The sequence below is a fragment of the Hyperolius riggenbachi genome, chromosome 6 (assembly GCF_040937935.1).
Source record: "Hyperolius riggenbachi isolate aHypRig1 chromosome 6, aHypRig1.pri, whole genome shotgun sequence".
NCBI classification, from domain to species: domain Eukaryota; kingdom Metazoa; phylum Chordata; class Amphibia; order Anura; family Hyperoliidae; genus Hyperolius; species Hyperolius riggenbachi.
The window spans coordinates 343496430-343568518 of NC_090651.1; the positions used below are offsets into that span (position 1 = coordinate 343496430).

At 43.9% G+C, this 72089-nt stretch overlaps 1 protein-coding gene across 1 annotated transcript; it reads left to right on the plus strand.

The window, feature by feature from the left end:
- Positions 1–4121: 4121 nt before the first annotated feature.
- On the plus strand, positions 4122–53083 carry LOC137522237 (free fatty acid receptor 2-like). Its single transcript, XM_068242269.1, has 2 exons — positions 4122–4151; positions 52108–53083. Exons 1-2 carry the CDS (start codon positions 4123–4125, stop codon positions 53081–53083), a joined length of 1005 nt encoding a protein of 334 aa, XP_068098370.1. The 5' UTR covers position 4122.
- The last annotated feature ends 19006 nt before the right edge of the window (positions 53084–72089 follow it).

Below are 72089 nucleotides of genomic sequence, written 5' to 3' on the forward strand. Positions count from 1 at the left end.
TGCCATCTCTGCCCCCTGTACCTCCTCTGTGCCCCCCCCCCCCCCCCCCCCGTGCCTCCAGTGTCCCCCTCTGTGTCTTTTCTGCCCTCTGTACCAGCTTATTCCAGTTTAAAAGCCATTTTTTTCTTTGATTTTTTTAAAATCAATTTTCTCAAAAACTACAAGTCCCATTTGAATTTATTTTTTTTACTTGTTCCCATGGCAACACAGAATCCATGCCGTTCGTATCGGCGGGTCGTTTGTAAGTCGGATGTTCATAAGTCAGGGACGACGTGTACACTGAAGATGAAAAAGTGGCAAATAGAAGCCCCATTGGCTTTCACTGAAGCGACCAAAAAGTGAATGAAGATCAATTTCAAATGTGGCAAGTAGCGAAAAAGATGTATCTTTCTTTTTAACAATGTGTCCACACTTTTATGAATATGGAAGTGATCACACAAACAACTTTGCATAAACTCAAAATCCCAACACACTAACCCTAACCCTCTACACCCTAACCCTCTGTCTGCATAGACCCTACACCCCAACACTCTGCAAAGCCCCTACACCCCAACACTCGGGTACATCAAAAAAGGGCGTCGGGAAAAAAGGGCACGTGGTGTAAACGATAAACAGTATTATCGTTTATTGAAATATTGTGTAGAATTTCGTTTAGAAATAGTGTTTTAAGAATTTATAAATCACTAAATAATGTGTATGAGATCGGCAATTCTTAAACCGTTAATCTTCCCTATTTGTAAACTGAAACTTATTTTAACGTTTGTTAAAAACCCTCCCTGTACCTCTCCCTAACCCCTAGACCCCCTGTTGGTGCCTAAACCTAAGACCCCCCTGTTGGTGCCTAAACCTAAGACCCCCCTGTTGGTGCCTAAACCTAAGACCCCCTGTTGGTGCCTAAACCTAAGACCCCCCAGTTGGTGCCTAAACCTAAGACCCCCCAGTTGGTGCCTAAACCTAAGACCCCCCTGTTGGTGCCTAAACCTAAGACCCCCCAGTTGGTGCCTAAACCTAAGACCCCCCTGTTGGTGCCTAAACCTAAGACCCCCCAGTTGGTGCCTAAACCTAAGACCCCCCTGTTGGTGCCTAAACCTAAGACCCCCCTGTTGGTGCCTAAACCTAAGACCCCCTATGGATAATAATGTTTTACAGACATTAATAAATAAAAAATGTAAAACAAAAAAATGTAATTAATTTTTTTGGGTATATAATAATGTTTTAGAAATGTTTTATAAATAGTGATTTAGTATCTTTATAAACGTTATTCGTCACGGGCTCATTTTGTAAAGTTAAATCATCACAAACATAGTTATAAATCCTTAAAATTCTCCGGGCGCCGTTTGTTAAAACGTTAATAATCTCGGGCGCCTTTTTCTCCCTGTTCGGCGCCCGATAAACGATATTTATAATGGGAGTGAATGGGGCGCCCTTTTTGTCCACTTGTCTCATGCGCCCAAATCTACTGCTTCCCCAACACTCTGCATAGACCCTAAACCCCAGCACTCTGCATAGACTCTACACCCCAACACTCCGCAAAGCCCCTAGACCCCAACACTTTGCATACACACCGACACTCTGAATAGACTCTACATCCTAGCACTCTGCATAGACCCTACACCCCAACACTCTGCATAGACTCTGCATAGACTCTACATCCCAACACTCTGCATAGACTCTGCATAGACTCTACACCCCAACACTCTGCATAGACTCTACACCCCGACACTCTGCATATACTCTGCATAGACTCTACACCCCAACCCTCTGCATAGACTCTACACCCCGACACTCTGAATAGCCTCTACAACCCAACACACTGAATAGACTCTACACCCCAACACTCTGCATAGACTCTACATTCCAACACTCTGCATAGACTCTACACCCCAACACTCTGCATAGACTCTGCATAGACTCTACACCCCAACACTCTGAATAGCCTCTACAACCCAACACACTGAATAGACTCTACACCCCAACACTCTGCATAGACTCTACACCCCAACCCTCTGCATAGACCCTACACTCCAACACTCTGCAAAGCCTCTAGACCCCAAAACTTTGCATACACACCGACACTCTGAATAGACTCTACATCCTAACACTCTGCATAGACCCTAAACCCCAACACTCTGCATAGACTCTGCATAGACTCTACACCCCAACACTCTGCATAGACTCTGCATAGACTCTACACCCCAACACTCTGAATAGCCTCTAGACCCCAACACTCTGCATAGACTCTACACTCCAACACTCTGCATAGACTCTACACTCCAACACTCTGCATAGACCCTACACTCCAACACTCTGCATAGACTCTACACCCCGACACTCTGAATAGCCTCTACACCCCAACAATCTGAATAGCCTCTACAATCCTACACTCTGCATAGACTCTACACCCCAACACTCTGCATAGACCCTTCACCCCAACACTCTGCATAGACGCTACACCCCAACACTCTGCATAGACTCTGCATAGACGCTACACCCCAACACTCTGAATAGCCTCTACAACCCAAAACTCTGCATAGACTCTACACCCCAACACTCTGCATAGACCCTACATTCTAACACTCTGAATAGCCTCTACAATCCTACACTCTGCATAGACCCTTCACCCCAACACTCTGCATAGCCTCTACAATCCTACACTCTGCATAGACCCTTCACCCCAACACTCTGCATAGACCCTACATTCCAACACTCTGCATAGCCTATACAATCCTACACTCTGCATAGACCCTTCACCCCAACACTCTGCATAGACCCTACACCCCAACACTCTGCATAGACTTTGCATAGACTCTACACCGCAACACTCTGCATAGACCCTACACCCCCCAACACTCTACATAGACCCTACACTCCAACACTTTGCATAGACTCTACACCTCAACACTCTGCAAAGCCTCTAGACCCCAGCACTTTGCATACACACCGACACTCTGAATAGACTCTACATCCTAACACTCTGCATAGACCCTAAACCCCAACACTCTGCATAGACTCTGCATAGACTCTACACCCCAACACTCTGCATAGACTCTGCATAGACTCTACACCCCAACACTCTGCATAGACTCTGCATAGACTCTACACCACAACACTCTGCATGGACACTACACCCCGACACTCTGTATAGACTCACAACTATCTGTAGCTAGTTTTCTTGGATGCATTCGAAACCTAAGTTCATTCTTCAGGCATGATAAATAACTGGATCAGAAGTCCACAGAACTGGATGTTACATGCACAGACCTATGTATGGAGTACTAAAGGGAGTGTAAATTATTTTGTAGGTGCATACATTCAAGACAGATTGTATTCCCTCCTTCTCTTTTATTACCATCTCTCTACCCCTCTCTGTTATGTTTCTCTATCTCTCTTTCCTCTGATTCTTTCTCATTCCCTCCCTCTCTCCCTCCTTGTATCAAATCTCTCCTTCCCTCTTCTCACCTTCCCCTTTTCTACCTCCCCTTTTCTCTCCTCTCTGAATATTGCCCCAACGCCCTTCTCACACTTCCCAATCATCAGTTTGTCACCCCATCTGTCTCCCTGCCCCTGACTCCCCCATCCCTCCCTTGCCCTGACCTCTGTCTCCCCACTCACCACCTCCTCTGCCTCCCTACTCTTGTCACTTTACTCTTCCTACTCTGTCATGCCATGAGATGCTTTCAGCTCATCTATTCTATTTTGTGGAAATCTGACGTCACTCGATCTGCAAGTTTACTTAAGTCACCACAAGCAGTCAGCAGCGCAGCAGATTAAACACAGTTGCCAGCTTGCTCTGCTGACAGACTCGCCAGTAAACTTGCTCTCTTTCAACACACAACATTCAGGTATCCATATCTTACAAGTCCTGAAGGCAGACATTGCAGCAGCTATAGGATTTCCAGCAGAAGCTGCAGAGAAACTGGCATCTCATGTGTGAAGTTTCAGACTGTACTGGTGACACACTGGAATAGCTGAGTTATCCCAGAGCTGGATTGTCTCACATCTGGGCTGCCGCACAGCTGGACTGTCACAAGACTGGACTACCTTCCAACTACTGGAGGAGATATCAGTGCGCTACAAGTAGAAACTATGAATCTGACTGCTGAGAGCTACAAGGACACATTGATGAACTCTACTGCTAATAAACAGCCTGGGTAAGTATGTGGCTGATGCTGCTTCATATATGCTGAGTCCAAGATTGTAACCTGATGCAAAAACTGTTCTATGAGCCTATCGAAGAGACGTCATTATTTATTATCATTAACAGAAACTACTGACTAGTACATGCAAATGGAGCCAGTGATGGTATTGTGAGTTGAGCATAGCCAATAGCCCAGCTAGGCATATGCCTTGGACAACATTATTTATTATGTATTTATGTATCACTAAGCTCCTCTGAAAACAGTAATGACTATGTACTCTGTAAAGAGCTGCAGAAGATGTGTCACTGACATCTTCTGCAACGCTTTACAGAGTACATAGTCATGTCACAGACTGTCTTCAGAGAAGCTCTCAATCTATTCCTACTATAGTCATAGTCTCATGTCCTATAATAATATTATTTTTATTATTATTATTATTATTATTAATTTATTTATTTATATAGCACTGGCATCTTCTGCAGCACTTTACAGAGTACATAATCATGTCACTGACAGTCCTCAGAGGAACTCACAATCTAATCCCTGCCATAGTCATAGCCTAATGTCCTACCATGTTATTATTATGTATTTATATAGCACTGACATCTTCTGCAGCACTTTACAGAGTACATAGTCATGTCACTGACTGTCCTCAGAGGAGCTCACAATCTAATCCTACTATAGTCATAGTCTCATGTCCTATAATATTATTATTATTATTATTATTATTATTATTATTATTATTAATGTATTTATTTATATAGCACTGGCATCTTCTGCAGCACTTTACAGAGTACATAATCATGTCACTGACAGTCCTCAGAGGAACTCACAATCTAATCCCTGCCATAGTCATAGCCTAATGTCCTACCATGTTATTATTATGTATTTATATAGCACTGGCATCTTCTGCAGAACTTTACAGAGTACATAATCATGTCACTGACTGTCGTCATGGGAGCTCACAATCTAATCCCTGCCATAGTTATAGTCTGGTGTCGTTGTCATAATTTAGGATTAATTTTGAGGGAAGCTGATTAACGTACCCGTGTGTTTTTTTGTTGGGATATGTGAGGAAACCAGAATGCCCAGAGGAAACCCATGCAGATAGTTTCTTGGCTCAATTTTGAAGCAGGAATCCTACGAGAGCTGCAAGGCAAGAGTGCTATATCCACTATGCCACCAAGCCAGTGCCACCAATAAACAAAACACGGCGCTGAGAAATGAAGGGTGTCCTTTCTTAGAAAAGTGAATTAGGTTAGTTATCTTATTCCATGTTTTCAGAGTTTAGCGTTTCTTAGCGATTCACTAACCCAGAACAAGCGTGCCAATAATAATGTGAGAAGTCTGCAATCCAATTCTGGGTCACTAATCCCTGAAAAAGTAATGCTGCGGGCTGGCCAGTGGCGTAGAAATAGGGGGTACATAGGGTGTGACCACACAGGGGGCCCCTGGACCCGAGGGACCCAACTAGGGGCCTCTCTTCATCCATCTTATTAGCTTTTCATTGCTGCTATGCTGGTAATGAACACCTTTATATGTGCATTGCATAGTGGTAATCCTTAAAGTGGATCCGAGATAAACTTTTACTCATTGCATAATTGTGTTCCTTACATATAGTTTATAGGGCATTCCTCAAGCCAAATACTTTTTTTGTTTTGTTTTAATACTCGAATTCCCTATAAACGAAACAAGCCTCGCAGCTTCTCCAGAGTGCTTTGGCACTGTAGCAAGGGCTTATGGGAGCTCAGTCTGGGCAGGAGGAGGTTACTAGCCTGAGATTTCAGAGGCAGAGGGGAGGAGGGAGGAGGAGAGGGGACTGAATTTACACACAGGCAAGCTGATAGTATCTCCAGCCCTCAGCCTGTGACAATGTGACAAACAGAACATGGCTGCCCTCATTGTATCACAGGAATAAATAATCATAAACTGTTGAAGCCGTTTGCAGCTAGATATGCTGTGTAAACTATCTAAACTTTAGATAAGATATATAGACAAGTTACCGCACTTGCTATAGTTAGTTTTTCATCTCGGATCCACTTTAACTAACATTTTCCTTACTCTAATTAACCCACTCTGACTCTGCAGCTGTCCTTGGTTGGTTTCGGGGATCCATATAATGAGAGTACTTGGGGCCCCATTTAAAACTATTACTGGGCCCCCAAGCTCCTTAGTTACGCCACTACTACTGGCATAATTACACTGCTGGATCCTGAGCACGAACGCCAAAAAGTTGGCAACTTCGCAAATGAAAACGAAAATACGTGAAACTTGGCAATAATTGTTGCCACATGCTTCTTTACATATTTAATGCATGCTCTGTTTACAGGAATGAGCTCTGCTTATAAACTCTTTTTGATTATGTCAGTATTTTATGATGCTACCTCTACTGTCTCTGGCCCTAGGCAGGGGTCCTTGTTTACTATAAACTCTATTTGAGTCTTTGAGTATTTTATGATGTTACCCAAAGTGTGTGTGGCCCGAGGCCCTAGGTGGGTGTCTACTTTACTAAAATACTAGCAACTCCACCAGTAGATTGAATCTGTTGTATAAAGTTTAAAGTGGAACTGTACATGACATGATGAGATAAACATGGGAACATATAGTACCAAGCCTGTTTAGAACTTGCCTGTGTTCACTATTTTTCCATAGCATGCACCAACAAAAACAATTCATTGCCACTTTCTGATAAGGCAGTCGGAATGTAGACAAATACAGGGGAAGCTCTTCTAAAAATTAATAGAAACAAATACTTTTATCTGCCTGTGCAAACAATCCTTACAGCAAGAGTGTACCCGAGGCGACATGTGACATGATGCAATAAACGTGTATGTACAGTGAGAATCAAAAAAACATATTAATAGCCAGTCTGTTTATCTTTTTTTATTTAGCTGCCTGAAAGAGTTAATTTTCAGGCATGCAAGTGACTGCTTCTGTCTTGTCAGGAATATAGATTATATAGCTGCCTGAAAGAGTTAATTTTCAGGCATGCAAGTGATTGTTTCTCGTCTTGTCGGGAATATAGAAACCTCACTGATAAACAAATTACAACCATAAAAGTGTTCCTGGCAGAATACAACTGCCTAGGGCAGGGGAGATATAGAGAAAGGTCAATATTTCGCTTATTTTAACCTTGGGACACTGAAGTGAGGGGGCTATAAAGGCTGCCATATTTATTTCCTTTTAAATAATACCAGTTGCCTGGTTGTCCTGCTGACCCTCTGCCTCTAATACTTTTAGCTATAGACCCTGAACAAGCACTGCCGTAACAATAGGGGAAGCAGCCCCTGCCCCCGCGGGGGGGGGGGGCCCGGGGCCCCCCTGGGGCCTGCTCATGGTCGTTTTGGGGGGGGCTGGAGGGGTCGCAGCATAAGGGGAGAGCTTAGTAGCACGTCGGTGGGGAGAGGGGACGGTCCCCCCCTCCCTCACCTCGGGCTCTCCCCTCTGCGCTCCCCTCCTGCATCTATGTAAGTGGTAGCAGCAACGGCGGTAGCTATAATTACCTCCATTCACCACGGAGGTTGCCGATCTGCAAGGGCTTCACATTACTTCCTGTTAAAACAGGAAGTAATGTGAAAGTAATGTGAAGCCCTTGCAGATCGGCGACCTCCGGTGGTGAATGGAGGTAATTATAGCTGCTGCTGCCGCTGCTAACCATTACATAGATGCAGGAGGGGAGCGCAGAGGGGAGAGCCCGAGGTGAGGGAGGGGGGGACCGTCCCCCCTCCCCAACGACGTGCTACAAAGAAAAAAAAATATGGCAGCCTCCATATCCATCTCACTACAGTTCTCCTTTAATAGGCTGCCATTGAGCAGGGACAATAAAACATTCAATCTACTTTGTAAATGATTAAATGGAAAATAAAACCATGGGCTTGATTCACAAAAGAGTGCTAACTGGTAGCACGGGCGTTTTCACGCGAATTTTCACATTGCGCACAAAACGATAACGATTTAGCCCGCAAACGCGAATTTTCACACGTAAATGATATCGATTTCGTGCAAAAAATCACGTTTGCGCACAAAACCGTTATCGTTTTGCGTGAAAATTCGCGATCGCGCACAATGCGAAAATTCACGCGAAAACGGCCGTGCTAATAGTTAGCACTCTTTTGTGAATCAAGCCCCATGAGGTATCTAACAAAAGAAAAAACATTTTCAGGAGTAGGAGGATAAATACAATTATTTATCTTATCAGTTTATGTTCACCTCAGATTTATTTTAAACTTCTGAACTAATTATTTATCATTATTTTTTGGAGAGCTGAATGAACCCGATTTTACATGTCACTGATATGGCTGCACAATTCACGGTTCAAATTTCAATTAAAATTATAATTTGAGACACCTGGAAAGTTCTATAAACTATTGCTTCTACACGTATTATCTATAATTGTTTATTTTCAGTAAAAAATTTGCTTTAAACTGTGGCTGAAATCAGAAACTCCTTTGCTAATAAAAGCCATAGCTGATTCCACATCACAAAGATAACTGTAAAAATATCTTTATTTTCCTTTCCAGAAAATACTTTTCTTTTACGGTCAAGTCAATACATGACAGCACTTTCTGACTGTTTGACCCTGCTATGTCATCTAGCAGAAACAAGCTTCTGTCCAGCAATCGGCAGAGTTAGAGATAACCCTTTAGTGCTTGTAGCAGTTCGAATCTCTCCCTTAGTGATCATGATTGAGAGCTCATTGAAATCAATAGGCTGCTTCCTATTCATATTTATTAGATACAAGTGGGATGCGAAAGTTTGGGCAACCTTGTTAATTGTCATGATTTTCCTGTATAAATCGTTGGTGGTTGTTACGATAAAAAATGTGAGTTAAATATATCCTATAGGAGACACACACAGTGATATTAGAGAAGTGAAATGAAGTTTATTCGATTTACAGAAAGTGTGCAATAATTGTTTAAACAAAATTAGGCAGGTGCATAAATTTGGGCACCACAAAAAAGAAATGAAATCAATATTTAGTAGATTCTCCTTTTGTAGAAATTACAGCCTCTAAACGCTTCTTGTGGGTTCCAATGAGAGTCTGGATTCTGGTTGAAGGTATTTTTGACCATTCCTCTTTACAAAACATCTCCATTTCATTCAGGTTTGATGGCTACCTTTAACTCACTCCACAGATTTTCAATTATACTCAGGTCTGGGGACTGAGATGGCTATTCCAGAATGTTGTACTTGTTCCTCTGCATGAATGCATTAGTGGATTTTGAGCAGTGTTTAGGGTTGTTGTCTTGTCGAAAGATCCAGCCCTGGTGCAGCTTCCGCTATGTCACTGATTCCTGGACATTGGTCTCCAGAATCTGCTGATACTGGGTGGAATCCATGCGTCCCTCAACTTTGACAAGATTCCCAGTCCCTGCACTGGACACAATACCCCACAGCATGATGGAACCACCACTATATTTTACTGTAGGTAGCAGGTGTTTTTCTTGGAATGCTGTGTTCTTTTTTTCCTCCATGCATAATGCTCCTAGTTATGCCCAAATAACTAAATTTTAGTTTCATCAGTCCACAGCACCTTATTCCAAAATGAAGCTGACTTGTCCAAATGTGTTTTAGCATACCTCAAGCGGCTCTGTTTGTGCTGTGGGTAAAGAAAAGGCTTCCTCTGCATCGCTTTCGCATGCAGCATCTCCTTGTGTAAAGTACACCGTATGGTTGAACAATGCACAGTGACTCCATCTGCAGCAAGATGATGTTGTAGGTCTTTGGTGCTGGTCTGTGGATTGACTCTGACTGTTCTCACCATTCGTCGCTTCTGTTTATCTGAGATTTTCCTTGGTCTGCCACTTCGAGCCTTAACTGGAACTGAGCCTGTGGTCTTCCATTACCTCAATATGTTCCTAACCGTGGAAACAGACAGCTGAAATCTCTGAGACAGCTTTCTGAATCCTTCCCCTAAACCATGATGGTAAACAATATTTGTCTTCAGGTCATTTGAGAGTTGTTTTGAGACCCCCATGTTGCTACACTTCAGAGAATATTAAAAGAGGAGGGAAACTTACAATTGTCCCTTTAAATACTCTTTCTCATAATTGGATTCACCTGTGTATGTAGGTCAGGGGTCACTGAGCTTACCAAGCCTATTTGAGTTCCAATAATTAGTTCTAAAGGTTTTGGAATCAATAAAATGACAACAGTGCCCAAATTTATGCACCTGCCTAATTTTATTTAAACAATTATTGCGCACTTTCTGTAAATCCAATAAACTTCATTTAACTTCTCAAATATCACTGTGTGTCTCTTATATGATATATTTAACTGACATTTTTTATTTTAACAACAGATTATTTATACAGGAAAATCACGACGATTAACAAGGTTGCCCAAACTTTCGCACCCCATTGTAAAAACGGAGGCCTCTGCAATGCCAGATTCTGCTGCCTGCCATCATGCAATCTTCCCAATCTTTTTTCCCTGTTTTATTGCCTGTTATTCTCTGATGGCTAATTTGATTATAACTTGTGTGTGTATACCTGTAGGTAGTTGCTGGCGAGTAGCTTATTTGTTAGTGTGTGTCTCTCTCTCTATCCATTGTCAAATGCTCTCAGGGTGAATAGATCTAAGCTTTGATGATATCCTTTACATTTCAAACAGAGGAAGGCTGTAACATGGTGTCAGATTGCTGTATACCCTAGAAAATGATATATAAGCTTCTGTATGTGACATTACTTGTGTACGGCTCTGATCCACTTCTGTATCATGCCTGAAGAAGAAACTTAAAGTTTCGAAAGCTTCCAAAGAAATCTTGTACAGTTAGTCATAAAAGCTATTACCTAATACAAACATCTGTTGTTATGTCCTCAGATTTTCTCTGTAGAAAAATAGATATACCACAGAGAGGGGTTTTCCAAGAAGTTAGTGAATTATGAATGACAATAAATTCTTGAAGAGATTGGAAAAAGCTTACACATACCCCAATACCTACAACTTGACACTTTTAAGACGCTCCTGACCATAAGACGCACATAGGTTTAGATGGTAAAAACCAGGGGAAAAAAATATATACTAGACCTGGTGCATCCATGATAAAGTGGCATCTTATAGATTATTCCCCCTTTGTACCTCATGCCCCCTTGTACCTCTTGTGTCTCCCTGTGTCCTCCTCTGTCCCCCTTGTGTCCTCCTCTATGCAGGGCCGGATTTATACTTTTTACCGCCCAAGGCCACTATCACCAGCCGCCCCCTGTCAAACAGCTAGCGCCCTACCACATACACACTGTTATTGGCCCCAGTAATCAATGTTTTTAAAGATGCCTATTAACTATGCCATTTTACTGAACAATCAACCTTCCGATTGATTGGATTGAACAGTGTTGATGGTGCCAATCGACTACAAATGACCAATTGTCAATTGTTTTATCAATCTGTTTTGTGGACCGGAATGGTCTGAAATGATTGGAATGGTGAATAATTTTGATTCCATTTACGGGCCAAATTGATACTTTCCGCTCTGATAGGTTGGAGCTGGTGGAGGGCGGAGTTGGAATCGAAAAGCGATGAGTGACAGTTCAGGTCACAAACAATAGGCTGCCCATGTTTGCTGCTCCTTCACTCCCTGAGTTCCAGACACTTGCCCAACTGCTGCAGTTCACATGTTGGCAGGTTGACTGTGTGAGTGTGCCAGCCTGCAGTCCGCCCCTTGCTTCCTGGTGCCCTAGGCCATGGCCTATGTGGCCTTGCCTGAAATCTGGCCATGCCTCTATGCCCCTTTGTGTCCCTGTGTCCTCCGTTTGTCCCCTGGTGTCCTCCTCTGCTTGGGCACAGTACTGGGAATCCCTGACATTGCGGCGGGTTGGAGGTTCGTATTGGCAGGCGTTCACAAGTCAGGAACTCCCTACATTTGAACTATAAGACGCAGTGACTTTTCCCCCCACTTTTTGGGGAGAAAAAGTGATTCTTATAGTCCAAAAAATACAGTAATTGCATTTCAGCGTGGCCAGTCTGAAGTCATAGGGGGAGAGCGCCCACTAAAGGTAAAACAATTAAAATTCTCTAATCCAGTTATTTATGTGTAATAAACTTTTCAGTCAAAAATATGGCCGATTCTGCAGAAGAGCAAGAAGTTTTGAATCAGCATGATATAATTTATCGGCTAACCTACAGGAAAACAAAAAGCGAGCTTGCGGCTAATAAGCCTTACAGGTACAAAGTCTGAAGAAGGCGTATTAGCCGAAAGCTTACTTTTTGTTTTCCTCTAAGTTAGCCAATAAATGGTATCATCCTGAATGAAAACCTCTTGCTTTTACTGAGGGCTAACACGGAACAACACTTTACTGCTTCTTCAGAAGTGGCCTTCTGTTACCCTTTCTTTCTACAATCTATATAGTAGTTGGGGGATTTTTTTGGTGGGGGGGAGGGGTTGGTCACCTCCCCCTTCCCCTCCCCTTCCCCCCTGTTTACATATTTATATCTCTGAAAGGAGATTGTAATGTCTGTTTAGTACCCATCTGTTGACTGTTCTATCAGAAAAGGAGAGTGATTCCAGTTTCATTTACCCCATCGCTTCACCTTCCTAACATCTGGGCCCATACACAACTCACTTTTTCACCTAGGAGATCATTTTTATCTTCTCTTTAAACTAACTTTTAAGCATTTTACAATTGTAAAAGTACCCAAAAGTTAGTGAAAAAGTACTATCAAAATTATTTTGAGTATTTTCTTGCTTGTCGGTGGATTGAAAAGCATTATGACAAGGTATGAAAATATCACCTAGTAGAAAACTCAGGAGAAAAAGTGCCCCATATGCAATTAGATTTTCTCCTGAGTTTTCTCCTAGGAGATAATTTTTCATGTTCGATTTAAAATGACTTTTTAGTACTTTGCAATGAAAAGTACTGTCAAAATAAGTTTGAGTATTTGTTTGCTTGCTGGTGGTTTAAAAGGCATTTCATTTATAGGTTGTGAAGATATCACCTAGGAGAAAGCTTAGATGAAAAAGTGAAATGCATATGGCCCCTGATGGCTCTACATGCCACACTATTGGCTACCAGTGATGAGCGAAAAAGCCAATATTCTTTTTGCATTAATTTTTGAGAAAGTAATGTTGCATTTGATTTGTTGATTACATTCAATGAATATGCCATAGAAAACAAGTTTTAGTACCGGTATTTTTTCTGAGGCAAAAGTATAGATATATTGCAGTAAAAATGTTAGCGGTAAAAATATAGTTTTACGCATTTTCATGCATTTCGCAGTAAAATAATGCTTTTTTGCGAAAATGCAATTTTCAAAGTCGAAAATAGAATTTTTGATGCGGAAATGACTTTGGCGAAAAATTTGCAAACAATACTGTTGGCTACTGGTTGTTTTCTTTGTTTTTCTGTTATTTTTCAGTCTCTGGAGAACCTGGTACCTGTTCTCTCAAGACTGAAATCAAATAGCCTTTTGTGACGTGCAATTATTCTCTGAAAAACCCTGTGCATGAGTTCTGTGTTAGGGTATCTGACCCTAACCACTCCATTCCTACTTTCTAAATGAGCAGGTCAGCAGAATCCACTACTATTACCCTGCCTTACATGCCTACATTTAGTTGTGTGTACGTATTCCCCCTGGAAAGAGCAGAGCATTTATGCAGCTGGGGGAGGAAACTGTACCACACAACACAATTGTGGAGGAAAGGAGTGGTATACTACAATGGTATACAAAAAATATGTCCACTGTATTTTTTTGTAATTACAGTTTGTAGATATACTATACTTAGCATGTGCAGGAGACAGTGGAGACAGGGAGTAGATGTGTTAGTTTTCTGATGAAGTTTATGAACCCTCTTGCGGCATTCCCTAACTGGATTGTTTTTCCATTTGCAGATTAATTCTATTATCATTTACAGTGAAAAATGTTGGTGCTGTTAGCATACAGGCCAGCATACTTAGCAAGGCAGTCAGATCCTGCGGGAGGTGTATTGATTGAGCTAACAATAATGGATAGCCACTGAATCTCTCATTAGCGATCACAGAACGCTTCCGTTATGTAAAAACTGTATGAGTGACGGCATGACAATCGAGAAGAACTGTCATCTGTCACATGTGGACACCACAGCCTGCTGCGAGCTCAATGATGAAGAACTACAATTGCAAATTTAAAGGACACCTGAGGCGAAAAATAAACAAATGAAATAAACGATTGTATCTATCTTCCTTCTCCTAAAAATGACTTTTTAAGATATACCATGGTTTTATTTTATGTTTAAATCTACTTTTTAAGTTTTAACTGTTTTATTGTTTTTGCTCAATGACACATTCATTGAAGTATGCAAGTGCTACAATCTACAAACTATTGATCCTTTTTATCTCTTCCCTGCTCTCAGAAGCCATTTTCTGCTAGGAAAATGGTTTATAGTTGTAATTTCTTATCAGTTAGGGTCACACTGTAGTCGCTTCCTGTCTGAGTCAGGGCTGAGTCAGCCACTTACATACCTGATATTTAACTCTTTCAGGCAGAGAAAGAAAAAAAGGAACACAGCCTAGTTATTTGTGTGCTAGGCACTGTACATACCCATGTCTATCTCATCATGTCACACGTCACTTCGGGTATCCTTTAATAGTAAAGACAATTTGAAAATCGTGGTAGCCATAACAGATAGATGCTAATGCAATACAGCATGTGCTGCATGGTTTATGGGTCGTTCCAATTCCATAGTGCTGCTTCAGGGGCGTGGCTACAAATCATGGGGCCTCCCAGCAAAATATTTATGATCCCGCCCCCCTCCAGTGTTCAACACTCTCCCTTGCCTACCCCTGGTGACCCTCACAGCCTGGAGGCCCATCTCACAAGGGTCATACAATAAATGTGAACATCGTAATCATCACACCCATAACAAGTGTGGCCACAAACACACCTTTATCAGAGGGAGTGAAGTAGAATTTTCCCCCCCCCCTCCCCCTTACAGCTCTGGGCCCCCTTGTAGTCGCAGGAGCTGCCAACCTGTAGTTACACCCCTGACGCCATTGCAGAGGCATCCTGGTAACTACAGTTGAGTAGTGCCTGCAACCACAGGGAGGGTCCCAAAGCCTTATTCAACTAGTTGGTTGAATATGTGTAATGGGGTGACAGCGCTGGAACGAGGAGATCGAGAGGGGACAGGGAAGCGTCAGTAGGATCCAGAGCCTTCCCTCTCCATAGGTAAGTATTATTTCTTTTTGCTTTGGATTTACTTTAACCAGCGGTCTCTGGCCACTTAAAGAGACACTGTAACATCAAAAAGATCCCCTGGGGGGGTACTCACCTCAGGAGGGGGAAGCCTCAGGGTCCCAATGAGACTTCCCACGCCGCCCTCTGTCCCACGGGGGTCTCACTGCAGCCCTCCGAACAGCGGCCCGACAAATCCGTCAGTTTGTTCAATATTTACCTTTCCAGGCTCCAGCGGGGGCGCTGTTGTGGCTTTCGACTCTGAAGTAGACGGAAATACCTGATCTCAGTCGGGTCCGCTCTACTGCGCACCCCTGAGGGACGGAGGATGGCGTGGGAAGCCTCATTGGGACCCTGAGGCTTCCCCCTCCCGAGGTGAGTACCTCCCAGGGGAACTTTTTGATGTTACAGGTTTTCTTTAAGGACCAGAGACTGCTGGTACAGAAACGGCAGAATCCTGACAATCGTCGCACATATCTGCCGTACTTTGGGAACCTGGGCCACCCACTCTACCGTCTCTATGACGGCAGTGTTCCTGTGAGCCGGTCAGGAGCCGCTTTCATTTCCTCCTGACCCTGTCTTTCAATGTAAGCCAATGGGTGTTGCTTACATTGAAAGACAGGGCCAGGAGCCAATAAAATTAGCTCCTGATCAGCTCACAGGGCTTTGCCATCATAGAGACAGGCAGTGCGAGTAAACTGCAATGGGAGACGGTGGGGCTTCAAGGGCGAAATCTACGCCCTGGCAGCCAGAGAGCCATCAAAACGGAGTAGAGTTCAACTACTGAGTTCCTTAAGTAGTTAAATGGTTAAAAGAATATGTTTGGTTGACTTTGTGTTTGATCTAGCTTCCTTAGCACCTGCCTTGAGAAATTAGCCCATGGTTGACTTATAATGGTTCTTCTAAGCTGGGAAACATAAGTGATCCAGCAAATCTAGAATGGACTTTTTTTGGGGGGAAAAAATGAAATGGCAAGTTTGCAACTCGCAGCTGGGTTAGCAGCAAACCACAATGAAGAACCCTGAAAGTTTACTGACATGGCGACAGTGTAATTGTAGCTACATACTCATACCTGCAGGGGAAAGGTAATATGTTTAGGAGACCTGGCCTTATGACAGATACCAAGGCATATGTATGGCCAGGAGTAATGGCCAGCGGTTCCTGCAAACAACAGCCACTCTGGTGGAGGCATCAAGTATGTAGTGGCAGTGGGTTAAAGGGCAACTGAAGTAAGAAGACTATGGAGGCTGCAATGTTTATTTCCTTTTAAACAATACCAGTTGCCTGGCAACCCTGCTGGTCTGTTTGGCTGCAGAAGTGTCTAAATAACACCAGAAACAAGCATGCAGCTCATCTGTCAGATCTGACAATAATGTCTGAAACACCTGATCTGCAGATGCTGGTTCGGGGTCTATGGCTAAATGTATTAGAGGCGGAGGGTCAGCAGGGCAGCCAGGCAACTGGTATTGCTTAAAAGGAAATAAACATGGCAGCCTCCATATACAGTACCTCTCTTTTCAGTTGTCCTTTAACAGCAATTCCAGGCAGGGTCCAACCAGCAAAATTTTGATGGGGCCTCCAATGGTCACGCCCCTTCCCTTGGTGCCCTTCATGGCCTTGGGGCCCATCTCACAGGAGTTATAAGTGTGGCCATCATTATCTTCACACCCATAACAAGCGTAGCCACAAAACACCTGATCTGCAGTATAGTCCCCTGTGTCGTAGGAAAGGAAGGTTAGTAGTCTGGGCCCCCAGCAGCTCTGGGCCCCTCTGTGATCGCAGGTGTTGCTCCTCTCTAGTTACCCCCCTGTGTAGTGGTCCAAATCCAAATCCAAAAAAGCTTTATTGGCAGGACCAAATACATTTAGCATTGACAAAGCAAAACAAAACATTAACATGGGGGTGGGGGGGGGGGGGGATTGTGGGAATAAGGGAAGGATATAGGTATACAGTCCATAGGAGTGTGGAGGATGTAATGGATGGTATGGGGGATGAGATATATAGTCCATAGGGGGGCGGGGGGTATAGTATACAGTCCATAGGGGAGGGGAGTATGGGGTTATACAGTACATGTGGTATCATGTTCCTCTCAGTTGGTGGTAGGCAGTAATATATCGGGCTGCTATTTGCACAGTTTTTTCCTCTTCCCCCAGTAGGATATAGAGTCTCCTCTCCTCATCTGTGGAGGTGAAATCTGGGATGTGGGCGGAGAGTCTCTGGAAGTGGGTGGTCCTCAGCGGTGTATATTTGCTGCAGTGTAGCAGGAAGTGGGCCTCATCCTCCAGGACCCCCTGGTCACATTGCCTGCACAGTCTCTCCTCCCGGGGCTTCCATGTCTGTCTGTCTTGTCCTGTCTCTCTCTCAATGGGATCAATAAGTTGGGTGATAGGTTACTATAAAGCGGTTTGCGCTGTCAATTAGTAAAGGGAAGGAAAAAAAAGCCTGTTACACACATGCTTATTTTGAAAAGTAAAGAGATTAACTAATCTAATGTAATTAATAAAGAAGCAGAAGATAATGATCTTGTTCCTGCATTGGCAGATAATTGCGGTGGATAATTATTTCACCAGCACAGGAAGCCAAAATGAGCTAAAGTAGAAAGACCAAACTCTCTTCTTAGGAACTCAGAGAATTGCCAAAACACAAAGCGGTACATTCACAGTGTCTGCCGGGTGAACGAGCTGCTATTGCCAGTCTGGTGCTAGTCCAGGAAGTGACATTGAATACGTTTGTGTGAACAAATTTTTTTCCATGTAAAAGAAACTCTCTTACTTATAAAACCTAGAATTTTTTTTGAAAGTGAACCTCAAAAGAAGGGAGTTTCTAGGGATAAAAATAGGACCGGAGAAGGTTGCCCTGTATTCCAAATTAGGGCTTTTTCACACCAAGTCAGCTGCGTTGTGTCACAACATACATCATCATCGCATTGCGACGCATTGCAATGATAATTCTATAGTGCTATAGGGCCCATTTACACTGGGGATCACAAAACGCTAGCAAAATCCCTAGTGTTTTGCGCCAGGGATATTTTCCCGTTGTTTCTGTATTTTTGACTGTACAATTTCACAATTTGTGAGCGATCGTGATTTGTGGGTTTTTAACAATGCAATTGCGGTCACTCTAAAATCACGAAAAGGTGCTACATGCACCGCATTTTTGTTTACCATGAATCGCAAATCGCGGGCGATCGCTGCAATTAGATCATATACGCCATATACTTCATCCTCTCTTGGCTCCAGTGTCAAATGTCCTCCTCTTTTTCTGCCACCTGAAACATCGAATGAAGAGGAATGATTTGACTCCACCCACTTGTAAGAGTGTCAGGAGTAAGTCTCCAAATGTCAGGAGGTTATCCCTCCCCTTTGATCTTTCAAGCCTTCTTATTTGTCTTTTAATATAACGAATGAATAATGAATGAATTTATGGACAAATAGAGGAACTCAGCTCACTTCATTATGACGTCTACTTTGCCTTTTTACATCTACACCAATTTTCTGTACCTGCTGAAATTGTACATACTGTATGTAGCTTTCAATGAAAGTGACCTCTAAATGTGTACGTGCATTTTCATAGCATTTGTACTGTTAGGGCTCATTCACACTACAAGAGCTTTTCTAAGCGCTTTGTGATTTTAAAAGCTCCTGCTAATGTTATCCTATGTGTGTTTTCTCAGTGGAGTGATGTGATTTTATAAAAATCCCCCATAGCATTTCATTAGCAAGAACTTTTCAAACCACTAGTGCTTACTAGTGCAGTTTGAACCAGCCCTTATAGCGGTTTTATTAAAATTTGCCTTAACCAGGTATGCCTCCCAGTACAGTATATCTACACCCCAGCAGACTTCATCTCAGCGCCTGGGGTGTAGATATACGTATCTCCGCTGGGACCGCCGCTGTGTGTGCTCCCGCTTGCTTGTGCGCTTGTTCACATTGCCGCCTGTTAGTGGGGAGATCAGTGAATGGGAACACAGTTCTCATTCATTGATTTAAGTACCCGTTGCAATGATCGCCAGCCTCAATGCGGTCACTGTAAAATAAACAAAGTAATACATACTCGCATTACTTCCTGTTAGCGTACTAGTAGTATGCTCAAGGAAATGAGTGAGGACATCTTGTGGTTAAATAATAAAATTACACCTACATATATTTATTTTAATAAAAAGAAATACACATATATTTAAAATTAACCCCTTAGCACCCACACTCTCCCATAGTTACCCAAATAAAACGTTTGCATTAAAAAAATGAAAAAAATAAATCCTTAGTGATGGAACTTTTTAAATATGTATGTAATGAGGGTATATTACTATTATTTTTAAAAATATGGGCTTTTAATTAGTGATGGATGCAAAACTCAAAAAATTAAAAAATTGCACCTTTATTTCCAATTAAAATATTGGCACCATACATTGTACTAGGGAAATATTTTAAACATTGCAATAATCGGGACAAATGGGCAAATAAAATGTGTGAGTTTAATCCACAGTAGAATGTTTTATTTTAAAACTATAAAGGCTGAAATCTGATAAATAATGAATTTTTAAAAAAATTTTCTCATTATTTCTGTTAAAATGCATTTAGTATAAAATAATTCTTAGCATAATGTACCTCTCAAAGAAAGCCTAATTGGTGGTGAAAAAAAACCCAAGTTATAGATCATTTTGTTGTGGTGAGTAATGAGTAGTGAAGTTATTGGTGAATGAATAGAAGAAGTGCTGAAAGGTGAATATTACTCTGCTGCTCAAGGGGAAAAATCCTTAAGGTATGCAGTGGTTAGAGAGGAACTGTAGTGAAAATAACAATTAATAAAATTGCTTATTTATGTATAAATTATTTAGTCAGTGTTTGCCCATTGTAAAATCTTTTCTCTGGTGGTAACATTTTTAGTACTGCTAGGTGATCTGTAGGGAATGTTCGTTACTGGGGGAGATAATGCTTGCTTGGCAGTTGGAAAAAGCCGTTATTTCCCACAATGCAACAAGGTTCACAGACAGGAAATGGTCAGGGCCATGGTCCTGACATCACACTGTGGGAGGAGTTTCGCCACAATATCAGCCATACAGACATCCCTGATGATTTATTTGAGAAAAGGTAAAGACTTATTGTGGGAAAGGGGGTATCAGCTACTGATTGGGATGAACTTCAAACCTCCTGGGTTAAAGAGACTCACAGATGAGTCTTACTGCAGTTTTTTACTTACCCGGGGCTTCTTCCAGCCCCATAAGCATTGATGTGTCCCTCGCTGACCTCCTCAGCACTGCCGTTCTCCTGCAGTCAAGTAAGCGGCTCATTCAAACTCAGTCTGATAGAGTGACGTCTGCCGGGGCTTCTGCGCTTGCACAGAAGGTCTGCGCTTGTGCAGAAGGTCTGCCGCTGACGTCACTGAGCCCCTTACTGCGGCTGAAAGGGACATCGTAGGAGGACGGCGAGGGACACAGCCATGCTTATGGGGCTGGAAGAAGCCCCGGTTTATTAAAAAAAAAACTGTAGTGAGACTCATCTCTGATGGCACAGTTGGAACTGTGTCTCATGCTCCCTGTCACCTCCTTTCAACCAAAAAGATCGCTGCCCCCATGAAATCACAAACATTTGCCTGTTCTTTTAAAACAGGGGGGGTAAGAGATTATATTACCCATCTATTTTAATTAACATAACTAATGTAACTTAATGACAGTTTGTTTGTTTAGGCTGAAGTTCCTCTTTAAGTATTTCAAATTAAATCTTTACTATTATTGGAGAACTTTACGGTATGTGTGACTAGGGATGTCAGGAGCATTATTAGAGGTGTAGCTGGGGTATGATTAGGGGGTGTGGCGGGGGGGCTTAAGTATCCCTCTTTTTTATCACAAGAAATTGAGAGGTATGCAGAAGTCCCAGCACGATGTCACTGCTGGAACGCCATGTCACTCATGAGTATAAAGGGGTACCACTCTACTGGTTATGGAGGGAGAAAATGGAGAAGAAAATTTCAAAAGTGTGGATAGGCTTTCATTTATTTGTTTAAAAAAAAAACCCTTTTTTTTTTTTTAAATAGAGATGGATTTTAGTGGCAATAAAGTTAGAAAGCTTAGCTGTGATTGGTCCATGCAGCGAAAAGTAGGGCAGAAGGAGGGTGCTGAAAACGCTAACATCTAGTTTCAAAACTTTCAAAAGTTTATTCCTAACTTTAGCAACATCTTACAGTAGTATAAACACGTGCCTGGAGAGGCTTATCCTCTGATCCAAACAAGACCCAGATGACATCTCTGAGTACAGTCATAAAATACACGAAGGTCATTCTGTAAAGAGCACAGGCCTCTCAGCACTCGGCCCTCTCATTGTAAAACCCTCATCTTGGCAGAACATGGGAAAATGTTTAGATTGAGGCATTGAAGGGCTTTCTGTGTATTCATTTATTGTGGAGCCGGAATTAGAGAGGAGGATAGTTATAAACAGCCTCTCCTCTGACCCTTTAGATGTGTCACTGTACTATAAACAAAGGCTTTCCTTCAGTTTACACTTTTTATTTTTTTAAATAAATTTTAGTTGTGAAAAGGAAGTAAATGTATATGCTCATTATGTTGTCACCATTTAGTTTAAAGAGAGTCTGTAAGGGGGAAAAAAAACAGCCCCTATGGGGTACTTACCTCAGGAGCAGTGGCGTAGCAATAGGGGTTGCAGACGTAGCAACCGTATCGCGGCCCTCGGGTCATAGGGGCCCCAAGGGGCCCTCCCTCAAGCACAATATTAGCTCTTTATTGGTCCTGCGCTGGTAATAATCACTTCTATAGATGCTTAAAGGGAAGGTCCAAGCAAAATAAAAAAATGAGTTTCACTTACCTGGGGCTTCTACCAGCCCCATGCAGCCATCCTGTGCCCTCCTAGTCACTCACTGCTGCTCCAGTCCCCCGCTGGCAGCTTGCCGACCTCGGAGGTCGGCGGGCCGCATTGCGTACATTTTTACGCATTCCCGCTAGTGCAGGTACATCAACACATACATTTTTACGCATTACTGGTTCAATGCGTAAAAATCTACACATTGAACCAGTAATGCGTAAAAAAGTATGTGTTGATGTTCCTGCACTAGCGGGAATGCATAAAAATGTACGCAATGCAGCCCGCCGACCTCCAAGGTCGGCAAGCTGCCAGTGGGGGAATGGAGCAGCATTGAGTGACTACGAGGGCACAGGATGGCTGCATGGGGCTGGTAGAAGCCCCAGGTAAGTGAAACTCATTTTTTTATTTTGCCTGGACCTTCTCTTTAAAATAGTAGTAATCATTAACAAACTGTTCCCCATCCCCTTCTTGCACCTCTGACACTGTGGAAATTCCTGGCAGGTTTTGTTGCGCCGTATCAATTGTTATGTATGGAGTGCTTGGGGGGCCCCATGTAAAACTTACACCGGGGCCCATAGCTCCTTAGCTACGCCACTGCTCAGGAGGGAGGTGCCTCTGGATCCTAATGAGGCTTCCCCCATCCTTCTGTGCAGTGGTGTCTCCAGCTTCAAAATTTTGGGGGGCAATAAGGGGGCATGATGGCTGGCTGGTGGGCCTATTTGGGTGATTAAAATTGATGTTTATATGGCAAGCTTTAGATATTTTTTGCCTAACTCACGTGATAATATTAAGGCTAAATAGTTCAACAATGATAGGAACCAAATGTGAATGCCTTAAACAGAACTCAGAGGATGTTAAGCAGAGCAGATTGTCCAAATAATGGTGCTATTGTGGAAGAAAAGTTATCTGGAAACAATTAACTGTATGTTACTGAGTGGCACTCTGGAGGGGAAGGGGGCACAGTGATTCTGAAGGGGTGCCAGCATGATCCAGTGTATTGCCATCTATGTTCCTGTGTAGCCCCAATCCAGCACTGGCTCCCCCTGAAAATGCGTGCAGGTGCAGTATCTGCGATATCTACCTTTGGGATCCAGTGCAGCCGCAGTACCATCTTCCCCCTCTGGCTCCGGCCGAAATAGCCGAGCTCGATTGGGTCCACTGTACTGCACAGGCGCAAAACGCCTACGCCTGGCAAGTAGAGCGGACCCTAGTTAGATTTGGCAGCTGAGTGTTCGTGAATGACTGAAAGCAATCTGTCGAGGAGTCACCTGCCTCAATCAGTGAATGACTCAGGAAAGTCCATGCAAACAAAAACTTCCAGACTAACATGTTTTCCAGAAATGTATGCCTGGCCTAGCAGGAATTACGAGCATGCTCAAAATGTACAGTAAGAGGAAAATGTATGGCAAATTGTGGTATTACTGGAGCCGATGGTCTTGCAGGTGGGACCATGCCTCCATCACTGCATTCGCTGCTACTCAGCAAGTGCAGTGATTGGCCCAATTACAAAGAGACAAACTTCTGGCGTACTTCTTCCCTAGGCTGAAGCTAAGGGACACAGCAGCACGGAGCTGGGGGAAAGAAGAGGATGCAAGGGGACATTGGAGGATACGGGGGACAGCGCAGCGTGGAGCTGGGGGTAAAAGGAGGATGCAGGGGGACATCCAAGGACACAGGGGACACCAGGAGGACATGGGATAGAGGAGGATGCGAGGACAGAAGGGGACACCAGGAGGACACTAAAGGTACAAAGGGGATCCGTTGAAAAGGGCACCTGAGCTGCCTGTATGAAAATGGTGCCTCCATAGACATCAATGTTATTTCTGCAAATATGGGCTACAAGGTGGTGAAAAAGGGCGCCCGAGTTTTGATATAGGCTACAAGCGGGCGCCCCCTTGGTAGCCCATATTCTTTTGGCTACAAGGTTTTCGGCTACAGTAGAACGCCCATTTGTAGCCGGGGGGGGGGGGGGTAGGGTTAGGGGAGGGTTCTGTGTGAGAGTGGGGAGAAGTTAGGTCATAGTAATCACCAGGGGCTGCCTTAGGGTTAGGCACCACCAGGGAGGGGATAGGCGCCACCAGGGAGGGGTTAGAGATAGGCACCACCAGGGGGGTTATGCACCATCAGGGGAGGGTTCTGTGTGAGAGTAGGGATAAGTTAGGTCATAGTAATCACTTTTTTCAGCTATATCTAGAGCCCTTTTATAGCCCAACAAATTTTGCCTATAACAGCATCCTTTTTATAAACTAAATCTAGCTTTTTCGGCTACACCAGGCGCCCTTTGTAGCCGAATTTGACATATACAGTATGGGCTACACCAGGCGCCCTTTGTAGGCGATTTTGGAATATATGGGCTACACCAGGCGCCCTTTGTAGCCGAAGTTGGTATATGGGCTACACCAGGCGCCATTTTTGTAGCCGATTTTGGCAAATATGGGCTACACCAGGCGCCCTTTGTAGCCGAAGTTGGTATATGGGCTACACCAGGCGCCCTTTTTGTAGCCAAATTTGGCATTTATGGGCTACACCAGGCACCCTTTTTTCCAGGCGCCCTTTTCAAATAGACGCGTACAAGGGGGACACAGGAACTTGTGTGTTCATAGCCATTCCCTGAAAATAAGCCCTAGCAGATTTTTTAAAGCAAAAATGAATATGAGACACTGTCTAATTGTTGGGGAAACACGATAGATTGGCATAAGCTTCAATCATCCTCAGCATTGCTGTAAGGCTACAGTGGTAGCACCGGTAGCCTGGGAGTAATGTCATAGATCGAGCAGCTGTGTCAATAATGTGCCGTGTGTAAGGAGCAGAGTCTCACAGATTGGGTCCGATAATCAGTAAATAGACCGCAGGAGCTTCTAATACATGACAGGCGGCCTTATCACAGGTGCTGTTGACTTTCTATCAGCACGCATCATATAATCTGTGCTGCCGAAAGAATCATGGAAGAAAAAATCCCAGCAGATTGGGACGCCCATAATGCTCTAATGAATGACTGCTTAGCAGTATGGAAGCCGGCTAGAGGACTAAAGACCAACATTGTGTCACCTTCTTCATTCAGACATGTGAGCAGCTGAATGGAAATGCTTCTATATGTTTATTTATTTGCATTTATACAGCACTGACACTTTCTGCAGCACTTTACAGAGTACATAGTCATGTCACTATTCACTAACTGTCCACAGCGGAGCTCACAATCTAATCCTATAATAGGCATAATAATGTCCTACCATATTATTATTATGGATTTATACAGCATTGACATCTTCTTCAGCACTTTACAGATCACATAGTCAGGTCACTGATTGTCCTCTACTGTCCTTCTATATTATTATTATGATTTATTAATAAAGCACTGTCATCTTCTGCAGCACTTTACAGAATACATAGTCATGTCACTGACTGTCCACAGAGGAGCTCACAATCTAATCCTACCGTAGTCATAGTCTAATGTCCTAACCATTGGCGTCCGCAGAAAATTTTCCGGGGGGGGGGGGGGGGAGGAAGGAATACCGCGGCGCGCGTAGCAAAATTGCGGGTAGGTTGTGTGGCGCCAAAAAATGGGGCTAAGTCATACGAGCGCCGCACCGAAAAATGGGTGTGGTCATGGACGGGCGGGCGGCCGGGGGGGGGGGGCACCCGCCCGCCCTAATTTGCCATACGTGCGGACGCCCATGGTCCTAACATATTATTATTATGTATTAATAAAGCACTGACATCTCCTGCAGCACTTTACAGAGTACATAGTCATGTCAATGACTGTCCTCAGAGGAGCTCACAATCTAATCCTACCATAGTCATAGTCGATACTACTTAAACTATAGTTTAAGGTAACTTTTGGGGTGAACCAATTAAATTATCAGTATGTCTCTGGGATGTGGGAGGAAACCAGATTGCACAGGGAAACGCAAACAAACACAGGGAGAAAATGTTAAACATTTCTAAAAAAATTAAGGCAGGTAATGTTCTGGCAGGTTTATACCCAGCACTGCAAGACAATAGTGTACGCCTACTATGCCCCCATGCCACCAAAGGTGGCCACACACAGATACTGAAAAAAGTTTTATTGAATTTACTTTTTTTTTGTTCAATATTTGTGATTGGAACATTTTGAATGATTTTTTAAAGAAAATTGAATGGTGTAGGATAGATTTTTTTTTTATTATTTAGTTTTATAGACCCAAGCAATTTTTCAGTGTTCAATCATTTTCTTTTCATAACTGGGTAAAAACTGAACACCTGTGTATTATACATTGGTCAGATTTTACAAAACTTACAGTCAGTCAGTCAATAAGAAAAATTGATTTTAATTCTTCAATTTGTCTAATCATTATTTAAAGAAAACCTGTATTGCGAAAAACCTCCCCTGGGAGGTACTCACCTCGGGTGGGGGAAGCTTCAGGATCCTATTGAGGCTTCCCCCGTCCTCCTCGGTCCCACGGCAGCGGTGATAAAGCTCCCCGAACAGCGGGGATGTAAATATTTACCTTCCCGGCTCCAACGCAGGCGCAGTATCGGCTCTCCGCCTCGGAGATAGGCGGAAATAGCCCATCGCTGTCGGGCTGCTCTACTGTCTCCTGCACCTGCGCAGCAGAGAGGACCCGACGGAGATCAGCTATTTTCGCCTATCTCCGTGCTGAGAGCCGCAACAGCGCCCCTGCTGGAGCCAGGGAAGGCAAATAAATCAGCGCTTATCAGCTCTTGTCAGGCTTGTCGAGGGAGGATTCCGGGACACTCCGGGGGAGCCAGCGCTGGACTGCCTGCAGCTACAGGGGAGGGGGAAGCCGCATTGGGACCCTGAGGCTTCCCCTACCGAGGTGATTACCCCCCAGGGGAACTTTTTTTTGATACAGGTTCTCTTTAAAGAGACACTGAAGCAAAAAAAAAAAAATTAGGATATAAGGAATTGGGTGTGTAGTAGGATAATTACTAGAACATTAGTAGCAAAGAAAATATTCTCATATTTTTATTTTCAGTTATATAGTGTTTTTTTTATAACATTGCATCATTCTCTAATATTTGCAGTTTACACACTACTCAGCATTCTAAATGATTTTACAGAGCAGGCTAATGAACTTTTGAACTGTCCTCTGTATATAAAAAGAAAATACAGTGACAGACACTTGAGATAATAAGCTTCAGAAGACAGAGCTCTCTGCAACTTTGAAAGTCGTGGAGCTCAGTGGCTCTTTTGCATAGATAACAAATGGAGTTTCTTAACTCTTCCTGTACTGGAAACAATATTAGACTTGTGTCTCTGCTCCTAATGATTTATTTCTTAGCAGTACTACACATACAAATCATTATATCATAAGTTTATTTTCACTTCAGATTCCCATTAAAGAAGAACCATAACCAAAATAACATAACTAATAAAAATTGTTGTTGTTGTTTTTTTACAACATTATGTTTTATATTATATAGTCAGTATTTGCCCAATCTTTCCTCTCCCTTATTTACTTTCTGAAATGTAACAGTGGCAACAGCTTTAGTACCGGTTAGTGATCACTGTGGAATGTTAATTTACTAAGAGTTCTAAAGCCAGTACACGTAGCTGGTCTCCCAGCATGCTCTTGGGGGAGTGAATACAGCATAATAAACAGCCAAAGCTAAGTTTTGGTGAGAAGGCGGGGCTACATACCAATATACATAAATATATAGATACAGGAAGTGTTTTTGATGCTGAAACCAGGATATGTAACATAAAAGTGGGTAACCTGAATAATTTACTGCACTCTACTATATGTCATTACAGTTTTTCTAGAAATGAATGGCTGAACAGAAATGTCATGAACATAGAATTTTCTGTTCGCGAACGGCAAACGCAAACTTCCGCAAAGTGTTCACGAACAGTCAAATCTGGTGAACCGCCATAGACTTCAATGGGAAGGCGCATTTTAAAACTTACAAAGGCTGTTTCTGGCCACAAAAGTGATGAACAAGTTGTTTCAAAGGTGTCTAACACCTGGACAGGGGCATGCCGGAGGGGGATCCATACCAAAAGTCCCACCAAAAATTACAGAGTTGACGCAAAGTCGGGTTTTAATCCCTAAAGGCCAGGAATCACATTATGCACAGCTCTGGGTGTCAGTGGGCTGTGGAGTATAACAAACAGAGAAATGCAATAGTACTACCAGAATACAGTGAAATAATAATGCACTGGAGTGGTTCTGTGCCTGTAACTTAATGAGGCAACAGCAGTAGTGTGCACACAGCTCTGGGTGTCAGTGGGCTGTGGAGTGTCACACACACAAAAAAACCACAGGAGACCGATGTGCTAGCCCTCAAAAGGGCTGTTTGGGATTCTTTCACAGCAAGTGAGGAACAAGAACACAGGCCTAGCTAATGCTTTCCCTACCTATCTGCAGCAAGTCTGACCCTGCACTCACTAACAGTCAGCAGCCAGCAGAGAAGTAATCTAATATGGCCACAGCTTTTCGAAGGGTTGCTAGCTGATTGGCTGCCATGTGTCTGCTGACTGTGAGGTAAGGGGTCAAAGTTTAGCTCAATGATGATGTATAGGGAGCGAATCGAACACGCCAAATGTTCGCTGTTCGCCGCGAATGCGAACAGCCGATGTTCGCAGAATACTGCTCGCCAGCGAACTGTTCAGGCCATCTCAATGAATAGGAAAAATAAAATTATTGAAACAAGCCCAAGCTATTTCTCTCTTCTCTGATTATTTTACAATGCAGCGCATTTTATGTTGTCATTTGGATGATGGTGACCTTTATCAGGTCACAGAAAATTTACTTTTTGTTTTTCTGATTCTAATCAGTCTGCATGATAGGAGGCGTGGCAGGGTTGTGACCTTACCTAAATATTACCTAAATATTTTTGTGTTACATCGTATCCTTCTTTCCCAGCTCACCACAGGTATGTAAATGAGTTGGATTTTTTCCAACCATGACAGAGATAACAATAATAAACATGTTGGCAGGCATTCCAGTTTCATTGGGTGCCACTGTAGGTTCAGGAAAGTCCGGGGACAGCTGCAGCACCTGAAGGAAGTGGGAATGCTGGGAAATATCTCATCACACAACCTTTGCTAAGATGACTGTATCGGCAGAACTGTTTACTCGAGATGTCTTATCCACACAATCGCAAATGCCTGGACTGTTTGTTTAAAACATACACCTTGTTTTAGTAAGAAGTCGTGTTTGCCTAGGCAAGGCTAGAAATCAGGTCTGGGGAATTTAATCAGAAATTGAGGACAAGATCTGAAAAGCTACAGCCATACTGCAACACAGCCAGGAAAATGCCATGGAGGTGCTTTAAAGAGAACCCGAGGTGGGGATCGTACAAAGAAATCTAAACACAGAGGCTGGGTCTGGCTATAGTGCCTAGCCTCTGTTGCTAGTTAAATCCCCGCTAAGTCCCCCCTGCGCTCCGCTCTCCCCCATAAATTACAGCCGCGCTGGCGACACGCAGCATGTCGCAGCGAGCTGTATTTACCTCACTAGTGTCACTCACGGCGCTCCCACGCCTCCTGCGGAGCGCCGGTCCCCGCCCATATCCCTTCCCTCGCCGCTGATTGGAGGGAAGGGACGTGGGCGGGGACCGGCGCTCTGCAGAAGGCGGGAGGAGCGGCGTGAGTGACATTAGTAAGGTAAACAATGCCCGAGAGCACGGCCGTGATTTATGGGGGAGAGCAGAGCGCAGGGGGCACTTAGAGGGGATTCAACTAACAACAGAGGCTGGGCACTATAGCCAGACCCAGCCTCTGTGTATAGATTTCTTTGTACGATCCCCACCTTGGGTTCTCTTTAAAGCAAACCAGGAGCAAAAATAAACTCATAAGATAATGAATTATATGTTTAGTTCAGCTAAGAAAAAGATCATAAGTAGCAAAGAAAGGAGTCTCATATTTTTGTTCCATTACAGGAACTGTTAAAAAAAAACTTCAGTTGTTATCTATTCGAAATCGCTTCTCTGAGCTGTTCGACCTACTGGGTGGAATACAGTCCTGTTTTCTAAAGCATGACCAAGAAACAGTAAAGGCAATTTTTGGAGTTTTTAAGCAAAGGCGATTTGTACAAATCGCCCTAAAAGCGCTTTCCAATGAGATAGTTCTAATTGGGGTGTTCCGTTTGCTTGCCGGCCGCTGACAAAAGCGCTGCATGTACCATTTTCAGGGCGATTTGCCCTGAATGGAAGGTATATGAGAAATGCAAAACGCTCACAAAATCTCTTTGTTCAGCGGTTGCGTTCCCATTTTTAAGAATAAATACATTGTATTAATTTTTTCTGAGTCAAAGAGTTCCCTTCCTGACTTGCGTCAGGGAGTGAATAAAAAAAAACGCCGGGAAAAGTGCTTAGAAAAGCGCTTTTAACAAAAATGCACCGCCCACTCAAGTGCCAGGAATCGCAAAAAAAAAACTCATCAAAAAACGCCCAACGCGAACACTAACGTCATCGGAACGCAATGTGAACAAGGCCTAAAAGAAAGCTTGAAATAAGGTTTTACTGCAGGAACGTTCAAAGAGTCATTATTTCTGCTTTGTTTTATATCTTAAAAGACAGAGGCCCGTATGCAAAGTGCAACTTTTTCTCCTGCGTTTTCTCCTGGGTGACATTTTTAAACTTGTCAATAAAATGCCTTTTAACCTCTTTAAGACCGCGTCACGCCGATGGGCGTGAACCAGGACCGCCTAACGCCGCCTAAGGCGTAAAGTCCTGGGGGCGTGTTTTGCAGGGCATCACACGCGCTGGTGTGCGCACATCCCCGCTTCAATGATGGAGCTCCGCTCCGTCATCATTCTCCCAGCGCAGCAGCAATATCCACTAGAGGCTGTTAGAAGGCGCAACCGCCGTCTAATTACATAGTACAGCGCTGCGATCTAAGGCAGCGCTGTACTGGGGACAGCCATGTGACACGACTCTCCACCTGAGTGGCAAGGCAGCGATCCGCTGTCATAGGCTGAAGCCTATGGCAGCCAACCGCTCTGATTGGCTGGCGAGGGGAGGGAGGGTAAAAATAAATAAATAAAAAATAGGGACATTTATTCATAAAATAAACACTAAAATATTTGCAAAAAACAAACAAACACGCCAGGAGCAATCAAATCCCACCAACAGAGAGCTCTGTTGGTGGGCAGAAAAGGGGGGTTGGGGGTGGAATCGCTTGTGTGCTGAGTTGTGCGGCCCTGCAGCGAGGCCTTAAAGCTGCAGTGGCCTATTTTGTAAAAATGGCCTGGTCTTTGGGAGGGGGGGGGGGGGGGGGGTTAAGCCTGTGGTCCTTAAAGGACAACGGAAGGAAGAAATATATGGAGGCGGTCTTTTATACAATACTAGTTGCCTGGCAGTGATGCTGGTCTATTAGGATGCATTAGTGTCTGAAAAATGCCAGAAACAAGCCTGCAGCTAATCTTGTCAGATCTGACAATAATGTCAGAAACACCTGATCTGCTGCATGCTTGTTTAGGGGCTATGGCTGAAAGTATTATAGGTAGAGGATTAGCAGGATAGCCAGGCAAATTGTATTGTTTAAAAGGGAATAAATATGGCAGCCTCCATATCCCTCTTGCTTCAGTTGCACTTTAAGCCACCAGAAAGCAAGAAAATGCTCAAAATAATTTTGATTGTACTTATTCATTTAGTTTTTGGTACTTTCTTAGTTGAAAAGTGCTGGAACGTTATTTTAAATAGATGATAAAAAATAAGTTCAGTAAGAAAGTGAATTGCATATGGCCCAGAGTGTGGTTTCTAAACCGCAAATATGACAGAATGATGCAATGTTATAAAAAAGCTATATAACTGAAAATAAAAATACAAGATTGTTTTATTTGCTACTAATATTCTATACATTATCTGTACTACACATACAATTCGTTATATCATTCTTTTTTCCGCTTCAGCTTTCCTTTAATAAATAATGAGTAAACAGAGGAGTAAGGCACGGTGAAAAAAAAATATATTAGACTCATTAAACCCCAAACCCTGAAAAAAATCAGTTTTGGCTGGATAGTGTAATGGTTAAAGAGAACCTGTACTGAGTTAAAATATTTAAAATAAACACACAAGGTTACTTCAAATGAACATTACATAGTTACCCTGCCCTCAGTTCCTCTCAGAAGCTCACCATTTTCTTCTGACAATAATCCCTTCCAGTTCTGACAATATTTTGTCAGAACTGAAATATATCAGTTGCTGTCAGTTATAGCTGAGAGGAGAACTGATGTGTCCACGTTTCCCTATGGCTCAAGTGGGCGATGTTACAGTTTAACTGTGTGCTGACCAGAAAGCTGTTATGGGTAATGGCTATTTTCAAAATGGAGGACGGAAAATTCCCTTGATCACAGTGGACAAATAGGACGCGGGAGAGGAGAAAGACACTGAGGAGTAGACTACATGGAAGGTAAGTATGACTTGTGTATGCTTATTTTGACTTTTATTTTCAGTACAGGTTTTCTTTAAGGGCTCTGCCTCTGACACAGGAGACCAGGGTTCAACTCTCGGCTCTGCCTGTTCAGTAAGCCTGCACCTATTCAGTAGGAGATCTTGGGCAAGTCTCCCTAACACTGCTACTGCCTATAGAGCGCGTCCTAGTGGCTGCAGCTCTGGTGCTTTGAGTCCGCCAGGAGAAAAGCACGATATAAATGTTATTTGTCTTGTCTTTTGGCTACCAGAGAAGGGAGTGTGACAATCCAGCTCCGCGATCCCGTCGAGATCTGCTCCCGTTAGCGTACGCAGGAAGTACGGGCGCAGACGGACAACGAGACCGGTTGCTGGATCGTCAGAGGGAAGAAAGTAAAGGGCGACAGAGCGTGCCAATCCCATCTAATCTGCTCCCGTTAGCATACGCAGGAAGTACGGTGAACAGACTGACAATAAAGATTGGTCGCGCAGCTGCCGACAATATGTAATGGGACAAACATCCACTAATCCCGTATTACTAGGCCACTGTTGCCATGCAGGTCTCATGCACTAGAGACTGCTGGAGGCAAATTCACTGTGTGCGTAGTAAACGGTTAAGATTGGTTGGAGGTGCCCATACATGTACAATTCTGATTGTATATACAATCGGTAAACTAAAAATATCGATTTCGTGCTGGAAATCAGGTAAACTGCCACCACTGTCTGATTGGATGAATGGAGCAGACAGTCTCCAACTGGGGCGAAGAGACCCCAACGCTATCATAATAAGGTAGCCAGCCCAATCACGTTCAACACGCTCCAGTCACCGTTTGGGGAATAGTCACTTCCGACGGCTTAAAGACTGTGAGCAATGTGACGTTAAAGAAAGGTTACTGGGTCCCTATATGATGCAATCTCGAATTGTGTTTACAATCGAGAAACGAAAGTTATCGATTTCGCACAGGAAATCTGGTACTAGCTAATCCTAGAAGGAAGAAACGGGTATTTACAACCAAGCTAGCAAATCAACAATTTATAAGCAAACCATAAAACAATGCGGTAGTATGACTGACTCTTCAGAGGGCAGATTCGTTATAGCAGCAATCAGATGACCAGAACAGGCACAAGACTGAACGATAAAAATCGTTAGTTTATTTCTAAACTACATACACACAGCTTATTTTAGAACAGATTGATTGACAGAGAGAAAAGAGGAAAAGGAACAGAATGTCTGAATATACACAGTTCAAATACCGTTATTGGTAGTCCATGCGGCAATCGCAAGTCTTTGGCGTAATGTCCAAAATAGCGGTTGCCATGCGGCCAACAGGCCTTTGTTAGAAAGTTCCAAGATGGAGGTTTTGGCCCGTGTCCTTGCGGGCTGCCAGGATGTTACTAGGCATCAGATTGAAAGTAAAGGACCCAGAGCTTTCTGGGCTCTGTCTGGTTATAGCCCCCACTCCAGCAAGGAGGGGTTAGGGGGCGTGGATCACACACCTCTTTGGAATAGGAGATCTCTGCCCCTCTCATAGAGACACAAATTTACCTGAATCATGATAAGTGTGTTCATCTGCAAACCGTACAAGTTAGGTTAAATCTAATAACATTTTTAGGTTTGTCAGAATTTATCAAGAACGTTGATACCAAACTTGGGGGATCAGACCCCTGGGGTATTAGAGGGTTATTTTAAAACAATCTTACGCTAGATCTGGCAGTCCGATTGGTCCGTAAACCTGTCAGAACCAGCGCCCTGTGGAATCCCATAACCTGTGCAGATTTCATGGCCAGGGAGATCTGCTATGTCAGGAATTATGAAGGAAATATGGAGAACACATGAATATTGGGATTCCTGCGGTCACAGCAGGTTTTCCTAAGGTCAGAAGTGTAATGATCGCTGCTGCAGCAGGCATTGCTGGAAGTAGTAGTGCTGCAGCTCAGGTAGTTCTGATCTCTTTTCATGCAAGTTGCATAGCTTTGTCTGCCTTTCCCTGCTGTCAGCTTGTGACTGATTATCATTCACCTGTGTGGGAATCTGCATGTCTGCTCCCATTGGATGACCTCAGTATAAAGATCTGCTTCCTGCAGGGTTTCCTTGGGTTTTCATAGTTTCAGTTTAAGCCCGTCTTGCTGTCGCTTCAGCCCCCGATCGTGTTTCTTGTTCTAAAGATACTTTGCTGGTTTTGCATCATATATTGGTTCATTGCCAATATATATGCATACCAGCACGTTTATTATTTTCCTTGTATTCGTGTTACGTTGATACATCAGTGTCACTGATATATACGTACACGAACTGTTTATTTCCTGTGTTCAGTTAGTCAGTTTTCCAGCACGTTTTGGTAGTTTGCGCGTACCGTGAGCACCCGTGCTGAGCTAGTTATCCTGTTCCTGGTCCTGTTTGTGGATTGCGTTCATCTCTGCGAAGAGATAGCGAATCCTTCTGAGTCCTGTTCCCTGTATTACTCCAGTCCTAGTCAGCGTTCCTGCTTATGTCATATATCGGTTCATTGCCGAAATATACATATGTTAGTCAGACGTTACAAATAGTTTCATTGATAGCTGTAATTGTAATACGCTAGGAAAACATACTTATTGTATATTTATCTGTGTTACGTTCATCTATCTTGATCCTGCTGTTTCCTGACTGTCCTGTCCTGTCTTTGTGAGGCACGCCATCGCCGCAGCGCATTGGCTGCCTCATTCCAGTCTGTCTGGTTTTGGACGCTTGCTGTCGCTAAGTAGCCGCTAGTTAGCAAGCGTTCATTCTGTCTACCTGTCCTGATCTCCTCAGTTCTGGTTTGTGCGCTCAGCGCTACTTTGCGCTGAGACGTTATAACGATAGCATTGTTTGTGGCTGTCAGATCTGCACCGGCTCTGTGCGCCACAATCTCCTATTGGAGTCAGTCCTCCCCTCCACTATACTAGGGATAGCCTGTTTCCTGGTGCTAGTGTGTGTACCTCCTCCACGCCAGCTCATGCGTTGCATGCTGACTGTGGAGAATACACCACCAAGCCTTACATTATGAAAACCCCATTACCAATCCCCATTGTGGGGGGGATTCCCAGAAAGTATGACACAGTTAATTATGGTTCCTGTTCCTTTAAGAAATTTGAAGAACTTAACCCTGAAACAGAAAATGAGTTTTTCTCTGAATGTGCCAGGTTCCTGGCCAATCCCGATCTCCAAGCGACTCCTGTTTCAACCTGGGCACTCCAGCTAGTTTATATTTTGTTTAAAGGGCAATTGCTTCAGTGGGCATGTGATGTTCTCAATCATTCCGATTTGAATGAGAGACCGCTGGAATTTCTAGCGTTTGTGATCCATAACTGGTTGCGCATAGATCCATTGCCTTTTCCTCTAAATGAACTCCTAGCAGCAGGCCAATCAGCTGCTCCTTCAATTGTTTGCAAAAATGATCAGCAAGCAGAGAGTGTTCCTGATAATTTTCCTGCAGCCTTGAATAAATCACCAAAAACAGCAGGGAAAACAGCAGGGTCTAAGGCAAAACGCAAACGTTCTAAGAAACGTGTCCGATCTGCAGAGTCGTTATCCTTAGCGACTGAGACCTATAATGAGATTCTGCCATTAACAGATAATGAAATGCAATTGTCTTTCAGGGGAGTTAAATGGACTTATGAAACTATTAATGAACTTTCATCACTGGCTAGGGAAAATAAAGATTTTTGTTTAAAAGAATTATCTGAGTATGATTATGAGGAGATATTACAGAGTATTGAACAAATCAACTTATTTGTGAAGCAAGGAAAGTTTGCATACACTACAGTTCAACACTTGCTACAGGTATTAGAGATTCTTAAGAATAAGGAATCTGCCAATCACCTGCTAATTAACCCAATATATGTCCCTGCCACAATCATATCTGCAAACTGTGATCTGCCTGTTAAGTATGCTTGGAATCCTCCATTTGAGAAAGGAGAGATGGAAGCTCTGGTCAATGAATGGAAGAATGATTCAAGTTCATTTTGTCAATTTTACAGTGCAAAAAGTGAATTAGTATTGAATGCATGCATTAAGTCTGCCTATAACCTAATAAAAACTGGTGTGTGTGGGTATGACTTTGTGGCTCCATTGATCGATGTGTGGAAAATGATTTTGGATGATTTTTATGCGATTCAATCAGTTGATACCAGGGAAGACACACTGTCAATTGGAGACTGTCCCACTTCTCCAGTTACTGAGTCCCTGCCATGTCTTGTGAATGTTCCTGTAACTCCACCCTGTACCATGGATAACTCAGTGTTACTTCCCAGTAAAACAGAAGCCACTGATACTTTCTTAACTTTGCCCTGCACAAATTTCTCAGCAGAGAATCCAGAGGTCCTGCTGACTTCTGAGTCCAGTCTAGCCAGTACTCATGAGTCTTTGTTCAGTGAAACAGACACCAGAAAAATCTTGCCTGTCTCTGCAAACACTTCTGCAGAAATTACCTGTGTTAATAAAGTTCAACTCCTGTCTGATCCATCAGATGCCAATAGATGCACTACATCAGTTTCCGAGTCCCAGCAATCCTGTCCAGAAACCTCAGAAGCCCAGCATCTGAATTTTCCAATTTCACAATTGAAAGGTGATTCAGATGCGCAAACATTGTGTCTTGATCTTCCTGTTTCTACACCTCGCTCTAGTTTCGTGAATAGCTCAGAGCATCTGCTATGTGAACCTGAAATTGCAGAATTATTACCTTGTTCAGAAAATGTTCCAATAAATTTGCCCTGTACCATGAATTGTGCAGTAGATCTCTCCAATGAAACTCAGGTCACAGAATCATTATGCTGTCCAGCAGGTGCTTCCATGGTTTTGCCCTGCAATATGGACTGTTCAGTGATCCTGTCCAGTGAAGCTGTGGTCGCAGAGTCTTATGCTTCACCCAGTACTTTGGATACTTCAAACCCTCTAGCAGAGGAGTCTGAGGCACTGCTTACCTCAGTTGGTGTTGCAGTAATATTCACTTGTCTAGCAGCTGTTTTGGAATTACAGTCTGCTCTAATAAAACTTGATGAATTTCTGCCCAGCGAAGCAGAAGCCATTGAAATATTGTCCTCGTCAGCAAGTGTGTTAGATACCTTGCCCTGTACACAGTCTGATTTAATCAATGTTGTTGAGTCCCTCTCCAGTGTTGTAACAACCGAGGAACTCCAGCCCTGTCCTCTGAATGTTTCAAAAGTCTTGCCCTGTAACATGGATAATTCTGATTCTCTGGTCAAAATAATAGAAATCTCAGAATTTCAGTCCGGTCTAATGAGTGTTCCTGAAACCCAGCCCTGTATCCTGAAAGATTCTGGTTCTCTGGCCGCTGTGGCAGAGGTTCCAGAGTCCCCTTCCTGTCCAGGGAATTCCTCAGTTTTGCCTAGTCCAGTGGGGGCTGCTGCAATACTGACTTGTTCTGCAGCGCCTCATGAGCTCCAATCCAGTGTATTAGATGAGTCTCTGTCCAGTCCAGAGGTAGTTGTGGAGTCCCTATCTGGTTCAGTGCATACATCAGAAGATTTGTCCTGTCTTGTTAGTGCCCCTGAATCTGATTTGTTACTGACTTTGCTGGAATCAGCGACATCTAAGTCTGATCCTGCATTCTCGTGTAAAAGTCCAGTAGTTGCGAAGTCTAGTCATGATTTTTTTTTGGCCAGTCCTGGTTTTGGTCCTGTCTTGGCTGACCCTGAGGCTCACAGTTCCTTGACATGCCCAGAGGTTTCTCTTGTGCCAGTGTGCCCAGATGTTCTTTGTGTGCCAGAATGCCCAAGTGTGTCTAAGGTGTTAGCGTGCTCTGATGCTTCCTTAGTGGGAACATGTTCTGATGTTGCCAGTCTGCCTGCATGCCCAGAGATGGTTCTGGTCCCTGAAAGCCCTGATATTGATGTTTGTCCTTGTGGCCCTGACTCGGGAATTGCCCTAGGTTCCATAGGGGTTCTTGATAGTTCTCCATGTGAGCCTAAGGGGCATTCTGACCTATGGGGATCTCTTTGGAGCTTCAAGGTGTTCTGGGAGGTCTCTGAGAAAACTTGTCCTGGTGCCTTGGACTGGTTCAACAGTGGGTTTTGTGTTGGTAAAGACAGTACCGGTGGGCATTGCAAAGGCTTTGGCGTTTCTGAACGGTTCCTGGAAGGCGGTGGGTATCGCTCAGGGAGTTTCGGAGGGCTTTCTTCTGGAAATCATGGTTCTGATGGGTGTCACACTGGGGCTTGTAGTACTGATGGGCATGGTTCTGTAGGTTCTGGTTCTGATGGGTCCAGTCTTGTGGGGACTGATTCTGGAATTCGGTCTTGCCGGGCTGTCCCGGTCATCATGAATTATCAGTCAGACTGTTTTGTTGGGAATTTCAGTTTTGAAAAGCGTCTGGAATCCGCTTTTAAGGGCGGGGGTACTGTAATGATCGCTGCTGCAGCAGGCATTGCTGGAAGTAGTAGTGCTGCAGCTCAGGTAGTTCTGATCTCTTTTCATGCAAGTTGCATAGCTTTGTCTGCCTTTCCCTGCTGTCAGCTTGTGACTGATTATCATTCACCTGTGTGGGAATCTGCATGTCTGCTCCCATTGGATGACCTCAGTATAAAGATCTGCTTCCTGCAGGGTTTCCTTGGGTTTTCATAGTTTCAGTTTAAGCCCGTCTTGCTGTCGCTTCAGCCCCCGATCGTGTTTCTTGTTCTAAAGATACTTTGCTGGTTTTGCATCATATATTGGTTCATTGCCAATATATATGCATACCAGCACGTTTATTATTTTCCTTGTATTCGTGTTACGTTGATACATCAGTGTCACTGATATATACGTACACGAACTGTTTATTTCCTGTGTTCAGTTAGTCAGTTTTCCAGCACGTTTTGGTAGTTTGCGCGTACCGTGAGCACCCGTGCTGAGCTAGTTATCCTGTTCCTGGTCCTGTTTGTGGATTGCGTTCATCTCTGCGAAGAGATAACTAATCCTTCTGAATCCTGTTCTGTTACTGTTTGTGGATTGCGTTCATCTCTGCGAAGAGATAGCGAATCCTTCTGAGTCCTGTTCCCTGTATTACTCCAGTCCTAGTCAGCGTTCCTGCTTATGTCATATATCGGTTCATTGCCGAAATATACATATGTTAGTCAGACGTTACAAATAGTTTCATTGATAGCTGTAATTGTAATACGCTAGGAAAACGTACTTATTGTATATCTATCTGTGTTACGTTCATCTATCTTGATCCTGCTGTTTCCTGACTGTCCTGTCCTGTCTTTGTGAGGCACGCCATCGCCGCAGCGCATTGGCTGCCTCATTCCAGTCTGTCTGGTTTTGGACGCTTGCTGTCGCTAAGTAGCCGCTAGTTAGCAAGCGTTCATTCTGTCTACCTGTCCTGATCTCCTCAGTTCTGGTTTGTGCGCTCAGCGCTACTTTGCGCTGAGACGTTATAACGATAGCATTGTTTGTGGCTGTCAGATCTGCACCGGCTCTGTGCGCCACAATCTCCTATTGGAGTCAGTCCTCCCCTCCACTATACTAGGGATAGCCTGTTTCCTGGTGCTAGTGTGTGTACCTCCTCCATGCCAGCTCATGCGTTGCATGCTGACTGTGGAGAATACACCACCAAGCCTTACAAGAAGTCTTTTGAAGCTCAGGGAGCAGCCGAGGTGTCATATCTCATGCTGAGACTGGGGCCGATCAGGCTGGAGAAAGCTACAATTTATGAGATTCTGTCAACTGATATCTACCCTTCACCTGATGGATGAGGTCATAAACACCTCAGGGGGTCCCCTGTGCTGGCAGAGAATCTTTTCACAGGAGGCTAATTAACTGACCATGAAAAGATTCCTCCAGCCCTTTGGCAAAGGGAAAAAAAAGTGTATTTAAACCAAAAACTGTCGGTTTGGTTGGTTTGCGAAGAACTAGCGTTCGTAACTCCATGACGCATTCGATATGTCATATCGACGGCGTCACATCTCCCCCCTTTACAAGATTGGGGAAGGAGCGGTTAGCAGGACCTTGACTGAAGCAATACCAACTTGCTACTTGGGCTCAGTACAGCGGGGCAGCCTGGGTTCCACATGACCTTGGGGGTTGCCCTTTTTAGTTGGTCAGTGGTTTAGCCAGGAGGCTACAGGGCTTCGCAAACGTCCTGTAGTATCCCGCTGTTCCCAGAGAGGCCTGTACCTCTGTCATGACAATCTGATCTGCGTCTGGTTCAACGGTCAGATTGTCAGCTGACAGCTGTCCTAGTACCAGGGACGAGTGATCGCAGTGTTGCTCCCAAGTCGGGGGGAACACAGGGATGTCATCCGGGTACGTGACTGTACAACCGTGCTTGCTTTTCCACAGGTCGTTCCACGCCTGGAGAAAGGTGGCTTGGGCATCCATCATGCCAAAAGACATCCGCATCGAGGCGTTTAAGTCCAAGGGCAGGGTGAATGTGGATTCCAGGCGTGCCTTGGGCACGGTTGGAATCTGCCAGTATCCGTAGCTCCGATCTATGATCGTTAGGTAGTTGGCGGATGCCAGCCAATCCAACAGATCACCGAGGGGAGTCATGGGATACGCAACGGTTATTGGGATGTCGTCCGGCATCCTATAGGCCTCACAGAACCTGGTGGTCGGTGAGCTAGAGGATTTGCGGAGGACAGCCATCTGTAACATCTCCCCATACTTCATCTTTACTTTTGCTTGCACCTCCGGAGAGGTGCTGTAGGGGATCTGCCATAAGGGCATGTGAGTCCCCGGGTCCCTTCTGTGAACTGCTGTATCCTGCCCAGGGTTGCTGCGAAGATTTCGCTGTGGGGGCGCAATGCACTTCAGCGAGGCCTTCTGGGAGTACGAGAGGTGGGGGGTGACTTTTACATCATCCGCCAATTCTCGTGTGGGAGCTATCAAGCCTGACAGGGGACCTGTGTCTTCCTGTTCTAACTGGCCGTACTTTCCCAGAACTAACTGCGTTCTGTCTGACTGGGCTTCCAACAGATCCACATGGACCGTGCTTTCACCTGGGGTGTCAGTTATATGAGGAATGGGTTCACTGGGGTAGTTACTATTCTCCCTGTACAACTGTAGTGGAGCTTCCACTGCTGGCGGCTTAGCGGTCTGGCCACTAAGCGCACGCAGGTTGGAGTCGCTCTGTAGTATCCTCACGGATGTGGGACTACAAATCTCAGCCAGCTGCCTAGTGCGATCTGAGGTCAGCTGCTGAAAATCAAACTCTCTGGGGTCAGAGCTGACAGGAATGCCTGCAGGCTCTGAGCTCAGGTTAACAGTACTGTGTGTGTCTGTCTGCACAGGTACACTACAATAAACATCACCTTTTGGGTACATCAAAATCACGTCAATATTGACATTGGTCTGAAGGTCAGAGATATCAGGGGAAGTCGAGACTTCTCCAGATAGTCCTGAGTCCAGACTGCCGGGGACACTGAAGGCGTCATCCAGCGTACTCTCACAAACATGCACAACATTATCAAAAGCATTTGCATAACATGACATGTCATTTTTAGCATGAGTGTGACCCGCCTGAAAGTCAGAATTGTCAGAGGGAATCCCTGCTGTCAGCTCTGAGTTCATGCGGCTGGCCATAGAGCATGTAATGGCCAAAGAGGGTACAGCGTTTCTATCACAATTATCACTGACACATGCAATTTCATTAGTAATAACAGGTGCAGAAAGAGATAAAAGACAGTCAGTTGCTGGTACATGTAAATCTGAGGGTACCTCCCGCCCCGCGGCATTAGGTACAGTAGCAATAGTAGGTAAGGGTTTGACATCTCCCTGTTTTCCCCAAGGCTTGTACAGTACCTGGTGGTCAGGGAGTCCTGCTGGGAACTCCTGCATATCAGCAGAAAATTCCGAAGGGCACACAAGCGTGCCTAGATCAGTGCCAAGCACAGGAGGAGAGGGAAACTCAGCAACAGCCCACTCTGGAAAACCCACCCCCCATCCGGCCTTCTCGGGACCTGGGATAACAGGGTTGTGGTGGTTGGGCCTGACTTCAGTCAGGGTGAGGAGCTTTTGTGGGAGAATATCTTCCTCTGTGGCAAGGTCGGAACAGACCAAGGAAACATCTGCTTCTGGAGCACTGGAGCAAAAGATGATCTGGTCATCCACTGGAGCACTGTGACGATTTCCGGAACCGTAGAGCATCTCTGACACGCTGACAGGCTGTGCAGAGGGTGATGCAGGTGACGGATCAGGGTTGCTAGCCATCTTCGGGCTAGGGACGGTCGTTCTTTTCCTCTTGGGACAGAAGAACTGTATGTGGCCAGTCAAGCCACAAAGATTACACGTGCGAATGGCAGGTGTGTCAGACTGGGATGCAGCAATAGCAGCAGCTGCAGGTCTCAGTGGCACAAAGCTCACTGGGCCAGGAGGAGCGAATGCAGTAGGCTTACCTCCTTCCAAGTCTTGGGACAGGGTTATGTGACTGTCCAGCACCAGAGTTCTCTGGCTGTCAGGTACAGGAACCTGATGGTACGCCCTCTCAGAGGTGCGCACAGGAAAGTCTCGTTCCGTGCCATCTTCCATGGCAGGAAGTTTTGCTGTGGGGGTCACGGGTAGAGGTTCGCATCTCTCCACCGAAACACATAGTGAAGAGTGCTGATTTGATTGGGTTAGCTAGGCCAACTCCAACACGCTGGAGCCGTAGCTCTTCGATCTGGAGATCCCACTGGCGCAGACACTCTCGGTGCTCCTGGTATCTGGTTCCTCGCCGGTCAGGCTTGCCAACTCCAATTCTCGCTGGAGTCGTCGCTCCTTGGCCTGGAGTTCAAACTGGCGCAGCCACTCTTGGTGCTCTGCTTTACACTGGAGCTCCTCTGCCTCCTGCTCCTGGTATATGCGCAGATCCTCGCCGGTCAGGTTTGCCAACCACTCCGGGGGTATCAGGATTGCAGGGAATAGAGGCATTAAGCAAGGTGGTGACAAGGATTCCATCTCTGGGGTTATGCCACCAGCTCAGCCTTGCTTGTGCTGCAAGCAGCAATGCCGTGCGATTCGCAGAGGGCATGCAAGTTAGGAACTGACCAATTCTGGTGAAACTGAACTGAATCAGACATTCAGAAGAGAAGAGTACAAGAAAGAGTAGTATATAGCAAAGAAAAAGTTAGGAAAGGTAGACCAATCTATTCGCTATCAATGTGTACCGTTTTGTGCCCAGAACTTCGGTTCTGCAAGACAGGATACTTAGTGACTTACTTAGTTCTGTCAGATTTTAACTGCTCAATTTGTTCGCTGTAGTGTTCCTTTAACCACTCTGTGACCGCCTAACGCGGGATGGCGGCCACAGAGCGGCTTCCTCGTTCCTCGATCATGCCAGGTGGTGTGATCTCGCAAGGAGTGAGATTAGATGGGAGCTCACACCAGCACAAGCGCCCGTTAGTACACGGAGCTGGCACCAGTGATCAGCCTGCCAGCCCATGATCGGAGCTGGCAGGCTGATTTTTTTCCAATTACAGGGGGGTAATCATTTGTACAGTGCTACGATCTCCCGGAGCACTGTACCGGGGACAGCCTTGTCACTTAACTGTCTCACGGAAGGGCTCACAATCTAATCTCTGCCATAGGTATATGTCTATGTATGTATCACGTGGTGTATGTAATAAGGTCTAGAGGAAATTTAGGGGGGAGGGAAAGAAAAAAAATGTTGCTGTTTTTTTAAATCAGGTCTTTTTTAATTAATACAAAATAAAATAAAAAACCCAGCAGCAATCAAAGATCACCAAAAGAAAACCTATTGGTGAGAAGAGAAGGGGGTAAAATTAATTTGTGTACTAAATTGTATGGCTGAGCAATAAACTGTTAAAGTTGTGAAGTGCTGAATTGTAAAAAAAAATCGCCTGGTCACTAGAGGGGTATAAACAAGTGGTCCTCAAGTGGTTAAGGTTCATGTACACATTATTGTTGCCTTTATCTATCACTGTTCATTTGGTAAGGTGTGAAATCAGGAATGACCGCTGTACAGACACGCTAAAGCAAAGAGGTGTATACCGTCAATGGAGAGGCGTGACAATGGGGTTTTCAGTGGGTGGAAAAGTACAATCACTGTAGGCTTGTTTGTTTCCAAGGCGGATTGCTATACAACATCATGGGACAGCTGTGCACATGCTAAATTCTTACATTTTATGCGCTGGTATACATTTTTACAAATGTACTGCATTATTACAGTATTAGCAGAGATTTTGTAGAGTTTACATAGTCAATGGGCTTGATTCAGTAAACGGTGCAAACCCAGCTAGCACACCTAAAGACTTTGGGTGTGATAACTAGGGTGCTAACTGGGTTAGCACCGTTTACTAAATTCACATTGCGCGCAAAGTCCCGCGCGCAAACCTTAAGGTCGCGCCAAATGCGACCTTATAAGCGCATTGGGTGCACCGTTTTCGTTGCACTGCGATGCACCGTTTCGCGCGCACCGCGCTGTGTGCGCGCAAAGTTTTGCACGCGGGACTTTGCGTGTGATATGAATTTATCACGCCTGAACTTTAGGTGTGATATAGGGCTTTTCACAGGCGTGCTAACACTTAGCACGGTTTACTGAATCAAGCCCAATATGTAATCACTTTAAATGGACTACTTTGTGACATGTTTTCTCACCCTAGACTTTCTGCAAGCTATCGGTGAGTATCAAGTTGTGGCCCGCTGCTACCTCCTACCAGCCTACCACTATAGCACTACCTGACCAGACGGGCACTAATCTATAGGGTGTGCAGGAATCACTTACCACTAGAATTACCACTAGACTACCAGGGAAAACTATGGGGGTGTGGGAGGCAGAGCAGGGACAAGGTCCTCCAGCACCCAAGGCTGAGACACCAAAGTGCGCCCCTCCATCCCTGCCTCCCCAGCATCACACACTGATTGCTATTAGACAAAGAGGGCCACAGGGCCCACAACCTCCCCAACACTTTTAATATCTAGTTATCTGGCTTGCAGTCACTGCAATGTATCCCCTTTTCTTATTTCTTTCTGCTTCATACACAATTAGCAATGACAGCTGAATGAATTGTGCGCCCCCTCCTACACTGCGCCCTGAGGCTGGAGCCTCTCCAGCCTATGCCTCGGCCCGGCCCTGGTGGGAGGCCAGACTACTAGACCACCAAGAAAAGCTATAGGGGCAAAGCGGGCCATTTAGATACTAGGGAAAGCTGCAGGGGGCACAGGGAGACCACTAGGGTACCAGGGAAAGCTATGGAGGCACAGGGGGGCCACTGGTCTACCAGAGAAAGCTATGGGGCACGGTGGGACCACTGTACCACCAGGGAAAGTTATAGGGGTGGAAAACAGTATACAAACTCTCTGGCCAAGTATTTGTGCTAGAGACCTATATAAAGTAATCATTCACACGGTTGGGGGTTTTGGGGAGGTTGTTGGGGGTTGATAGGGGGTGGGGCTAGCAAAAAATTTGCTATGGGGCCTAGTAAGTTGTAGCTAAGCCCCTAACCCTACTAAAACAATCCATGTGTGTTATTTTGTTGTGTTACCATGGAGACTATTAGTATCTGGTGATGAACATGCGTGACTTAAATTGTGTTCTCTTTCTCAAAGTTAGGAAACGTTAATTCTTCTGCATTATTGCCTCACAGGCTATGATGGGGACACGAGGTCATGCCAGGTCACTCAGTGACATCACTTCCTCTATTTGTTGTCTGACTATTATATGTATCATCGATGACCTTTTTTTACCCAAAGTTGAATTTTGACAGAATTAGTTTGCCTTTTTCGTGCATGTTTGTACGTACGGTATTCTATATATGTTTTAGCATGCGCATGTCCAAAACAGTTAAATCCCTAATTTAGGGTATTATTTCTACAAATGCATTAAGTGGCATTTCACGTTTTTGCAATTAGGAAAAAAAAAAGTGAAATACCTGCTGCCGCGAGTTATTGCTGGTGAACTCCTACCTGCAGGCATTTGGCTGCTGCTCCTTTTACCCTTAAAGTGTACCAGAGACAAAATAAAATAAAAGTTTTATACTTACCTGGGGCTTCCTCCAGCCCCACGCGCAGGGATTGTTCCCATGCCGCCATCCTCAGCCTTCTGTATCGCCGGTACCAAGTCCCTTAATTTCGGCCAGTGATGGCCAGTCTGCACAAGAGAAGTGCGCTCTCTACGTATCTCTCCGGTGGCTCTTGCGCAGATTGGCCACAACTGAAGGCTGAGGATGGCGGAGTGGAAGCAATCCATGCGCATTAGGCTGGAGGAAGCCCCGGGTATGTATAAAACTATTATTATTAGTCAGCTGTAATTTCCTTTAAGCCCCTCCTCCCAGCCCTACCCCTTCCCTTCTCAGGTCAATGCTAGAAGCGGTAATGAGATGCCCATTATTTGTCATGCATGCAATGCAATGCATGACTATATACAGTTTGGAACTGGGTCACGGCAAGGTTGCTGTGACCAGATCTCTGAACCCAGACATGCTAGGGAGGAGGTCCAAGTCAGATTTACTGATTCCTTCTGGGGACAAACACAACTCCCAACTTTTTGAGAGGCGAAAAAGGGACACTTAAGCCACGCCCCTGCCACACCCCTAACCACGCCCCATCACAACTCTAGTCACGCATACCATAAAGATTTCATAAGAAAAATATGTTGATTTATAATTCAAACCACACTGCTCCTTTCTATCATTTTCCTTCATATTAACATTTTAAAATGAGTAATATATCAATTTAAAGGATGGGAATAAAGTTTAGAGTCAATCATACACATTTTTTAGTAGAGAAATATATATATTTCCATAGAAAGAGGAACAAAGTCCTGAAAGAGGGACAAATGAGGAGGCAAGAGGGACAGGGCTCCCAAAGAGGGACAGTTGGGGGCTATGCAAACAGATAGTAGTTCTGTGCATTGCCTTTAGGGCTACCATGACCTGGAAATTGATGTAGGATCCAGAGTATGGACATCTGCTGGAGACAGGTATAAAACACATTAAAACACAATGGGATTGAGTCACAAAGCTGCACTGCTTCAGCAGCGCAGCTTAATGACTACAGTATTTGTTAGTAGTTCTCAGTGCACTCTATGCAGTCATAGCGTGCGCTGCAAAATTACACTCATCATTGCTACTTTAATGAGCGGCTCGTTAAACTTAACGATCGTTCCACTGAACCCGCCCGGAGACCTGGCGGGCCCAGTAGCTTTAAAGAAAAACATTCCTGCACTTTCATTGGCCCAGTAGGCTGCTGAAGCAGTGCAGCTTTGTGAATCAACCCCAATGTCCTTACGCCTTCACCTAGCATTGTACTTGAATGCACAGCCATCTAACCTTACTATCAAAGGAAACAAGACAAAAGATCCTTAGCGCACTTCAAATTTATGTAAAAGAGCACTTAGGGCCAAGTCACACTAGAGCAGATGCCAAAAGGAAACAATAAGTGTATCCACTAGGTGGATGTTCCGTACATTTTGCATCCGCCTGCAACAAATTCCCTGTTCGCTCCACTTCTGCTCGTCTGCCTGTCCGCTCGTGCGTCAATCACGTCCGCCATACAGATCGCCGCTCAGCCCATCTATGTTCAACCCAGGGTTCAGCAAGAGCATGGGGCTCTTCATAGGCTGAATTAGGCCAATTCTCCCTAGCAACAGGGAGAATTTTCATTGGGCCCCCATGAACTAATGAGAATTCTCCCTGTTGCTCAGGATTCCCATTGGTCTTTTGCAGCCCAATGGAGATCCCCATGCTTTTGCAATCGGCTGCGATCGGTGACAGGACACGTCAGAATGGTAATCGAAAGCAAACGCGGCAGCTAGCCTAGTGAGTACAGAGAGTGTCCATCCTCATAGGCTTTCATTGCATACATTTTCCCGTCCAGTCCAAGAAAATGGGTCAAGTTTGGACTCTGCGTTCTGCTTAGCGTTCCGCCATGCTTGGTGCAGCAAGATGATCCTTGGAGGCGGATCCTATTTTTAACATTTGAAATCACTTCCTGCACTAAGCAGAGCTTAAAAAACATCCCAGGTATGTTTTTTAAGGAAGTGTAAACCGGCCTTTAGTCTGTAGGAGAAGGATATCTAGCCTACATTCAGGATGACAAACCTGTGTATGAGGAGATTTTGACTATATACTTCTTAATACTAAACATAATAAATACCTTATAAAACACAGCAGTGCTGAAGACTGCTCTGGCCATCAACTGGCAAGAAAGCAATTTTTTATTTCTGGCAATTTTTTATTGTTTCATGAAAATGTATAGAGAGCAAAACCGGGTAGCTCCTGTCATCTCTGTAAATAACCACACACCTCTTCTAGGGTCAATGGAAGCCATCACACACATCCTCATAAAAACATCATCATTTCAGAATGTTTCTCGGAGCATTGATGGCCTCAATCAACAGACTGCTTATCAACGTAAACTAATAAGCGCACCTCTGCCTCCGAGCCGCTTATCAGTATTCAGGAGCTCCGGGACACATACGAATGACATGATCAACAGTTGCCCTTTCATCAGGGGTTATTGATTGTGGCTCCCTTTAGAATCACTCGCCCATGACCCGGGAACCAGGATCAGCTCAGTAACGACCGGTTTCGTTTGATCACTCTAAATGAAGTTGTACTAGACGAGGCAGAGTGAAAACCACATGAGAATTTCATATCCGGACTAGCAATTTACTGGTACGAAACCTAATAAATTATTAATAACAGATGGTGCTTAAAAAGAAAACGATAAAGTAACAATTACAGTTAACACTGGTTAGATTACTTTCATACTAGTCGCTAAAAATTTCCTGAGCTTAATAATGAAAGTACAGGGGACAAAGACGCATGCTGGGCACAGTTAAAAGGAGAATTATAGTGAAGGGAGTTACTAAGCTGGGGTAGCCTGGCAAGGAAATAAAGATCAGGCTAAATCTGTAGTTAGGTGACATGGTCACAGGGCCGTATTTCTGGAATAGCCACAGAGGTCCGGGCCTTGGGTAGCTGCAGCTAGGGATGCTCATTCGGATTCCGTGGAAATGCAAGATCGGAAATTCAGATCAGAAATTGCAATACAAGTGCGGTAGGCGGTAGGCGGATGGAAATTTCCGCCGACTTTAACATCAATTTTCTCAAAAACTATAAGGTCTTTTTGAAAACATTTTTTTTGCATCTTGTTCACAAGATTCTGTTTAATAAACCTTGAACATTTGGTGTTTCTAGGACTCACGGGGGCTTTGCTATTAACCACTAAAGTCGGCTGTAATGTAAAATGCAGAAAATCTGCATTATCCGATATGCGGTAATTTTAAGCCAATCAGAAGACTCAGAATAAATAAACCAATCAGAGAATGGGGATTTAGGCGGAAGTTTCCGCATTCTCTGATTGGCTTATTCATTCTGCGTCTTCTGATTGGCTTAAAATTACCGCATATCGGATAATGTAGATTTTCTGCATTTTACATTACAGTAAAAATCCGCCGACTTTAGCAGTTAATAGCAAAGCCCCTGTAAGTCCTAGAAACACCAAATTTTTAGGGTTTATTAAACAGAATCTAGTGAACAAGATGCCAAAAAAGTTTTCAAAAAGACCTTATAGTTTTTGAGAAAATCGATGTTAAAGTCACTGGAAATTTCCACAATCTCCGGCAGAAATCCGCATCGGAATGCGGAAATTGGTAGCGGAAAACGGAATCGGTAGCAGTAGCGGTAATTGGCAATGGTGGAATGCGGATTTACCGCGAAATTGGAAATTGGCATTTCCGACCATCCCTAGCTGCAGCCCGTGGGGGCACCTAAACATGAAATAGGGGTTGCTACATATGAAAGAGGAGGCTGAAAATAGGGAGCAGAACATGAAAAAGGGAAACTGATGCTCAAAGGGGGCTGTACATAATAATAATAATAATCTGAACATTTATATAGCGCTTTTCTCCTGTCGGACTCAAAGCGCTCACATGAAAGAGAGAGGCTACAGTACATGGATGTTACACATGGAAGAGGGGGCTGCAGGTGGTAAGGGAAGGGGCTGCTGTACATGGATGTTACACATGGAAGAGGGGGCTGCAGGTGGAAAGGGAAGGGGCTGCTGTACATGGATGATACACATGGAAGAGGGGGCTGCAGGTGGTAAGGGAAGGGGCTGCTGTACATGGATGTTACACATGGAAGAGGGGGCTGCAGGTGGAAAGGGAAGGGGCTGCTGTACATGGATGATACACATGGAAGAGGGGGCTGCAGGTGGAAAGGGGAGGGGGCTGCTGTACATGGATGGTACACATGGAGGAGGGGCTGCATATGGAATGGGAGGGGCTGCTGTACATGGATGATACACATGGAAGAGGGGGATGCACATGGAATGGGAGGGGAACTGCTGCACATGAAGGGCAAGCTACACCATTACTTGGCCTCAGGGCACAAAAAGTATGAATCCTCTACCAATGCCTAAAGGTGGCTAAACACGATACGATAAAATGAAGAATCTAAAGTTGTTTTTTTCTTTAGCAAGAAATCCAATCAGATTTCCCATTTTTTTTTCCTATATATATATATATATAAGGTCGATCAGGAGTGGTTGATTTTTCTGATCAACTTTTATGAAAATGTAATGGCATACGGTAGATTGTCAATTTCTTAATATATACACTAAAGCAATTTTTGTAGAGTTTTCAGTCATTTGTGTGTGTTTGTGGTACATTTGTCATATTTTTCAAATGTTGCAATCAACCAGAACAATTGATTTTAATCCTTGAATTGAAAAGAAATTTAAAAAATGGTATGGTGTATGGCCACCTAAACTCTTAACCCACCCTCTACCTAAGCCTGACCCTAAATATGGTGATCCTAGGTCACATTGCACATTGCCTGAAGATGATGTGGTAAATAGACTATGGACTAAGGAAGTTCTAAAGAATAAGAGACATTTGTGAGAAGTCCTGAATGATGGTGTGGAAGGAAATGGTAAGATCAGACGAAAAAGTTGACGTTCATTTCCAGAGTGGAGAGTAAAGCCTTCTACACTATGTACTTGGCCGATGCAGTCGGTGGGGTGGTGCTTTGCCAGATTCTCTAGGCAGGCTGAGGGAATTGTTGTCCTGCTTACCCTTTTCAGTGCCACCCTGCCTCTCTCCGTTGTGTTTGCACGCTGCTCCCCAACTTCCTTCACAGCCAGAAGTGGGGAGGATGTAGAGCAACGTGCGATACAATGGTGAGAGGCAGTGACATTGGTGAGTTAACCTTCTTTGCCATGACCACTGCAGATGGGGTGAGATGTATTTTCCTTCACAGCCTCATGTTACACTGAACTGCCTTCAGCCAATCAGTGAGGCGCAAGAATGTAGGAGGGGAGATAACAAGCTTCCCTCTCCCTGGCAATGTACCAGAATAGAACCAGGCTGACTGAGATAAGGTGTATTTCAGCAGAAACATCTATGATTATATTGGAATGCTTACAATGCAGACTGCATGTAGACTACATAATAAACACAGAGCAGTGGGTAAATGGAATTTAATTTTGTGGCTGACAATTCCGCTTTAAAACAGATTTGATCACCACTTTCAGGTCATATCAGTGCAAACCATGAGGCTTCTGATGCCATATTTTTCATGTTTTATAAATATGTCATGAAAATGCTGGCAAACAAGATTTCAAAAGTTTTGGGGGGAAAATAATCCATGCACAGACTCTCTCTAACTAGGCAAATAGTAAAATCTCATAGACTCACCTACCGTAAGTCATTATTTATTAATAATCTTCTTTTATTTCTTCATTTTTTTAACAGGAGCATTTTGTTTGATGGACATCACCTTCACATAGTTCTCGCAGTCTACATTGTGACATTTCTGACCGGCCTACCTTCTAATCTGTTGGCTTTTTACGCCTTCCTGGACAAGGTTCGCAAGAAGCCAACACCAGTGGACATTCTACTTCTCAACTTAACCATCTCGGACCTTATCCTTCTTCTGTTCCTTCCGCTAAAGATGAATGAGGCTGCTTCTGGGATGATTTGGAATATGCCACTGTTCCTTTGCCCTTTGACAGGGTTCTGCTACTACAGCAGCATCTATATCAGCACCCTGTTCCTCACTGCTGTCAGCGTAGAGCGCTACCTTGGGGTAGCCTTCCCTATCAAGTATAAACTCCATCGAAAACCAGAATATGCCATATTTGCGAGCATTACCATCTGGCTCTTGGCATGCGGTCATTGCAGTATAGTTTATATCATTCAGTACTGTGTGCCAGGCAAGAATATCACGTTGACCAATGAGACCAGATGTTATGAGGACTTTAGTCCTGAACAGCTCAAGATCTTGCTCCCAGTGCGTTTAGAGTTAGGACTGTCCCTTTTCTTTATTCCAACCATTGTTACTGTATTCTGTTATATTAACTTTATACGGATACTGATGTCTCTGCCCAACATCCAGAGGAAGAGGAAGCAGAGAGCCATTGGCCTGGCCTGTGCCACGCTTGCCAACTTTTGCATTTGTTTTGCTCCCTACAATATCTCCCACGTTGTTGGCATGATACAAAACCAAAGTCCACTTTGGAGAGTAGATGCCTTGCTCTTGAGTACCTTAAACGCCAGCTTGGACCCAATTGTATTCTATTTTACATCTACTGCAGTTCAGAAAACATTTTTTGACTGTTTAGCAGGCATCTTGCACAAATTGGGGAACTTCTGTCCTTGTAAAAGGTTTAGTATACCTGCAGATGGGCGCTCAATTACAGACAGCAATCTAGAAAGATCGACCACCTGATACCTTTTCAGCTGTCGCTATTATATCTCACAGTCGACACTAAGTCAGGTCCAGAGCTTGACATTACTTGAAACTTGAAAGGAAGCTTCCCCTTCCTGAAAACAAGGTTTGGGTAAAGCTGGGTCAAGGGTGTCTTTGGAGCTTTGCTCATATAGATCCAGAAGTAAAGAGATCTTCAAGTACATTGACTGGCCAGAAGATTCTCTAACCTTGCACGTGTTTAAACGTGAAAGAGACTGGAAGCCTGCATAGTATGCAACTTTACACACTTGCTGGGGTAAATTTCATCAATGGGTCCAGCTCTCACCAGTGGGTCTCCATACATTGTGACCCTATTATGGCCCAATTCTCTTGAGTTGCTCCTTCAATCATCTATGACTTAGTTCCAAGATGTCATAGCCTAGGCATAACCATTTTTTTATGTATGTAGGTGAGCATCTTGCCTTAGACAGTTTGGGCACTGCCAGAGTAAGCTAGCACCACCTTTTCAAACTGGATAATGCTCACAGACTTGTAAGGTGGAACATTATGCTTAGGGTGAGCTCCTTGTCTTTAGTGTACACCAAGTGCGCTATAAACTGGGTGAATTCACCAACTAGCCCAGAGGTCCGCAGCTTCCTGCGTCAGGACTACATCTTTCTTTGCACTAACTGGAACAAGATTTCAAGCCCAGAACTGACAAAAGGGTAACTATAAATGATGAACTGCCAATGCCATCCTGGGGACACTGCAAGCAAAGTTGGTCACTTTGCTTACCTTTTACTCAAAGACAGCCGGAGAAGCTGCAAAGGATCATCTCATCTTCTGAGAACACAATGAAGTGTACTATATGGTCATCTATTTCAGAGGTTGCTTAAACTATGGAAAAAAATAGATTTGCACTATTTCTTGCTAAAGTGTATAATGATAAACTACTTTGAAACTTTTTAAAAATGGCACTCCAGTACCGGAAACTGAACAATCCTGCCACCAAGCAGAGGTGGCCTTAGAGTACGCGGGGCCTGGGGCGAGTGTCATATGCAGAGCCTAGAGACATATACTGTGGATACACACACACACACACACACACACACACACACACACACACACACACACACACACACACACACACACACACACACACACACACAGTGAAAGCACACACTCTGTATAGGTTAGATAGGTAGGTGCCTCCAGTATAGGTTAGATAGGTAGGTGCCCCGCAGTATAGATTAGATAGGTAGATGCCCCGCAGTATAGATTAGATAGGTAGGTGCCCTGCAGTATAGATTAGATAGGTAGGTGCCCTGCAGTATAGGTTAGATAGGTAGGTGCCCTGCAGTATAGATTAGATAGGTAGGTAGGTGCCCTGCAGTATATATTAGACAGGTAGGTGCCCTGCAGTACAGATTAGATAGGTAGGTAGGTACCCTGCAGTATAGATTAGATAGGTGCCTGCAGTATAGATTAGCTAGGTAGGTACCCCACAGTATATATTAGATAGGTGCCTGCAGTATAGATTAGATAAATAGGTGCCCTGCTGTACAGATTAGATAGGTGTCTGCAGTATAAATTAGATAGGTAGGTGCCAGCCTGCAGTATAGATTAGATAGGAAGGTGCCTGCAGGATAGATTAGGTAGGTAGGTAGGTGCCTGCAGTATAGATTAGATAGGTGCCTGCAGTATAGATTAGATAGGTGCCTGCAGTATAGATTAGATAGGTGCCTGCAGTATAGATTAGATAGGTGCCTGCAGTATAGATTAGATAGGTAGGTGCCTGCAGTATAGATTAGATACATAGGTGCCAGTCTGCAGTATAGATTAGATAGGTGCCTGCAGTATAGATTACATAGGTGCCTGCAGTATAGATTAGATAGGTAGGTGCCTGCAGTATAGATTAGATAGGTAGGTGCCTGCAGTATAGATTACATAGGTGCCTGCAGTATAGATTAGATGGGTAGGTGCCTGCAGTATAGATTACATAGGTGCATGCAGTATAGATTAGATAGGTGCCTGCAGTATAGATTAGATAGGTGCCTGCAGTATAGATTAGATAGGTAGGTGCCTGCAGTATAGATTACATAGGTGCCTGCAGTATAGATTAGATAGGAGCCTGCAGTATAAATTAGATAGATAGGTGCCAGCCTGCAGTATAGATTAGATAGGTGCCAGCCTGTAGTATAGATTAGATAGGAAGGTGCCTGCAGTATAGATTAGATAGGTGCCTGCAGTATAGATTAGATAGGTAGGTGCCCCGCAGTACAGGTTAGATATGAAGGTGGCTGCTGCGGTGGGGAGAGCGAGCACAGTAGTTAACACTCACGTGTCTTCCTCCGCTCCTCACAGCTACCATCTATTTCCTCTCCCAGCATCTGTGTATGGGTAACAGCGCCCCCTGTGGTGACATGCGGTCACGTCATCATAGGGGGCGCTGTTTCCAATACACAGATGCTGGGAGAGGAAATAGATGGAAGCTGTGAGGATCGGAGGAAGACACGTGAGTTTTAACTACTATGCCCACTCTCGCCACCGCAGCAGAGGGTGCGGGGCCTCTTCAGGCGAAGGGCCTGGGGCGATTGCCCCACTTGCCATCCCCAAAGGCCGGCTCTGCACCAAGCAAGGCTGAAATCCAATCCAATGGGCTGTTTTTACAACACAATCCTTTTTTTATTATTTAAAGTGAACCCGAGGTGAAAATAAACTGATGTGATAAACAATTATATTTATCACTCCTAAAAATTACTTTTTTAAGTATGCCAGGGTTTTATATTTAAACATTTAGAAAGTAGGTATCCTATGGTAGTAGCAGTAGGTGGTAGCCTATTAAGTGTCCCAGAGTTAGAAAAAAAAAGTCAATAGTTCATGTATTTTATCTCTCCACAGCCTTCAGAAGTTGTATTTGGCCAGGAAAACTTTTATGGCTGTAATCTGCTTATGAGTGATGTTTACAATACTCCCAACAAAGAAACGCAAAATAACATGAAACAGCCTGGCTATTAATGTGTTGTACTGTACATACACATGTGTATCTTATCATGTCCCATATCGCCTCGGGTACACTTTAAACCTTTAATTAATGGCATAGATTAAAAAAAATATATTTAAAAAAATCAAATTGCATAATGTTGATAGGGCATTCAGACATAGGCAGACTAAACAAAACATGGATGCAGAGATGTTAAGTTAGAGGGTGGAGGATCACAGAAGAATTAACAGGGTAGTGAACATATTGGAGAGGAACTTTACCAAAAGATCGCAGAAGGGGGAAAAAGAAACCAATACATTGCAAAGTGAGAAGTTAAAAATAGACAATAAATCAAGAAATAATTGATATTCTCCCCATAATTTGTACATGTTGTTTGATCCACCGGGAATCTGCCGGTCATCATCTTTAGGCCCCATTCACACCTAAAACCTTGCGGGAGTGATTATTCTGCTATAAACGCGGAAAAATCACTGGACACTGCAGCGTTTTGGGAGTGATCGCGATTAGCGGTGCTATGCATGCTAATCGCGATCGCTAATCGCAAATCGCCGGCAAAATGCTGCATGTCACTAACACTACAGTGAGAACACTGCCATGGGACAGCGATTTTGAAAAACCGTTAGCGTTTTGCGCTGGGCGGGAATCAAGTATGAACTAGCCCTTCCTGTTGGTAGACATGAAAAAAAGCAAGACAGCATTAACTGCCATTATCTATAAACACAACCACTAAAATGTGATAGGCTAAAAGGGAGATACTGGTTGCTTGGCATTTGGAATTATCTCCCACAATGCAATGCGGTTCACGGACAGGAATTTGTCAGGGCCATGACCCTGACATCACACGGTGGGAGGGGTTTCACCACAATATCAGCCACACAGATGTCCCTGATGATTTATTTGGGAGAAGGTAAAAATTTCTCTTTGTAAGAGTTTATCGTCTACTCATTGGGCTGAAGTTTAAACCTTGGATAAAGTTCCTCTTTAAAGTGTAACTGTCGGGCATAAAATCAAAAATGAAGTCTTTATTTTTATCTGGTAAACAAGTAATACGGATGCTAACCAGGCAATCCAAAAGTTAAAATCTCTATTACTTTTCTTTTTTATAAATGATCATTCCCCAGTTTACCTGACTTTTATTTGGTACGTTGCTGCACAAAGGAAGTTGCAGGGCATGCTGGGTTGTCTCTTTTTGCTTCTTTATTTCCCCTCAAGCAAAAAAGGACAACCCAGCATGCCCTGCAACTTCCTTTTGTGCGGCAACATACCAAATAAGAGTCAGGTAAACTGGGGAATTATCATTTACAAACAAGAAAAGTAATAGAGATTTTAACTTTTGGATTGCCTGGTTAGCATCGGTACTACTTGTTTACCAGATAAAAATAAAAACTTGATTTTTGATTTTATGCCCGACAGTTACACTTTAAAGGGAAGGTTCAGGGAGGGTATTGAAAAAATAAAAATCAATTTCCACTTACCTGGGGCTTCCTCCAGCCCGTGGCAGGCAGGAGGTGCCCTCGCCGCCGCTCTGCAGGCTCCCGGTGGTCTCCGGTGGCCGACCCGACCTGGCCAGGCCGGCTGCCAGGTCGGGCTCTTCTGCGCTCCAAGGCCCGGCACTTCTGCGTCCCACGCGGGCGCGCTGACGTCATCGGACGTCCTCCGGGCTGTACTGCGCAGGCGCAGTTCGTGCTACTGACGAGCTACTGTTTGTCCCCTATCTTATTGCCTGATGAAGCGGGCTGTGCCTGCGAAATGCGTTGCATCTTTTTGGGGTATCAATAATAAATTTATTTGTTTAATTCAGACAGTATTTTGAGTCTGCTTTCCGGAGGTAAGTCCACCACTGCCTCCCAGCAAATTTTAAAATTTTTATTACCTTTTATCCTGCTGGCGCCTCTGTTCTCTTACGATACTAACGGTTATTATGCTGTTGCGTATCTTTTAGTGCAGAGAGGAAGTTCTGAGTTCAGCTCCGCTTTAAGAGATTAAATATATCTCCTGTGTATTTACAAATTAGAATATGGATGCATGAAAATAATCTCATCAATGGGGAGGGGGGCACGGGGCGAGAGTACTTTAGAGGTCTGAGGGGTCACCTAACATACATTATTTATGTAGCAATTTATTTATTTCTCTTGCCTCTTTAGTGCTGATATGCTTTATACAATGCCTGGGCTCGTTACTAGGAGCAAATATTCATGAAACTACTGCATAGCAAAGGTAATGTCATAAATGAAAACAAATAAGGACCCTGACACACCAAAGAGCTTTTTGAGGGTTTGAGGGTTTTTTTTTAAACTCCATTGACTTACATTATAATCGCTGTAAAATCGCGGCAAAATCGTTTCAATCACGATTTTTCAAAAAATGTAAGTCAATGGAGGTGTTTTTTTTTTTTTTTTTTAAACACTCAAACCCTCAAAAAGCTCTTTGGTGTGTCATGGTCCGAAAAAACAAAATACTTCATTAAGTGATATCAATGTGCTCTGAAAAAAGGTAATAAAATAAACTGCCTTCGTACATCGCTCCCAACGGTGGGGCTTTAGGATCCTGAGCCTTCCCTCACCAGACGTGACTATTTCAATATTTTTTTCAGTTTCAGTTTATATTTGCTTTAAATAGTTAATATCAATTATAAATTCAAATGTGTTTTATAAAGGTTTTTTAGTGTTTACATTCCTTTGCCTGCTACAATTTGCATACATTCTAAGGCCCGGTTCACACTTGCGGTGGCCCTCCGGAATCGCCGTGCCGGAGCCGCACCGCTTGCAGAACGGACGGAACGGACGCACGGCATAGCAATGAAAGCCTATGCGTCCGTTCACATGCGTCCGTTCTGCCGAACCGGAGCCGGACCGGATCCGGGCCGGATCCGGACTCCGGCCTCCGTTCCAACATGCGCTATTTTTTCATCCGGCTCCTCCGGCAGCCGTATCCGGGGCGGAGCCGGACTGCACCATCCGGCCAATACAAACCAATGGGAACCGGAGAGCGCACAACACACTGGCTGAGAAATCCGGATGTTCTACCCCACTTCCTATGCGGATTGTTGCGGCGATATTGGCTGGGGACACATGGGCAAGCATTTTGGAGTGGAGCAGCACAGCTGGATCCGGATCCGGAGATGTTGGCAGCATGTCGCAGGTGGAGGTGAGTGCTAAACAGCAGAGGGCCTGATTCCACAGGTCCCCCTTCTGCTGACCTCCCAGACCCCAACATTTTTTTTGTTTTTAACGTAACTTTTGCCAAACGGATCCGGATTGCATCCTGATGGACACCTGATGCAACCTGACCGGATCCGGATCAGAACCGTACGGTTCCGATCCGGATCCGATCCGGATCCGGTCAGGTCATCCGGTCCGTTTGGCAAACAACCGCAAGTGTGAACGGGGCCTTAGCTGTGCTGAACAGAAGCTCTCTCTGCTGTAGAAACAGAGAGCTGAGAAGTGATCACTAGATAGATTTTAATAAATAAATACAGCAGTCATGCAAGAAAATGCAATGGCAGTTTTCAGAGAAGATAAACTGTTCTTTGGGAACTTTTGTAATTTGGGAACAACAAGATGCCTGTGTCATTCACAAAAGCCGATACGTACACATCCACGCATTACTTTCTGTTTGCGTACTAATATTACGCACAGGAAAGTTATGAGTTAGGACATCTTGTGGCAAAATAGTAAAATTAGTCCTTCACAATTTCTTTTTAAAAAGACCTATATTTACATTTAAAACAAAGCTCTTACCTCCCCCACTCCCCAAAAGTTACACAAGTAAATAAATAAAAAATTATGCAATTAAAAAAAATATATAAATAGTTATCTTAGGGACTGAATTTTTTTTATAATAAGTATGTCAAGCGGCTATATTACTGTTGCTTTTTAAACTATGGACTTGTAATTAGTGATGGACTCAAAACTGAAAAAATGCACCTTTATTTCCAAATCAAGTATTGGCGGCATACATTGTACTAGGGAAATCATTTAAATGTTGCAATAGCTGGGACAAATAGGCAAATACAATGTGTGGGTTTTAATTATTGTAGTTTTTTTCATTTTTTTTTCTTATTATTCCCATTAAAATGCATTCAGAATAAAATAATTCTTAGCAAAAAGTACCACCCAAAGAAAGCCTAATTGATGACAAAAAAAACAATGCATGGATCATTTCATTGTGATAAGTACTGATAAAGTTATTGGCAGATGAATGAACACAGTACTGAAAGGTGAAAATTGCTCTGGTTTTAAAGGTGGGAAAACCCTTGTAGGTAAAGTGGTTAAGCTACAAAACAAAGCTGAAATAATGACCCTTGAACTTCCCTGCAGTAAAACCTTATCTCAAGCTGTCTCTCACTGTTTCTTGGCTATTTAAAGTGTACCAGAGCCCTTGTTAACTAAAGATTTGATACTTACCCAGGGCTTCCTCCCGCCCCATAAACACGTATTAGCTGCAATCAGCCCCGGTAACTGGCTCAGTCGGGTCCAATCTGGGTCAACTGCGCATGCACGGACCTCCCGCACATGCACAGTAGACCGAACTGATGTGACTGAAAATAGGGCTGTATTCAACTCAAGTTGGGTCGAATAGCGCTCTTTTGCATAGATAACAAGTGGAGTATTTTAACTCTTCCTGTACTGGAAATTAATAAGAGACTTTTTTCTTAGCTGTACTACTCATACAATCCATTATCTAATAAGTTTTATTTTCACTTCAGGTTTGCTTTCATGTGACTATTTTGTGTACCTCTGGGGACCACCAGGCAGGGGCAGCTGTGTTTTTTTAGCATAAGAGTCCCACCATAAACATCAGGATTGCAGTCTGTTTCACACTGGGGCGTTTTCATTGCGTTGCATTACTCTTTTTTACTGCAGGGTAATGCTAAAGCAATGAAAACCTACTGGGCATTTCGAACCTGCCGGGGTGCAATGCGTTGCACAGGAAGTATCTGTTCTGACGCAACCACAACTGCGCGTCATCGGTTGACACCCACGGCGATATGCGGCAACCGGGAGTCATGCAAGTCACTGTTTTGCTTTCATGTCACACATGCGCGGAAGTGTATTTTGTCATCATTACCTTCCTTGCAATTCTTATTTTGGCCACCGGAAGTGAGCGCAGAAGAAGCTGTGTTGCACTGCGTATTTACAGTATGCGTTTTGCAAGCGCTGGTAGTGTTGCATATTATGCAGGCTGGCTGCCAAAACGCACATAATGAAAGTCATTGGTAACGCATAAGCGTAGCGTTTTGCATGCGTCTTTTAATGCGTTTTTCATTAAAAATTGAAGATTTCTGATGTGTCTTCGCTTCCTGTTGTCTTCCTGAGGATTTGCATAAATTTAAATTAAAAAAAGCATACAAAACGCACATGCGTTTTACATTAGTGAACCGCAAACGCATTAAAACTCATGCAAAACGCATGAAAAACGCATCTGTGTAGAAGAAACGCAAATGCAAAATGCACAAAAAAGGCGGTAAAACCGCAATAAAAAATCGCAAAGCATCATCCTAAAATGCTACTTTTTCACGCTATGTCATATGTGAATCCAGCCTAAAGCCTATTTTTAACATTAGGGTGTGAAGCAATCGTCCGATCGCACCGCACCTATAACGCTGGCTGCTGGTGTGAAACCGGCCTGAAGGTTGACCACAATATCGTGGACTCTGAGTGTTTGTACGCTGGGACTGTTTGTTTACATGTAGGCATATTGACTTATTACTGATGCCATAAGGAATATCCGTGATCAGGAAGCGATCACTGGATAAGGAAGTCAAACAAAGGTGTTCGGAGGAAAGTGTTCTGGTACAGATGGGTGATGAGGAAATCAGGAGAAGTCCGTTTCTTGCCAGGAACACAACACACAGAAGCCGGGCAGGTCACCTCTCTGTACAGAGTCTGTACCAGATTTACAAATGAAATGGATTGAGATTATTAATGCAGATCGATCTGGTACATAATTCCCTTCCGTGTTGATTCTAATACTGCCCTGTCAGTTACTCATTCAGCAACATCAATCATCCTCCAGTTATATAAAGGAAACCTGAAGCAGAAAATAAATGTAAAATAAATAGATAGTTAAAGCGGATCCGAGATGAAAAACTAACGATAACAAGTAACTTGTCTATATATCTTATCTAAAGTTTAGATAGTTTACACAGCTGCAGACAGCTTTAATAGAATATGATTATTTCTTCCTGTGATACAATGACAGCAGCCATGTTGTTTGGAAACATTACACAGAGGCAGGCTTATCTGTATCTTGAGCAAAAAAACTTAAAGAGACTCCGTAACAAAAATTGCATCCTATTTTTTATCATCCTACAAGTTCCAAAAGCTATTCTAATGTGTTCTGGCTTACTACAGCACGTTCTACTATCACCGTCTCTGTAATAAATCAACTTATCTCTCTCTTGTCAGACTTGTCGGCCTGTGTCTGGAAGGCTGCCTTCAGTTCTTCAGTGTTGTGGTTCTGCTATGAACTCCCCGTCCAGGCCCCTCTATGCACACTGCCTGTGTGTTATTTAGGATTAGAGCAGCTTCTCTCTTCTCTCTTATCTTTTACAAGCTGGATAAATCGTCCTCTGAGCTGGCTGGGCTTTCACATACTGAAGAATTACAGACACAGGCAAAGCTGTTTGCAGGAAGAAACGAGCAGCCTGAAACTTCAGTGCATGAGAGATGCAAGGGGAAAGAAACACACAAATGATCTCTTGAGATTCAAAAGGAATGCTGTATACAGCCTGCTTGTGTATGGATGTATTTTCTATGTGTGGACATACTGTACATCAACCTACTTCCTGTTTTGGTGGCCATTTTGTTTGTTTATAAACAAACTTTTAAAAACTGTTTTTAACCACTTTTAATGCGGCGGGGAGCGGCGAAATTGTGACAGAGGGTAATAGGAGATGTCCCCTAACGCACTGGTATGTTTACTTTTGTGCGATTTTAACAATACAGATTCTCTTTAATCCCCCCTCCTCCTCCCTCCTCCCCTCTGCCTCTGAAATCTCTGGCTAGTAATGCCTCCCCCTCCTCCTGCCCAGACTGAGCTCCCATGAGCCCTTGCTACTGCCAAGGCTCTCTGAAAACCTGTGGGCGTGGCTTGTTTAGTTTATAGGGAATTAGAGTATTAAAACAAAAACAAAACAGTATTTGGCTTGAGGAATGCCCTATAAACAATAGGAAAGGAACACAATTATGCATTGAATAAAAGTTCATCTCGGATCCACTTTAACTGCAGGGCCGGTTCTAGACTTTTTGCTGCCTGAGGCAAACTTGTGAGGATGCACTCCTCCCCCTCCTCCTACCCCCGAATTAGAATGATCGCACAGCACCCAACAATTTGCACCACACGTTATAGCTGTGGTGAACCCCGCGAAAAACACCCTCAGTATAGGTAGGTAGCCAGGTATAGGGGCCCCCAGTGTTGGTAGCTAGGTACAGTTGCCCCCAGTATAGGTTGGCCAGGCACTCTCTTCACTTCCTGTTTCTGCCTGGTGCTGCCCCCGGACTGCTGCCGCCTGAGGAAGTCGCCCCACTTGGCATCATGGGCGGACCGGGCCTGGTTACCTGCTTCGGGAGCTGCTTCTTGTGGCCAGCCTCACCTCTGCATAACTCCCATTCTGTCCGATTCTTTCACCCATGTTGTATGTGCTTCCACATGGCTGTTTGTTGCAGATGCTGCCGGCAGAGTACTGGGCATACATAGAGCCCGGTCATCCACAAGGCAAAAAGGCAGGTGCCTAGGGCCTGGTATATGTCCAGGGGCCTGGTTGCCACCTTCTCTAATCCCATTCCTCATCTTACCGTACCAAAGAAGCCAGGTGGTCAGCAGCAGGAGACAAGTAAGCTATGTTGCCTAGAGCCCCATTTCAAGTTAATCCTTCTCTGGGCATACACAGTGACTACTAGTGATGATGAGCACAAATTTCGCATAAACATAATGTCGCATTGAAATTCGCAATTATGATGCAAAATCGTATTGCAACATTTCTGTAAAAATCATAATTAGTTTAAAGAGAACCTGTTTACAATACAAGAACCTGATACAACACGATGCAAAATCGTATTGCAAAATTTCTGTAAAAATCATAATTAGTTTAGTCTATAATTCTAATCATTTGTAATTTCACATCATTTTTGCGCAATTTTGTGCTGACTTCAGCGGTTAATAGCAAAGTCCGCATACATGCTACTGTCACTTAAAGGGAACCTGAACTGAGGAAAAATTATTTAAAATAAACACATGACGTAGCTGCAAATGAATATTACATACTAACCTCACCGTCCGTTCCTCTCAGAAGCTCACCATTTTCTTCTTACAGTGATCCCTTCCAGTTCTGACAATATTTTATCAGAACTGAAATATACCAGTTGCTGTCAGTAATATATCAGCTGCTGTCAGTTACAACTGAATGTGCAAGGTAATGTCCATGTTTCCCTATGGCTCAAGTGGGCGATATAACAGTTTAACAGTGTGCTGACCATAAAAAGTTATTATGGGGTAATGGCCATTTTAAAAATGGAGGACAGAGAATTCCATCGATCATAGTGAACAAACAGGATGCAGGAGAGGAAAAAAAGATTGATAAGCAGACTACACGGGAGGTGAGTATGACCTCTATATGTTTATTTTGACTTTTTATTTTCAGTTCAGGTTCTCTTTAAAAAAGGTCAAAGAAAGAATTTTTCAAAACTGCATAGGAAAAATGGTTTTTAAACCATCATTTTTTTCTGAAAAACTACAAGGTCTTTTTGAAAAATGTAGGTGACAATAGCATGTATGAAAGCTTTGCTATTCACTGCTAAAGTCGGCACAAAATTATGCAAACATTATGCAAAATTACGAATTATTACACAAAATCAATTGAAATCTTAAAGAGGCACTATGGCGAAAAATTGTACATTTTAAAATATGGGCAAACATACACAAATAAGAAGTACATTTTTTCCAGAGTAAAATGAGCCATAAATTACTTTTCTCCTATGTGGCTGTCACTTACAGTAGGTAGTAGAAATCTGACAGAAGTGACAGGTTTTGGACTAGCCCATTTCTTCATAGGGGATTCTAAGAGATTTATTTATTTTCAAAAGCACTTAGTGAATGGTAGTTGCTCTGTCCAACTGCATAAAAAACTGTGTAGGGAGCAGGGAAGCTGGCCAGCATCATTGTTTAAATCCTTTTTAGGGAATATCTTTATAAAGAATAAAAGCCTTGCTGAGAATCCCCTATGAAGAGATGGACTAGTCTCACTTCTGTCTGATTTCTACTACCTACTGCAAGTGACCACAACATAGGAGAAAAGTCATTTATGGCTCATTTTACTCTGGGAAAAAAAAACGTACTTCTTATTTGTATTTTTTTGCACATATTTTAAATTTTAACATTTTTTGCTATAGTGCCCCTTTAATTACATATGGGCGTAATTGTGAAAATTACGTGAAATTTCACGGCATCATAATTAGCTGATTACAATCATCACTAGTCACTACCGTTTCCGAACTTTTTTTGCAACAATCATCACTTCAGGAAAATTTGAGAAAAGCGAAAGCAAATTCCTTTGTTTGTTTACCTTTTTTAAAAAATATATGTTTTTTGTTATTTTATTTTGTGCCTGTTACTTCCTTTTTTGTATTATTTAAATACTGTAAAATTTGTAAATAACTATTTAAGTGATGTGTTTTTGTATTGTCATTTGTTTATGATATTCTGATGATTCTTAAGAGAACATCTGTTTTTCTGATGTAAAATAATGTGTGTATAACTTGAAAACTGATGTGTCTTTTATGTATATTGAGTTATGCTTAATGGGTTTCAGAAAAATAAACTTTTTTTTTCTAATTACAGTTTTGCAATATTATTATTATTAGCAGTTGCCACTGTGCCAGCAGCAGTAACAGACACTGATTAGCAGCTGCCACTGTGTCAGCAGCAGTAACAGCCACTGATTAGCAGTTGCCACTGTGCCAGCAGCAGTAACAGCCACTTATTAGCAGTTGCCACTGTGCCAGCAGCAGTAACAGCCACTGATTAGCAGCTGCCACTATGCCAGCAGCAGTAACAACCACTTATTAGCAGCTGCCACTATGCCAGCAGCAGTAACTGACACTGATTACCAGCTGCCACAATTCCAGCAGCAGTAACTGACACTGATTACCAGCTGCCACTGTGGTAGCAGCATTAACTGCCACTGATTAGCAGTTGCCACTATGCCAGCAGCAGTAACAGCCACTGATTAGCAGCTGCCACTGTGCCAGCAGAAGTGACAACCACTGATTAGCAGCTGCCACTGTGCCAGCAGCAGTAACAGCCACTGATTAGCAGCTGCCACTGTACCAGCAGCAGTAACAGCCAGTTATTAGCAGCTGCCACTATGCCAGCAGCAGTAACAGCCACTGATTAGCAGCTGCCAATATGCCAGCAGCAGTAACAGCCACTTATTAGCAGTTGCCACTGTGCCAGCAGCAGTAACAGCCACTGATTAACAGTTGCCATCATGCCAGTAGCTGTAACAGCCAGTTATTAGCAGCTGCCAGTAGCAGTAACAGTCACTGATTAGCAACTGTCACTATGCTATCCGCAGTAACAGCCACTAATTAGCAGCTGCCGTTATACCAGCAGCAGTAACAGTCACTGATTAGCAGCTGTCACTATGCCAGGACCACATGGGAGTGGGAAATATGCAGGGCAGTTAGTTGAAGGTCATTAGAGAACCGTAGGGGGACAGCCTGGTGTGTACCTATGAACAATCTCCGAGATGTACGGTCGGTAGGGCAGGTTTTGTGCACAGATTTATAGGCCAGGCACAGAATCTTTAAACTTATCCGGAATTGGATAGGGAGCCAGTGCAGGGATTTATAGAGGAGGGATGTGAATGCAGAGCTGTGAGAAGAATGGATGAGTCTGGCAGCCACATTCATAACTGAAGGAGGGCAATGCAGTTCAAGGGGAGACCAGACAGAAGGGAATTGCAATAATCCAGGGCTGTGGAGTCGGTCCAAAAATCCAACGACTCCAACTCCGACTCCTCAGTTTAGGATTCCACCGACTCCGACTCCTCGACTCCGACTCCTCTAATTTGCATATTACAATTTTGTTGATTAAAAGTATGTAACATGAAATTCGTCTCTTAACTGCCAAAGCTTAGGAATTTTACAAGACAACTGAAGTGAGAAGGATATGTAGACTACTATATTTATTCCCTTTAGACTTAAACTAGTCCTTGGTAAGAGTACTTGTAAAAGGTACACACCGGAACAAAGAACATCTATCAGGCCCTAGGCAATGTAAGTGTGGGTACATGTAAGAGTGATGTGCAGGTACTCTGCAGTGGAATGAGGAGATTCTTCCTCTATTACACATTCTTCATGCACAATCTGAACAAGGTTTATGGGTGACAGACAACACCTCTGTGTTCAATGTGCACAGCATTCTCAGTGGATTCCCGGCAGCTCTGTGGGGAGTGCATATGTAGAGTATAGTACTACTGTGTAACAAGGTAAACCTGAGACAGATGAAATTAAAGTTTTATACATACCTGGGGCTTCCTCCAGCCGCCTTCAGGATAATCAGTCCCTCGTTGTCCTCCTCCACCACCTGGATCTTCTGCTATGAGTCCAGGTACTTGAGCCAGTCGGGCGTAGTGCGCATGCACACACTCCGCCGCCAGGAGCATACTACACCTGTGCAGCACTATTGCGCAGGTGCAGAATGTTCCTGGCTGTGGGAGCGGCATGTGGCCGGACAGCGCTGACTGGCTGAATTACCAGGACTCATAGCAGAAGATCCGGGTGGTGGAGGACAGCGAGGGACTGATTAGCCTGAAGGGGGCTGGAGGAAGCCCCAGGTATGTATAAAACTTTACTTTTCATCCGTCTCAGGTACCCTTTAATTTGTAGTCACCAAACCAAATTTTAACAACATATCAAATTATTTGATTTCATGAGCAAAGACAGTGCATACATTTGCATAAATCAGCATCAGTGCAGAATTATTTCCATCTCATTGACCATCTCTATTAGTGACACAGCTACACATCAGGCTTTATTCTTACAGCATAGATGTTATTTAGTATATATAAGAGACTAGCTGATTGCCCGGCGTTGCCCGGGTATGTATTTGGCTAGTGTTGGCTCCGCCCACTTTTTCTAACCCTAACACACAATTACTCAATGACCAAGTTTGTGAGCTTTGCGGTCTTTGGAAACAATAATTTGCATTGAAATGAAAAAAATCTGATTTGCTGTTTGTGGCTCCACCCCTTTTCTGAATTTGAACCCCAGTCACCCAATGACCAACTGTAGCAGGTTTGAGGCCTGTGCCATTAACAGTGCAAGAATGGCAGCAATTAAATATTCCCCTTGAGAAGCAATAGGTGAAGTTTGATTCACTTTTGTAGGCTCCACCCACTTTTCTGAATATTTAACCCAGTCACCCAGTGACCAACTGTGCAAAGTTTGAGAACCCTACCATTAACAGTGTAAGTATGGCTGCAGTTTACATTTTCCCAGTGAAATTTGCATTTGTCTCCACCCACTAATGACGTGGAACTGCCTGTGTATGTATTTGACCGGTTTTGGCTCCGCCCACTTTTTCTAACCCTAATGCACGAACACTCAATGACCAAGTTTGTGAACTTCGGGGTCTTTGGCATCAATAATTTGTATATTCCCATAGAAATTAAACAAATCAGATTGGCTGTCTGTGGCTGCACTCCTCTCCAACATTTGAACCCCAGTCACCCAATGACCAACTATAGCAGGTTTGAGGCATCTGCTACAGCCCCGTTTCTATGGGTGTGTGATACGTGCAATCGCCCGGGGTGCTTTATTGTGCGGCAGGAGGGGGGGCGCCGGAGCGGGGGAACGGACATAATAGTTATAACTCACCTTCTTCATCCGTTCCCCGCAGTTTCAATATCTTTCCTCTCCCGGCGTCCGTCGCCTGGTAACAGCGCCCCCTGTGATGACATACCGCATGTCATCACAGGAAGCACTGTGACTAATGAGATAGATGCCGGGAAAGGAAGGACATTGAAGCAGCGCGGGTTCGGCGGAAGCAGGTGAGTTATTACTATTATGTTCGCTCCCCCCGCTCCTGCGCCCAACTCATACCGCCCATACCAACTAACCTAAACTGTGGGAACCTACCTAACTAACCTAAACTGCAGGAACCTACCTATTTATCCTACACTGCAGGAACCTACCTACCTAACTAACCTATACTGCGGGAACCTACCTAACTAACCTATACTGCGGGAACCTACCTAACTAACCTATACTGCGGGAACCTACCTAACTAACCTATACTGCGGGAACCTACCTAACTAACCTATACTGCGGGAACCTACCTAGCCAAGCTATACTGTAGGAACCTACCTAACTATCCTATACTGCGGAAACCTACCTAACTAACCTATACTGCGGGAACCTACCTAACTAACCTATACTGCGGGAACCTACCTAACTAACCTATACTGCGAGAACCTACCTAGCCAAGCTATACTGTGGGAACCTACCTAACTATCCTATACTGCGGGAACTTACCTAACTAACCTATACTGCGGGAACCTACCTAACTAACCTATACTGCGGGAACCTACCTAGCCAAGCTATACTGCGGGAACCTACCTAACTATCCTAAACTGCAGGAACCTACCTATCTAACCCATACTGGGGGGACCTACCTATCTAACCTATACTGGGGGAACCTACCTATTGAACCTATACTGGGGGAACCTACCGATCTAACCCATACTGGGGGAACCTACCTATCGAACCTATACTGCGGGAACCTACCTATCTAACCTATACTGCGGGCACCTACCTATCTAAACTATACTGGGGGCACCTACCTATCTAACCCACACTGGTGGCAACTATACGGGCTACCCTATACTGGAGGCACCAACGTAGATAACCTATAAAGCAGGCACCTACCTATCTAACCTACACTGGGGGCAACTATGCAGGCTACCCTATACTGGAGGCACCTACGTAGCTAACCTGTTCAACCTGTACTGCGGGCACCTATGCCTGGCTCCATGGGGGTGGGGTGGGGGGCGATTTTTACACCCTCGCCCTGGGTGAAATTTAGCCTAGAAACTGCTCTGATCTGCTAATACCAGTGTAAAAATGGCAGCAATTTAAATATTCCTTTTGAAAATCAACAGGTGAATTTTGACTATTTTGGCTATTTTGGCTATTATAGGCTCCACCCACTTCCCTGAATATTAATCTCAGTCACCCAGTGACCATCTTGGCAAAGTTTGAGATCCCTGCCATTAACAGTGAAGAAGGGCTGCAGTTTACATTTTCCCATTGAAATTTGTTTTTGGCTCCGCCCACTTTTTGTAAACTGGACACACAGTCACTCAATGACCATGTTTGTGAGCTTTGGGTCCTTGGCATCAATAATTTGTATTTTCCCAGTGAAATGAAACATCTGATTGGCTGTTTGTGGCTCTATCACAGGCATGGGCAAACTTGGCCCTCCAGCTGTTAAGGAACTACAAATCCCACAATGCATTTGCCTTTATGAGTCATGACTGTGGCTGTCAGACTCCTGCAATGCATTGTGGGACTTGTAGTTCCTCAACAGCTGGAGGGCCAAGTTTGCCCATGCCTCCTCTATCCCCTTTTCTGAATTTGAACCCCAGTGACCCAATGATCAACTGTACCAGGTTTGAGGCTTGTGCCATTAACAGTGCAAGAATGGCAGCAATTTTAATATTCCCTTTGAAAATCAACAGGTGAATTTTGATTGTTTTTTTAGGCTCCACCCACTTTTCTGTATAATAATCTGTGCCATTAACAGTGCAAGAATGGCAGCAATGTAAATATTCCCCTTGAAAATCAAAAGATGAATTTTGATTGGCTGCTGTACACTCCACCCACTTTCCTAAATATTAATCCTAGTCACCCAGTGGCCAACTGTGTCAAGTTTGAGAACCCTGCCAATAACAGAATGGCTGAAATCAATCTAACAAATCTGATTGGCTGTTTGTGGCTCCACCGCCTTTAGTGAATTTGGTCCCCAGTCACCCAATTACTGACTGTATCAGGTTTGAGGCCTCTGCCATTAACAGTGTAAGAATGGTAGCAATGTAAATATTCCCCATGAAAATCAATAGCTGAATTTTGATTGGCTGTTGTAGGCTCCACCCACATTTCTGAATAATAATCCCAGGCACCCAGTGGCCAATTGTATCAAGTTTGGGAACCCTGCCATGTAAAAAATTAAGTTTCTGGCACCGCCCACTTTTTGTAACCTTGACATATAGTCACTCAATTACCAAGTTTATCAGCTTTGGGATCCTTGGTATCAATACTTTGTATATCTGATTGGCTGTTTGTGGCTCCGCCCCTTTCTGAATTTGAACCCCAGTCACCCAGTGCCCAGCTGTACCAGGTTTGAGGCATCTGCTATTAACAGTATAAGAATGGTTGCAGTTTAAATATTCCCTTTGACAATCAAAAGTTGAATTTTGATTGGCTGTTGTAGGCTCTACCCACTTCCCAAAATCTTAATCACATTCACTCAATGACCAACTGTGCAAAGTTTGACAACCCTGCCATTAACAGTGTAAGAATGGCTGCAGTTTATATTTTCCCAGTAAAATGTGTTTTTGGCTCCACCCACTTTGTGTAACCTTGTCACACAGTCACTCAATGACCAATTTTGTGAGCTTTCAGGTTCCTGGCATCAAAATTGTGTGAATGGAAGCAGTTTATCCAGCAAAGAAATCTGATTGGCTGTTTGTGGCCCCGCCCCTTTAGTGAATTTGGACCCCAGTCACCTAATGACTGACTGCAGCAAGTCTGAAGCCTCTGCCATAAACAGTGTAAGAATGGCAGCAGTTTAAATATTCCCCTTTAAACGCAATAGGTGAATTTTGATTGGCTGTTGTAGGCTCCACCCACTTTCCAAAATCTTAATCTTATTCACCCAGTGGCGAAGTGTGGCAAGTTTGAGAACCCTGCGATTAACAGTGTAAGAATGGCTGCATTTTTTCCCATTTAAAAGGAATGGCTGAATTTTGATTGGCTG

Bases quoted from the DNA above. Each gene is read 5' to 3' on its own strand.
- LOC137522237 (XM_068242269.1), top strand. From the start codon at position 4,123: ATGAACTCTACTGCTAATAAACAGCCTGG. The intron at 4,152-52,107 runs GTAAGTATGTGG...TTTTTTTAACAG, and splicing joins ACTGCTAATAAACAGCCTGG to GAGCATTTTGTTTGATGGAC.